The 72,089-nt window shown below is 37.7% G+C and overlaps 3 protein-coding genes, 3 long non-coding RNA genes and 1 pseudogene across 8 annotated transcripts; 5 read left to right on the plus strand and 2 right to left on the minus strand.

The window, feature by feature from the left end:
• Positions 1-9,222: 9,222 nt before the first annotated feature.
• On the minus strand, positions 9,223-10,269 carry LOC147495121 (uncharacterized). Its single transcript, XR_015199774.1, has 4 exons — positions 10,127-10,269; positions 9,540-9,606; positions 9,339-9,407; positions 9,223-9,240 (listed from the first exon to the last, which is right to left on the minus strand). It is a non-coding gene; the product is annotated as an uncharacterized LOC147495121 (long non-coding RNA).
• Positions 10,270-26,478: 16,209 nt separating this feature from the next.
• LOC147495122 (uncharacterized) lies at positions 26,479-27,842 on the minus strand. Its single transcript, XR_015198912.1, has 3 exons — positions 27,401-27,842; positions 27,090-27,208; positions 26,479-26,862 (listed from the first exon to the last, which is right to left on the minus strand). It is a non-coding gene; the product is annotated as an uncharacterized LOC147495122 (long non-coding RNA).
• A 1,134-nt stretch (positions 27,843-28,976) lies between these two features.
• LOC147495123 (uncharacterized) lies at positions 28,977-30,292 on the plus strand. The gene is made up of 3 exons (XM_086568312.1): positions 28,977-29,165; positions 29,460-29,641; positions 29,938-30,292. The coding sequence occupies exons 1-3, from the start codon at positions 28,977-28,979 to the stop codon at positions 30,290-30,292; spliced, it is 726 nt and encodes a 241-aa protein (XP_086424438.1).
• Positions 30,293-33,408: 3,116 nt separating this feature from the next.
• On the plus strand, positions 33,409-39,003 carry LOC147495124 (ubiquinone biosynthesis protein COQ4 homolog, mitochondrial-like). 2 transcript variants are annotated; one of them, XR_015200457.1, is made up of 4 exons: positions 33,409-33,541; positions 34,356-34,563; positions 37,303-38,081; positions 38,438-39,003. XR_015200457.1 is itself a non-coding variant. In XM_086569652.1 (3 exons), exons 2-3 carry the CDS (start codon positions 34,381-34,383, stop codon positions 37,807-37,809), a joined length of 690 nt encoding a protein of 229 aa, XP_086425778.1. In that variant the 5' UTR covers positions 33,409-33,541; positions 34,356-34,380; the 3' UTR covers positions 37,810-38,140. The 2 variants fall into 2 exon arrangements, 1 of the variants encoding a protein (XP_086425778.1); XM_086569652.1 differs by lacking the exon at positions 38,438-39,003 and having other exon boundaries at positions 37,303-38,140.
• Positions 34,435-42,794, plus strand: LOC147495125 (S-type anion channel SLAH2-like). Its single transcript, XM_086569651.1, is given in 6 exon segments — positions 34,435-34,563; positions 39,769-39,968; positions 40,357-40,824; positions 40,926-41,696; positions 41,925-42,197; positions 42,199-42,794. Coding segments are annotated over 5 exon segments (1,821 nt in total). The 5' UTR covers positions 34,435-34,563; positions 39,769-39,794; the 3' UTR covers positions 42,334-42,794.
• Positions 42,795-55,601: 12,807 nt separating this feature from the next.
• Positions 55,602-64,560, plus strand: LOC147495126 (S-type anion channel SLAH3-like; annotated as a pseudogene). The gene is made up of 2 exons (XR_015200456.1): positions 55,602-56,031; positions 63,548-64,560. The product of XR_015200456.1 is annotated as an S-type anion channel SLAH3-like (transcript).
• Positions 64,561-71,216: 6,656 nt separating this feature from the next.
• Positions 71,217-71,796, plus strand: LOC147495127 (uncharacterized). The gene is made up of 2 exons (XR_015198087.1): positions 71,217-71,320; positions 71,609-71,796. It is a non-coding gene; the product is annotated as an uncharacterized LOC147495127 (long non-coding RNA).
• Positions 71,797-72,089: the final 293 nt, after the last annotated feature.

A 72,089-nucleotide genomic window follows, 5' to 3' on the forward strand; every position in this document is an offset into this window, starting at 1 on the left:
AAGGATCATGAGCTAAAACCCCCCCTTTTTTGGAGGGTTAATGAAGCTCATGTGAGGGATAACTTTTGTAAATTGATTCTAGAAAGTTGTTTAGGAAAAACAACTAGACCTACATCCTATCCCAAAATGGTAGTTGGTGTAGAGTCTAGTTAGGAATCAAAGTGATAACTTAGAGATAAGTCATTGCTTTGGTTCCACATGCTAACAATATGATCTTAGAGATGAGTCATATTGTTAGGGACCAAAATAATCTTGTTAGGATTTGTCTATGAGTTATAGGAAGATTAGGATGCAACAATCTAGAGTCAACAATAGAGGTTGTCTTCACATGAGAAGAATTTACCCTCCACATTCTTCCAATAATTAATTTTCACTTGTTTTAATTGCATGTTTACGTAACTTTAATAATCTAGAAGAAAGTTAAATAGTTTTTAGTATAATTCAATCATAGCTTAAAACTTACTCACTAGTTTCCTAAGGAGCAAAAACAAGTTGTAAGTTGTCTTAGACTTAGGTTGGTTCGAAATCCCTACTCAAAACTATGCAAACGAATATCGTGAGTAAGGAAAAATCTTTGTATTCGCACATTGCCGAATTAGAGAATCAAATCTCTAACATACTCAAAAGGTGAACATCAAAATGTGGTTGATAAGTACCAAAAATTGTGCTTTAAACCCCGTAGAGACATTACATTTGGGTCAATTATGTGTTTAATAAATGTAAATTAATTGTATTTTCATATTTTCACAGGTTTCGACAGTCAACGTTAAAATACACACAAAACCTGCATTTTAGCAAGAAATACAGTTGAATAAAGCTTGGACTTGAAATATTTAATATCAGCTCATTTAAAGTTCCAAAATGCCAGCAAAGCTCATGGACTCAGAGAACCATGAAACAAGTTGAAGAATCCAAACTTGAGTCCCTAAGCCAGCTAAAGAAGAGATTTTCGGATTAAAAAAAAAAACTTGGTCAAAGTGACCTAAATCAGCCCAAAAGTCAGGAGAAAATTTCAAATGGCGATATCTTCCGTCTCCTAACTCTGATTCAAGTATTTGACTAGCTAAAATGATCAGTGCAGAAAACTCTGCGTAATGGTATCTAGCTTCCAAAATATGGTCGTACAGTTTAGAATATGAAGATAAAGCCAACGCATGTTACTATTTAGTCCAAGCCCATTACTATTCTAAAGAATATTTCTAGAATATTCCCTAGAATATTCTTAGAATATTTCCTGGGATATTATATTTTATTTGTAACCGTTAGATTTAGATTAGATAGATTGAATCTAGACCGTCTAAAACTATAAATAGAATGGTCTAGTTTTAGTTTTTCTGATGGAATGTAGGAGTAGAGTAGTTTACTGTTTTTCTAGTGTAATGAAGAATTTAATTTCCAGTTTTTAATTAAAATATTTTAATTCAGTTTTATTTTATGTTAATTAGAATAACACTTAGTTTTGTGATCTTGGAGCAGAAACTCTGCCCGAGTGAGGATTATCTCCGTTAGGGAGGGTGTTTCGATAATTATAACGATTAGGAACCGAGTAAGTTCACCCAGAGATAGGATTCTGAATCGATTCCACGCGCTAATAATGCTCGTTTAGAGATGAAAAGTCGTTATTAGGGATAAAAAATCGAGACTAATTCTTTTAACGGAGATATGATTTGCTCAAACGGATTTTCTATCTCCAAAATCAAAGTCAATTTTATTTTATTTTCATCATTTTCTCACATAAATTCACTTTCACTAAATCACGTGATCAGATTAGTTTTGTTTATAAATAACATTTTGTAATTTTATTGAAATACGAACAAAATGACAAACCCGACCGCTGTTTTACAGACAGATCAATGGTGCCGCTGCATTTTTCGTAAAATTTGCAAAATAAATTAATTTGGTCACAACACTCCAATAATCATTTCTATTCCCTCCACAATTTTTCATTTTTCTCTAAACAATAATTCCAAAAAAAAAAAAAAAAAAAAAAAAAAAAAACCAAAAATCAGCCCATTTGTAGTTATAGGCCTACTTTTGGGCCTTTCTAAAAAAAAAAAAAAAAAAAAACTGAAACCCATCTTCTCTTCTTCCCCCGACTTTTCTTTTTCACTCCACTCCCCTCCTTCTTTGCGCATCCTCCTTCCTCCTTCTTTCTCACTAATTGATTGAATTCGTGCAAGTGAATTCGATGCTCGCTAGTGGAGAGTTTTTTTTTTGTTATTGGGTGCTGCGTGGTCTGATGCTGATTGTGGTTGGTGATGGGATGATGCTGATGTTGGGGGTGCTTGACGGTGGTTGGTGGTGTTGTCAGTCGATGCCAGTGTCTTTGTATAGTGAAGAAGTTCAGTGTAGTGGTCGTTGGTGAAAGCGAAGAAAGTGGCCCTGTAGCTATGTTGATGGTGGGTCTGCAGAGAATTCTGTGTGAGCTTCTGGTCTAGTATGGTGGAGATAGGTGTGAAAGTGTTTGTGTGCATTGGTGTATGTGTGTGAAGTATGTTGAAGCCCTGCAGCATGAAGTTTTGGTGCGTATGTGATATTAGGTGTTGTCTTCTTGTTGTTGTAAAGGAAACACTGAAGACGTTGGTGGCTGGAGTTATGTATGAGTTAAGATGAAGTGGAAAGATGTGTCTGTGAGTGTTTAAAAAAATAAAAAATGTAGTGAGTAAAGATAGTGCATAGGTTTTAAAATGAAGAGAGTATTCATTGATGGTTGTTGGTTGGTGTGGTGCTCCTGTTTACTTGACTGTGACCTCTTGGCTTTCTGAAAAATATATGTGTGCGTGTTGTATGAATGTGCGTTTACTGCCTTTGGATCCCCAAACCAAAAGAAAATCCAGGGTGAGAATGGAGAACATGGGCACTAAAGAAAACAATTATTGACACTTGACTATTTTTACACTAGTGAATGCCCGTGCCAGTCGGCACTCTAGACACATTGCTTTTGAACAACACCCCAAGAGAGACCATCTCTATGGTAGCATTGTATCGATGATATAACCATTTCCAACAGTTTTATACTTCATAATCATTTCATACACATACTCAAGTGAGTTTAATTATTGCAATTCTATGCATTTCATTTCTCACAAACCAACTCATTACACATACTCTTATACATTCATTAATTTAATACATATCAGAATGAGAATGATGAAAATAAAGGGAGAGAGTCTTCAATTAAGAGCATCATCATTTTTTTTTTTTAAAAAATAAAAAAATCCAGCAGAGTCTCCTTTGTATTTTCAACATTTCAAAAACCTAAATCCTGTCATAACCTGAAAATCAAACAATACAATTCTCATAGATCAACCATACCAAAATATATAACTTCATATTTATACATAACACAAATTACTTCTAAAACTAAAAGACAACTCATTAAACATTAAAGAAGACTTTGCATAATTTTTCACCTGGGGCTAATTCTAGTAACGAAAGGGAAAAATAAAATAAAATAAATACTCCACGCCCATTTATCTAAAAGACAACCCTTAAATTTCTCGCATTCTCCTCTCTATGCATACTGTTCACACCATTCTGCTACCATATGGATAAATCCGCCATGGAGCAAAGACTACAATCATGTCGCTGAAAAATTATGGCAATTTAACTTGGTACCTGCAAACAAACCACATACACATGATTTTTTTAGACTTGATACATTTAGCATATTGTTTACAAAAGAGATGGTTTTCAAAATAAAATAATCTCTATTCTTATTTTTAAGTATCCACGCTATCATCAACAAAAAAAAACTATCATAAAAACTTACATAGCATATATATGGATACAATATATTCTTTATTTTCTAAACCAATAAAAGTAACATTCTTTAATTTCTCACTTGCCTTTTCTCATTGGTATCGATGTCCTTAGAGAAGAACTTACGGGTATCGACATTTGTAGTACAATTTCTTGCATTAGGTGGAAGAAAAACGGATATTCTTTTTGAAGAAGTACATCTGGACATGGCCACATAGAGTTGCCCATGACTGAAAACCGGTGTCCTCAAATCAATGCCAACATATTTCACTGACTGGCCTTGCGACTTATTAATTGTCATGGCATAAGCTAGTCGAACAGGGAATTGTCGTCTTGATAGTTTGAAAGGCAACTCTGCATTTGAGGGAGCCAGAGATATTCTTGGGATGAGTACCGGATTTCCAGCTTTCTCTCCAGTCAAAATTTTAGCTTGAAGGACTTTACTCGCACATTGAAGCACCATAAGTCGTGTCCCATTGCAAAGGCCATCTTTAGGTGCTATGTTCCTGAGCAACATTATAGGGCATCCAGGTTTTAACTTGAGATTGAAAGGTGGTAAGCTAGAAGGGTCGAGGGAGTTCAGAAACTCGGTGGGATAGTGAGCCCCACTTGGATTATCAATATCATCTTCGATGATTTTATCTGCCAAAATACTCAAAGCGCTTCACGGGGAAACAAATTCATTGCAACCTCATTAATTGCACTCACATCATCATTACGGGCAGCAAGAATAGTGCGATCGGTTAAGAAATTTGGAGACGGTGTGTCCCTAACATCCAATTGGGGATAGACAGAGAAGATGAGTTCTTGGATATTGGTACATTTTCGCGTATTCCATTCGGCAATTATGCGCATTCTTTGGGATTCGACCAATCTAAATGAATCAAAGCAAAAATGAATTCATTAGTTTCTAAAATAGTTCGTTTATATATGGAACTAATGGAGAAAAAACATTCTAATTAGAAGGCATTAGTAGCACACCTCCAACAAAAATCGGTAATTTGACATTCTCGGACTCTGCCATTTCAAGCCGCGTGTTACGTACCAAGTGCAAAACTTCTAAATAACTCCAAAGGAAAGAGCGTGTAGTGATGCACCAACAAATTGCTCTCTCGCCTAAGCGGTATAACAGTAGGTGTTTGTCGAAAATCACCACCAAGAACTGTAGTGATACCACCAAATATCTTCTTGTTTCCACAAATATCTTGAAGTGTTCTATCCACGGCCTCAACCACACGGTATCTATGTTGCATGGGCACCTCGTCCCAAACAATTAGTTTTGTTTCTTTAAATAGGTCGACAAAGGTCGAAATGTTTAGTGAAGCCGCAAAAAGTGGTATCCATCACATCAATTGGAATTTTAAATGTAGAATGGCGGTCGTCCACCGCACAATAACAGAGATGCAATTCACGATGATGCCACCATGATGACAATAAGACCCGTCTTTCTTCGCGGGCCTTTGCAATTGTATTATACAAAAAGTTTTCCCCGTACCCGGTGCTCCATTCAAAAGAAAAGTTTGCCCTTGTCACCATATCTTGAATCGATCCGCGGCGATATAAGCATGAAGTTGTTAGGCATTAAGGCGACTCACATCAACTGCAGACCTCTTCTCCTATGCCTTCATCTTTGAAGTTGGCGTTGCTCCCAAATGAGCCTATTGCCAACAATTTTGCTCAATCCTCCTTTTGCTTTGGCATGGGCGGAAATCTTCCAATATCTTCCCAGATTCTAAAAGGATTTGTTCCACCAAATATAAGCCGTGTCATTATTTGCTCATCGGTTGGATCTGGGATGCCATGTTTTGTTGAAGCCGATGTCCAAGATCATCACATATACTCGATGCAAATTTGCTCCAAAGTAGATCTGGTCGTAACGGATGACACTCTAAAAGAATTACACAAAACAACCTCCGCAGTTGATATCCAGTTTTCATTATCGCCGCCTCTTCTAGGCATTGTATCCACTCATCATCAGCTTCCAACAGCCCACGGGCAATACATGCTTCTTTGTATGTGCTGTACACGGTATCACCGACTTTATAAAGATATGCAAAGGAGGTAGGCCCTTTTACAACAGTAAGTAGTAAGCGTAGATAAAACCGCTCCCCGGCATTAGGGCTTGCAAAATACATCCTACCAATGGAAGGTCCCTGAGTCCTAGGAGTCCACTCTTGAGAGTCTTTGTGGAAAACATAGTGTCGTGGAAATTCTTGATAGGTATATGCTCGTGCATCTGGATCTTCAGCACAACGCTTAAAGAAAGCTGTCAGTGTTGAAGTTTGGTCTCTGGCTCGGGCAAGAATTGCATCCATAGGTTCTTTGCTATTGAAAACAACCCTATGCATGCCTTCCAAATGAAGCGCCAATCGTTGGACACTTGGAAACTCTTTATGCATTGGATTCTGAAATAGATGCCATCGCGATACGGTGGTCCAATGTACCTTGCATCGATATATTCTTGAATCTCATCATTTGTTCCTGCCGCCACCATCGCTTGCTTTGTCATAGCCTTTGTAGATGTACTTATTAATATATTTAACAGCTTGACCACGATGCACAAACTTCAACATTGATATGGCGGTCAAACATTTCGAACGGATATGCATTGTAGGGAACAACATCTCCATTATCAACTTTAACCATTTTATTCTTCCTCTTCACATAATATTTCTTGCCGTGTCGCGGCCGGTAAATGGAGTACCCTTTTTATCCATAATTGTTTCCTCCACAAACTCTTTTGGATAGCCTTTGGTGCATCGACCATTTTCCATACATGAAGCACTTCGGATCTCGATCACCACGGGGGCCATGAACCATGCACTTCTTCACCGTTTCAAACAATGCGGGGGTGGGTGTCGGTCAGGAATTCGCACATACAAATTTATCCACTTGCTCACTATTTCGGATCTTGTCATCATCGCGAGAAATAAAAGGCAATGCATGTGTGGAAGACCGCCGCTTCTGAAATTCAATGGTATAGACATATGCAACCACCCGCCGAAGATATCATTCTTCAAGATTTCTTTCATAATTGCTTTTCGTTTCATTTCGAATACCCGTGCAACTATTTCAGGGCCGAAGTGTCCGAAGTCACGGTGTTCCTTGGCGCATCTTTAATTTCACGCCAATTAGGGTTTGCAGTCACCGTAAGAAAAATATCTGGGTGCTTATAGTGCCGGTAGTGATAGCCATTGAATCCTGAAAAATCTCGTACATGTGCCTTGGACTTCCAACATGCGAGGAAGGCAAAATGAACCGTTGGCCAATTTGATCAGGACTTAATCCCTCAAGTGCAACATCTGTCAAGCACTTGTACACATCCGAACGGATGGTGTCTTGATTTAGTCTAATGTATCGCAGACGGTTCTGTTCATATGCAGCCCAAGCATCAACCAAAAATTCATGCAACAATTTACACCCTAGCAAGATAGATGAGTACTCTGTGGGTCGTTCAAACAAGCGGTAAGCGTAATACAATAATTGGGTGAGTCTTGCATTACTTGGAGCATTTCTCTTGGCGTCCCACAACTTCAAATCGGTGACCAACCCAAATCCCCATAAGGAAAAGGAAGAACATAATGCAAAGGCAAATAAAGCGGGATGACATTAAACTTATCCGTTCCAACTCATGCCCTCCTCTCTGCCGGTACAATATCACGCGATGGCATCAACCTTACTCCCATCTCCGGGCAATATCACTGCAATCTCATCGGTTTGTCGGAAGATTGTACCTTCGTCTATCGAGCGGATCATAGTGTAGATGGACCGGAACATTGTTATTCTCGAAGCATTTTTGGTTAAAACCTCAAATGCCCGCTTATAGATATCACAAAACTTGTGGAGTCTGCGGAAGAGTTTCTTGTACAGTTTTCAACACTTCTCTTGACAAATTCGGGTTCATGATTGTGGCGGTGATCCAAAGCAGCTAGGGGATCATAAATATAAAGTTCGCGAAAACTTAGGTTCCATCCCCCGGATCAGGCAACAATGAACCGATTTGGTGCCGCAAACTCCCCATGGACAGATGAATGAGGTTGGACCACGCCCATGTAACACCACGATCGTTAAATTTGCAACCAAGACGGTAAAGGCATTACACACATTGTATTGCGAATCTGCTCCGCGGAATAATCTTGCACGTTTATTAGATCCTTCCGAATAAAGATTTAAGTGCGAAGGCAGTGGAGAAAAGAAGCGGTAGCTTAACTTTTCCTTGTAAAACAAGTTCCAAATAAAGGTCGGTTGCGCCTTGATTTCGATAACTGTTCATCTTTCCAATGAAGAGCCGAACAAAATGGACAAAGAACATCCATCTTTCCCAAAAAGTGACGGCGATTTGGAACTGGAAGCGCATGACCTCTATGAGAATTAAGAATTTCTTCTTCACTTTCATCAAATCCAGTCATATCATGATCACTGCAAAAATAGATCTATGATATATCACGTTTTACGATATGTTGAAACCTAACATAAGAGTGAGAATTTAAGCGCTTAACTTACATAGTGTTATCCTCACAACTTTGCATTGTTACATCTTTTGTGACTGGAGGCTGGCTTTCTCTGTAAGAGATATCATACATTGATGAAGATGACCCAACTTCGTACGTTGACCTCGTCTTCTTAAAGGAATCTGCAATGTAATCAGACATAACATCTTTTTCTCTCTGTCTCCGATTTTGTTGTGCTATAGTCATTTGATCGTGATTTAGAGGCACTTGCATTTCCCTTTCTCTTCGAAGACGTTGTGCAACAGATCTCCGATTAGGAGGTGCAATAGATCTTTGACTGGGAGGCACAACAGATAACATATTGGGAACCGCAATAAAACTTCGATTAGGAGGCGCAACATATAGCCTAGTGAGAACTGCAGTGGATCTTCGATTAGGAGGCACAACAGATAGCCTATTGGGAGCTGCGATAAATTTTTCGATTAGGAGGCACAACATGATAGTCTATTAGAAACTGCATTAGATCTTCGATTATGAGGCACAACCGATGGAGAAGGAGTAGATCTTCGATTATGAGGCACAACAGATGGAGAAGGAGTAGATCTTCGATTATAAGGCACAACTGATGGAGAAGGAGTAGATCTTCGATTAGGAGGCACATATACTAAATTGGGGGGCGTAGCATATCTTCGATGGGGAGGCACATATATCGGATTGGAAGGCGAACGGGGATGTCGTGTTTGTGGAATTGACTATGAATTAACGACTCCTTTCCCCTCTCTTTCATTTCTCCAGTTTGTGGTAATGAAGTCGCGACCTAAGATACACCCGTTAATATGTTGATATAGTTGTACTCGTAAATACCAAACAATCAATATAATGATAGATATGTAACTGGACAAATATATATGTGTGAACAAATATATGTGTGTGATAGACAAAGTGAAATCACATATAATAGTATTTTCATCTTTGTTGCAATTAATTCTTTGCCGCGGCTTGAATTAAACTCTTTCACCATGATTGCCTAGGAAGGAAATTATGCAGAAAATTAAATGGTATAATAATTGAAATGATGGTTTAATAAGGGGAGTTCTGAGAACAAAAGCGGGTGAAATATTATACATGGAATATTGGTTTAAGGGATTTCTAACCAATTTCTGTGAAACTCAAGAGAAGCTCATGAATATCCTCCTGAACAAAAAATCAAATTAAGTTCAAACAATGTTGTAATAGACTGATTTTCATGATAGACAATATTCAAATAACAAATAATCAATATAATGATAGATATGTAACTGGACAAAAGGGGGTGAAATATTATACCTGGAATATTGGTTTAGGGGAGCTCTAACCAACTTCTGTGAAACTCAAGAAATTCATGAATATCCTCCTGAACAAAAATCAAATTAAGTTCAAGCAATGTTGTAATAGACTGATAGACTGATTCTCATGATAATCCGAACTACACATGGTCATCAATCTATAGAAATTAATTGAAATATCTTTCGACGTATTGTGAAAGTGCAGCATGAAAATCTACTGTTCAGTTCCATTTTAAAATAATAACCTAGGAAGAAATTGATCACCCCTAATGTGAATAGTACGGAGGCATCTCCAGCAACAGAAGATTTCAGTGACTTTACTGATAGATCAATATGATCCTCTATTTCTTCCTTGATTATTACAGTTGTAACACTAATGATTGTCAACCCACCCAGCTTCTATTGACACTACATGATTATTTCTTCCAACAGTTGTAACACTACATGAATGACACTACATGAATGATACCTAGCTTACATAAATACGACCTTTATTTATTCCAACAGTTGTAACACTACATGAATGATACCAGCTTCTAAAACATTCAATTCTACTCTTGAAACATTCAATTCTTAAAATGGACTCACGTAATTGCTGCCTTCTTTGCTGCCTTCTTTGCAGCCGCTGAAGCAGCTATTGGACTGGAGATTATTGGGTGGCTGATGCGTTAAGTCGGAAAGCAGAGCTTGTGATGCCTACGGGATTCCACCCTTCTTCGCTGCCTTCTTTGCAGCCGGGGGGCAGCTATTGGATTGAGATTATTGGGTGGCTGATGCGCTAAGTCGGAAAGCAGAGTTTGTGATGCCTAGGGGATTCCACCCTTCTTTGCTGCCTTCTTTGCAGCCGCTGAAGCTGGAGATTATTGGGTGGCTGATGCGTTAAGTCGGAAAGCAAAGCTTGTGATGCCTACGGGATTCCACCTTAAGCCATCACATGAATGATAAGCAGAGCTTGTGATGCCTACGGGATTCCACCCAGCTATTGAATTCAACTTATGTAGCGAGATCTAAGATGCCTACGGGATTCCACCTTAAGCCATCACATGAATGATAAGCCATCACATGAATGATAAGCAGAGCTTGTGATGCCTACGGGATTCCACCCAGCTATTGAATTCAACTTATGTAGCGAGATTCAGCTGTTGGAGAAGAAAGGAAGGGGTTTTTGTAAAGAGAAATTGTTGGGTTTTGCACAGCCGTTAGATTTGTCTAAAATAGATCTGGACCGTCCTTTGTTTATAATTTTGTCCTGTAGTGCTAAAAAAAACCTTAGCTTATTATATAGATGAGCGGATGGAGGTTGTATAGTTAATGTCCACTTTATTTTTCCACGTTGTGTTAATATGTGTAGTCAAAGTGGTTGAAGTGATTGAGTAATTGTAGTCAAAGTTCACTTTAAAATAAAAAAATATATATATAATATATATACGGGCCCCGATATATATATATATATATATATAGTTATTATATAGTTATTATTTTGTAAATATTTGTTGTTTTTGAACTTATATTCGTGTAATAAAGCCCTCGAAGGCCCACATTCCACCATTTCGGCCTGGTTTGTGGGCTTTTATATGTTTGTAAATAAATTTTCTAAAACAGATGAGTGGCATTGACCCCGACCTGTCAACAGGTCAATGACCACTCAAATCATCTTCGACCCAAGTGCGTGTAAGCACAACTTAGGAAGGTACGTTTTTTTTTATCTCTCCCTTGAATCTCCTGTGAAAGGGTTATATGCAATTTCCAAGCATGATTGGGCTACTTAAATGAAAATCAATCTTAGCCTTTTGGAAATGATATGATAGCATGTTTAGAATCGTGGTTTAACATTAATGCATGTTTAGAACGTATGATTAGCAAGTATGACTAGAATTCAAATTTTATGAATGCTTAATAATTTTGCAAACATGATCAACTTTAAACACATGCATGCGTTTATATCGGGTACTTGAAACATACTTTTAGGGAATCTACTATATACAAAAAATTTCTACCATCACGGTAAATCAAAATGTAGACTAACCTAAGAGTAACAAATCTTTACCCTTGCATACAAGAGATAAATCAATCATTCCCGTTGTTGAGACCAATCTTTCGAATGAGTATCTAAAAAAAAATATATTGATCTGTCCTATTTTACATATCTAAGCCTCATGAAAGACAATTTCTGATGCATTTTCATTTTTTTTTATCTCGACACAGTGTGTAAAAATACCATTTTTGGGGTGGGGTTATCTCACTAAACCCCCAAATCTTTCAACTATTCTCTTATAGTTGATCGAGAAACATTTCACCCGGTTTCATCCTGTTTGGGGGTGTGCATAATCTAGGGGAATCGTGTAAAAGACCCCAATGCCTAGTCTCGAATCGACTTAAAAGACCCAAAGTCTTGAGTATCTTATTTTAAATGACTCATTTTCCGTTACATTCAAGTAATGCCACAATAAAGTAACCGCGCCCTTCTATTTGGAGAGATAGTTGTAAGCACCGGTTCCTTCGTCCAAATAACTTGTGTATTCCAATTTAGTACCTGATGGGTGGTAGGGTAATGTTTATCAACGACGCGAGTTTATTTGTTCAACATATTAGCGAATAATCTGTATTTGCTAAATCATTCCACCATCTAGGTGCGAATGCCAAGGATTTTTACAAACCCTTATGCTTGATAAAAGTCTTAGGAATCTGACTATAAACGACCTAATTTTTTTTTTAGAGTTAAGCTAAGGTTAGCAGACCCCCACCTGTATTTCTCAAGTAAAACGTACAAAAGGTGTTCCAGTTGCGTCCTCCTCTATCATTATATGTAGTTCCTTTGTTAGAGGAGGACTAACAGTTAACAAAGAAGGAAGGAATCCAACATTTTGACCTGCAAGGAGGTCTGCAGGTCTATTACATTCTCTATATACATGGGAAAAAGAACAAAAAAGGAAATCTAATAATAGACTCTCTATATGCACCACCATATCTAAGCAACTCCAAGGAGGGGCCGCAATCTTGTTAAGGATTTGAATAGCAAGTAATAAATCCGATGCAACTTCTACCCTTCTTTGACCCAACTTAAGGCATCTACTGAGCCCAATTTCAATAGCCTTTAGTTCTTAGAAGATTACTGTTTGTTCTCCACCTGATCCTGAGAATGCATCAATTACTCTTCCTCTACTATCTCTGGTAACCCCTGCATAACCAGCACCCAAATTTGTTAAAGCTCCATCAGTGTTAAGCTTCACTCTATCCTCTTGTGGAGGATCCCACACACACCACACACTTGCCTTTGTCTTGTATTGGACCTGAATTCCAATGGATTGACATAGAAGTCGAGCTTCAGGAGAATCATTCATAGAATTTAGATGTACCTAAATATAATTCTTCATTTCCCTTTTGATTCTATTCAAAACCACTGAAGCAAGCCGAGAATTATTTTGGAACCTCCTAGAATTTCACTCCTTCCATATGGCATTGATTGTTGCACAGATATATACTTTGAAGACTTCAACCACCTGTGAACTTCCTTTACAGATCCGCAACAGAGAAGACCACTCTCGGTTTGCGGTTCTTGTGCAGTTAGTTGTGATACCTAACAGTGCTTTGATACCATTTATAATTTCTTTTGAATACTCACACTCAAAGAAAAGGTGGTTTGAGAATTCACGGCTATGATCACTGATAAGCACCCAAAACTGTATTATAAAAACCTGTAGAGACATAACATTTCGGTCAATTTTGTGCTTAATAATCATGAAATAATCGCATCTTCGTACTTTTTGCAGGTTGGAGCAACTAATGTAAAAATTATGATAAAGCCAGCATTTAAGCACGGAATAGGGAGTATACACATGCTTTCCGATCAAGCCCATGTGAAGCCCAACAAATCCGGACTAAAGCCCAAAGACTCAAATTGTACAGAATCTAGTCAGAAACGGGATTACGTGCACAGAAGCGTCAAACTTTCGAAGCTTATATCTCTTGAACCAGGACTCCGAATGCGATGAGTGAGCTACTCCAACGATCAGTGCGATGAACTCTACACATAGGCGGGAAGTTGTAAAAATGCCAAAAGACTGGACTGCCATTGAACACTGCACGTGGACCCACTAGGCGGGCCTATAAGATTTGATGAGTCATCATGCAAGTCAAGACAAAAGTGCAAATAATTGGTGCAAATTTGACACCTTGCATGAAATTAATGATTTGGTTAGATTTAGGTGATGATTATCTAAAAAAATGAAAGGTGTCAAATGGGGGTTAGTTGTGGATAAGTGAAAAATAAATGAGAGGAGAGTGTTTCACGTGGAAGAAGAGAAAAATGCTCTCTTATGTAAAGGGGGGCTGATTTTGGGAGTTGGCTAGCTTTTACTTCCTTGACTTTTACTTTTCATTTACTTCCATGTCTTTACTTTTAGTTTTTAGTTTTAAGAAAAAAAAGCTTGTAACTTGTTAATGGAGGACTACACCTTCTAGTTCTTGAATAAAAACTTCTATTTTCCTTAGGTAATTAGTTGGCTTTGTATTCATTTCTTCTTTTTATCTCTTTTTACTTATCTTACTTGTAGTTTTAATCAAATCCTAGGATCATGAGCTAAAACTCTCCCGAGGAGGGTTAATGATGCTTCATGTGAGGATCGAGCTACAAATTTAGGATTCCAAAATCACTACTTAAAATACTTAGGTTCTATTTTTCATCCTGTCCCAAAATGACAGAGATTGACAAATATCTGATCAACTGTTGTAAAGTAGAACTAGGAGTTGGAATGATATTTCAGAGATGAAATATCATTTCAATTCCACATGCTAGCATGATATGTTTAGAGATAGGTATATTATGTTAGGGATTTGAGATGGTAGTGACCTGTTTCTAAAAGACTTGTAGCTAGTCCTTGCATGAGTAGGATTAATACTTCCCTATCTTTCTCTCTCTTTCATTTAACTATAAAACTAACTTACAAATTTTAGATAACTTGTGTAAAAAAAATCTATCTATCAAATCCTTCTCACTTAGTTCTCCAAGGTGTAGATTTCAGTTGTGATCATTTAGATTATTGTCTTAGAAGTTGGAACGAAATCCCTACTCGAACTAGATTGGCATTCTAAAAGAAAAACAGTGAGTAAGGAATTATTAAGTTTTAGCACGTAGTAAATAAATTTCTAAAAAAAACACTGAAAAGTGCTAAAATCAATCACAAAGGCAATAGGATGAGTGGGTAAGTACCTTCTTAAATACTAGTCGATCCTGGGTAGATAGACTGTTAGAAAACAGTTGCCATACTGTAAAGGAGTGTCGTGGCTGCACCATCTTTCCCCATACCAGACGCTGCCATCTTACTTTGTTTCCCACTGTTCTTAGAGCCTGATATGCACTGTTAGCTATAAATTTGCCACTTGGATGAGGCTTCTAGATGATTCTATCTGCATCTAGATGTGCATTGATGACTACACTTCTTATACAGTCCTTCAAGGAAGTATCCTGTATATTATCCACCTTGTCATTCCACATTCCATTTGTGATAAGGCAACTAACCTTAGAATCTGCTGGTATTTGAAGGGTTGCAACAGCTTGACTGTCTTGAATAAGTGGGCTTCGAGAACACCAAAGATCATGCTAGATAAGTGTTCCTTCTCCATTTGCTATGTTGTACGTGATTAGTCCCTTTGCCTCTTTTCTACTATTCAGAATTCCTCGCCAAGACCAAGCACAATCTCTAGGAATTTGCATTGTCCAAAAAAATTGGTTTCGAATCTGATTTGTCCATATCCATTCAACCCAAGGACTTTGCTCCTTTGTAGCCACTTTGAAGACTAGACCACATTTCGCACCTTTGTTCCATAGTCTCATGTTCATAATCCCAAGACCACTTTCCTCCTTAGATTCTGAGATAGTTGAGATCTGCGGCTTGATGTAAACACCTTTGATGAAGCGGTTCCACTCCACAAGAAATTGGCACATATTTTTTTTCTATTTTTCCACCACTGTCATAGGGAGAGTGAAAGACCGAGACCAATAAATGTGCATCGAACTGAGGACAGAAATGATTAACTGCAATCTTCCTGAGTGAGATAGAAGTTTTGACTTCCAATCAGCAATTCTGGCAGTGACTCTATCTATAAGAGGTTGACATTCCCGGATACCAAGTTTTGCTGAGAAAATAGGCAAACCGAGATATCTGACAGGTGGAGACACCAACTCTACTCCCAAAGATTCTGCGAGATCCTTAGACTCTTGAATGCTCAAGGATCCAGTCATAATAGTGGTTTTGTGAGAGTTTATTTGAAGGCCTGAGGCTTGGCCAAACTCTTGGAGACACACTTTGAGATTTTGCACTGATTCAACTTCTCCTTTGCAGAAGATAAGGACATCATCCGCGAAAGCAATGTGGGAAACTTTTGATTTCTTGCATCTTGAATGGTACTTTATACTTTTGTTCTGGATCTTTTATTCAATAACACAACTCAGAATCTCCATAACCAGCACAAACAAATATGGCGAGATTGGATCTCCCTGTCGTAACCCTCTTCCTCCTGAAAAGAAACCCTCTGGAGTCCCATTTACCAAAACAGAATATGAAGGTGTTGAAATACACAGATTTATCCACTATTTGATCTTTGGCAGAAATTGAAACCTATCAAGCATGTGTAAAATAGAATTCCAGTTGACCATATCATATGCTTTTCTTATGTCAAGTTTGATTGAACACCTTGGAGGCCCATGTGTTCTATCGTAACCTCTCAAAAGTTTATGAGATAAAAGAATGTTATCTTATATAAATCTCTCCGCAATGAAGGTAGACTGGGTAGGGTGAATAAGGTCAGAGAGGATAGATTTTAATCTATTTGTAAGAATTTTAGTGATGCATTTGTATGTGGTATTATAGAGAGCTATCGGTCTGAAATCTTCTACTTTAAAGGGGTTACTTACCTTGGGGATAAGACATAAGAAAGTAGCATTCACTCCTCTTGGTAGTTTGTTTGTTCTGAACACATTTTGGATGGCTTTGGTGAAATCGGCTCCTACTGTCTCCCAACAAGCTTTGAAGTAGAAAGGATTAAAACCATCTGGACCCGGGGTCTTATTGTCTTGCATATCAAAAAGAGCCTTCTTTATTTCTGAGTCAGTCACTTCAGTCTCTAACTGATCATAAACAGTTCCTGGTACCACATTCTATACTTGCAAATTCCAGAAAAACTCTGCCTCATTGATAGGATATGCCTCTGTTCCCATTAATTGCTTATAATAATCAACTATGACTTGAGCAATTCCATCCTGACTGGTGACTGTAACTCCCTGTTCATCAGATAAGGACCAAAATCCCTTCCTTGCTCTCTTTTCTCTAATCGAATTAAAAAAGAAAGTTGTACACTTGTCACCATCCTTCATCCATTCATCCTCGTATTTCTGCTCCCTATCAATGACCACTGCCTTAGCCAAATCAGCATAAATTTGGAGTGCTACTCTTTCCTTCTCATCTAGAAAAGGATCATGAGGTTGAGTTTGCAGCATGGTTTGCACATCATGTAATGTATTTTTGGCATCCTCCATCTGTTCATAAAGGTTGGTGAAGTTCCTTTTAGCCCAAGGTCTCACTTTGTCTTTTAACATCTTGAGTTTCTGTATCAACACATACATTGGATTGTTGTAAACAGAGGTTTCCCACACTTCCTTTAACATACTTTGAAACTCTTCCTGATATACCCAAAAATTGCAAAATTTGAAAGGTGAAGGTTTCCTTTTGAAGTCATGCCAGCTTAAAAGAAGTGGAGAGTGGTCCGAGACCCCATGTGGCAAGAATTCGACAGAAGTGAAAGGATATCAAATGTGCCAAAGATTGTTACTAGACATCTATCTATCTTTGTCATAATCCTGTTTCTTCCAATTGACTTATTGGACCATGTATAGTAAAATCCATTAAAAGCCAAATCAGATAACCCTGAGTTTTGAAGACATAATCTGAAATCTATAGCTTCCTTTGGGTGCATAGGTTCCCCACCACTCCTCTCCTTCGCTTCCAAAATATTATTAAAATCCCTGGCAACACACCATGGTAGCAACACTGTATTCTGAATAGCTATTATATCCTTCCAAAGAACTTGTCTCTCATATAACTTATTACTAGCATACACCACTGTGAGTAAGTACTCTTCATTAAAGGGAAGATACTTAACTTTACAGTGTATAAATTGATCTGTTCCTCTCAACTTTTGTACACTAATCTGAAAAGGATCCCAACAAATCCATATTCTACCAGCTGGACTTCTATCGTAGTTTTCCACATAACTCCATTAAGGGCAACAGATTCGCCTAATGTGATCAAACTTGAGAAGACAGAGTTTTGTTTCAAGTAAACCAAAAATGCTAATTTTCTTATCTAATCTCATCCTGTTTATTTCTTCTGCTCTTCTCACTTCATTAGTACCCCTTACATTCCATATACTTATAGGACTTATCGTCATTAATAATGATGTTTGTTCTTGGAACCTTTTGGCCTACCCCTGGTCTTTTTCCCACTTTTGTTTTTGCTGTTCTGATTCTACTTCTCTTTATTTTGACTATTTGTTACCGGGGTTTTATTCCTTTCAATCTCCTTAGAAGCATATGGAGTCTCTTCCTCACGACCTGGTGAGACAATTCTATCCTGAAAGTGAATAGTTTCTTCCTCAAAGACTTCTTCTCCTGACAAATTTCCAGTTCTAATCTCCTCATCAAGATTGTTATACTCATTGTGCTCCACACTATAGTGTCCAAGTGGATCCCCATCTTCAGTAAGCTCCTGTGTGGTTTCAATATACGGTTCTATCTCTATTGACATTTGTACCATTGGCTCCCTAAAAACAACTATAGGGAGTTCTTGTTCTTCTTGTTCTATTATGTCTCTGTGCTGTGCTTCAAAGACAACAATAGATCTGACCATAACTTCTAATTCCTCTGCCAAAACCACCTCTGCTTCCTGTACTTCATTAGCTTGTTCAGTGTCTTGATTCTCAACTATATCAACATTCTCATCATTCACACCTGATTCACTAGTACATGAATTAACATTAGCATTACCAACCATAACATTACCACTAACAACCACCTTACCAGTTTCAGTTCTAAGGCAACTACTTTCTAGTTGTGTAGGAGTCGTATCAACCACTACTTCTTTCTCTCTATTCACCTGGAACTCAGGAATGCTCGTCTTCTTTATACAATCTACAGTAAGATCCCCAAAAAAATTACAGTTCCCACATAGTAAGATGCACTAAATTATTATGTCTATATATGTGTGCATTTTGGTTGTTTTCTTTGATTGGTTTCCTATTTTTAATTTTCTTGTTGCATGTTGTAATTTTTTCAGCCGAATTTTTACTCACGTTTCTCTGGTAATTTCTTTCCCAATCTCTCTTGATACTTTGAGGACAAAGCATCCATCTGTTTGGGGGTGGGAGAGAAACATTTTGCAAAAATTAGGCACTGTTAGGTTATTTATTTTTCTTTATAAAAAAAAAAAATCAAAAAAAAAAAAAAAAAAAAAAAAAATAGTTAGTCGTATTTAGTAATAAAGGTCTTGTTTCCTTTTATATGATGAAAATTGTCTAGAAATTTCACATTAGCATTAGAATTAGGATTGGTTCTTAGAAACTTATGTTAATACGTATGCAATAGTTTTTACATCTTTTCAGGAATATTCATGCAATGAGTGTCAATGATTGCACATAGCAGTAATTTTCTGGGACCCATGGTTAGAATACTTAATTTCCAAATCCAGTGAGAATCTAGCCAAAAAGCCTCAACATAAGTGTATCTGAGTAATGACCCAAGGATGAAGCAATTCTGAGTAGAAAGAAATCACACGTCCACTTACTTAATCACTATACCATATCCTAGGCGAGAATTTAGACATTCTTTGGACCGATATAGCCAAATAAAAAATATACAAACACAAAAAAATATATTTCCCCTAATTTTCCCCGTTGAGCCTTTATATTAGCCATTTCATTTTTCAACCATTATTTCCTTTCCCATATCCATATCTGATGAGTTCAAGAAATATGATGAAGAGCATAAAAGAGAAGAGAAAGACCTAAACAAATACGAAAATTCATTCTATCAATTGGCGCCGATTGATGAATCCAGTTAGCTGTGTCAAAACCAAGAAAAATTAAATTCCATGAAAAAAAAAATCTAAGTTATAAACTCCAAAAATAAAATCAAATGGAGTAGAAAAGCCAAAAAGGGCGAAGTATGTAAACAGTTTTGAAACATAATAAGAATACTAGGTTTTCTCCATTAATTATTTGAAGACCAAATTTTCTCTAACTCATTGTTTTGTTATCCCTTCCATTCTTTTTAAACCATTTCCTAATCCCCATAATACCTAATAAAAGTCCTCTAGCTTAATTAGGATAGGTTAGTGTGATAGTAAGTGGTAGATGTTGTTTGGGTGAGAACTCACGCAAACATACCAATGATCTTGTTGGAGAGGTTGATATGAAGTGAGAGAGACTGTACCACCAATGGCTGCCTACATATCCAAATCGTTATCTGGAATCAAGTCTAAAAAATGCACGTAGTTCTTTGTTTGAAATGATTGTTGGATATTTATAGGAATCTTATTGCTTAAAATACCCTTTCCTTATTTGATGAGATATTTTCCTCTTTGTATGAAATCTTTCCAAAAGCTTCATACGGAAAACATCCCTTGACATATCTCCGGACCTGCTATATATAACTTAGGTGCCATATTAGTGGGCAGTGTCATTGCTCCAATAGAGGGCATGCCCGAATGCCACATTAGTAGGCGAGCGGAACTACCACAGTATCGGGCAAGCAAGCTCGCCTCACTAGTAGGCAAGTGATGCCACAGTAGCGGGAAAGCAAGCATGCCTCACTAGTAGGCAAGCGGGACTGCAATGGTAGTAGGCAAGCAAGCACGCCTCATTAGTGGGCGGCTCTTATAGTGGTACCCAATGATGGTCGTTCGTAGGGGTACAAGTACACTGGTACACACAGACGTGATTGATCGACCTCGGCTTCCTGGACGTCATTGAGAATGTGAGGAAACGTGTGCCCACTGCACACTAGAGTAAGCAAAACCTGAGTGGTAAAAATTATGAGAGAATTTTTGTTTCGACACATACCTGTGAGAACCTACTTAGGGACGCTCTCTGAAGGATCCAGAAATGGCCCTGCTTGTACATTTCATTGTAAAGTTCACTGCATGCATATTTATATGTAGATGTTTTGATTATTGTACATTTATTAACGTAGGTTTTAAAGGAATTAATCCTCGTTCCCCGCTAGTGAGATGTATAGATATCTAATATCTAATTTATGGAACAAGCCTTTGTTATTGAGTCGTTGTAGTATAGTTGAAATTTGTGGGTATCTTCTCTGGAAAACTCTCACGAGGCTAATACTCGTCTACTAGGGAATTTCTAGTGGTTTAAGGCCTTGTTGCATACGGTCAATGCAATCGCACTCTGCGAAACGAGAATTAGCTTAGGACTACACATTTTTGGCCACTTATCTGTTTTAGTGTCTCTTCTTTGCTTGAGGACAAGCAAAATATTGTTTGGGGTGGTTGATAAGTATCCAAAACTGTGTTTTAAACCCCGTAGAGACATTACATTTGGGTCAATTATGTGTTTAATAAATGTAAATTAATTGTATTTTCATGTTTTCACAGGTTTCGACAGTCAACGTTAAAATACACACAAAACTTGTATTTTAGCAAGAAATATAGTCGAATAAAGCTTGTACTTGAAATCTTCAGTATCAGCTCATTTAAAGTTCCAAACTGCTAGCAAAGCTCATGGACTCAGAGAACCATGAAACAAGTTAAAGAATCCAAACTTGAGTCCCTAAGCCAGCTAAAGAAGAGATTTTCGAATAAAAAAAAAAACTTGGTCAAACTGACCTAAATCAGCCTGAAAGTCAGGAGAAAACTTCAAATGGCGATATCTTTCGTCTCCTAACTCTGATTCAGGTATTTGACTAGCTAAAATGATTAGCGCAGAAAACTCTACGTAATTGTATCTAGCTTCCAAAAAATGGTCGTACAGTTTGGAATATGAAGATAAAGCCAAAACATGTTACTATTTAGTCCAAGTCCATTACTATTCTAAAAAATATTTCTAGAATATTCCATAGAATGTTCTGAGAATATTCCCTGGGATATTATATTTTATTTGTAACCATTAGATTTAGATTAGATAGATTGAATCTAGACCGTCTAAAAAACTATAAATAGAAGGGTCTAGTTTTACTTTTTCTGATGGAGTGGTTGGCATTCCATCAGTAGGAGTAGAGTAGTTTACTGTTTTTTTAGTGTAATAAAGAATTTAATTTCCAATTTTTAATTAAAATGTTTTTAATTCAGTTTTATTTTATGTTAATTAGAATAACACTTAGTTTTGTGATCTTGGAGTAGAAACTCTACCCGAGTGAGAATTATCTCCGTTAGGGAGGGTGTTTCGATAATTATAACGATTAGGAACCGAGTAAGTTCACCCAGAGATAGGGTTCTAAATCGATTCCACGCGCTAATAACGCTCGTTCAGAGATGAAGAGTCGTTATTAGGGATAAAAAATCGAGACTAATTCTTTTAAGGGAGATATGATTCGCTCAAACGGATTTTCTATCTCCAAAATCAAAGTCAATTTTATTTTATTTTCATCATTTTCTCACCTAAATTCACTTTCACTAAATCACGTGATCAGATTAGTTTTGTTTATAAATAATATTTTGTAATTTTATTGAAATGCGAACGAAATGACAAACCCAACCACTGTTTTACAAACAGATTAACATGCAAGAAGAGCCAGCAGACTCAATGCGCTATAGAATAGCAATATAGTAACATCTTGAAGAATAATAACCTATTTTCTATGTGTTTAGGACTCCAATCGCAAAGTGTTCATGCACTTAGGCTTAATGCAGCAAGTCACATTTCATTTGCTTTGTTTATTTCTAAATTGTTAGGTCTTTCCCTTTCTATTTTTAGTAAAGAAAAATATCAGTATGGAGGTATCTTAAAGATGCTACTTTCTCTTTGTATTTTACTATGGAACTTTGCCAATTTATACTTATGTGTTCGATGTTTTTTATTAACTTTTGATGGAAGTGTATAGTCACCATAGAAGAACAAACGGTAACAGAAATGCAAGGGCAAGGGTGCAGGAGAAGTGGACTTGAACTTGAACCAAGTGTTTTTACATGTATTCTGTTCAAATGTTTGGTCGAGGGAACGATATGAATGTATGAAAAAGTAAAAATAAAATAAAAAATGGCTTAAATCATTTCTACTTTCCCACTAATGAAATTTACACTAAATTGTTCAAATGCATAGGTGTCGTTACTTATATACGCTATTAGAGTTGTTACACCTTCATAATTGACTCCAAGTAACACTACGGCTCGAACAAGGAAAGAAAGAAGAACCCCCACTCAAGGCCATACATTAACACATATCTAAGCTTAGGTACACTTACTATACGGACAGAGAGAGCCATCAATACCATAGTGAATCAAACCAACATAATGAATAAAAAATATAGGAAAGCACACAACAGCCGTGTTATAAGAGTAGGAAAAGTTGATTTGAATGTAATTTAATTGTTCAAAATAATCAACAATATCCCCTCGAGCCCCAAGACTGATAAAGCTAAAACCTACTTTTGCCTCAGGCAACAATGTTTCAATAGAAGGATCTTGCACCATGAAGGTTTGCTTCGACGCCCATTCGAGTACTAAGAGTACCTCGGCCTATGCCATTGCCTCATTGTCAGGGACATGAAGTGTAGTGTATCATAGAAGAACCAATGCTGATATTTGAACAATTTGCTCTTCAAAATAAACCAGTTGTATCAAGTGCTTTGCTCCACCTGCACTGATAATGGCCTTGGAATGATCAAGGTGGAGGTAATTATCGGTACAATATATTCTACAGAAAACCTATTACCTTATACATATTCATCCGAAAATCTATTACCATACTCAACCAAAACACCTACTTACCATCTATTTTCTTTCTTCTTTTCCCTGTTGTTTTTTTCATTTACTTCACCTCTTTGCTTCACCTCCTTACCGTCTCTATTTAATTTTCCTTTATTTCACGTTCCAAAAACCTGTACGTTGTTCACCAAATCAGGTACTCTTCTTACTGTTTCCTTTAGTTTGTTTTCTCTTTATGTTATGTTTGATAAGTTGAATTGTTAGGGAAATAAGATAGGTCGAAAAAAAGAAGCAAAGACTCACTTCTGACCAGACCAAAGGAACAAGGCCTTTCAACCTTAAACAAATACTCTAAGCTGAAACAGACATCACAATTCACATATATCCAAATTAAAATCACATACATAAGCAAATATACAACCTACACAGAGACAAGTGTTTACAATGCCTCTTACTTTGCTTTTATTGATAACAATTATATTTGTTTTAGTCAACTTTAGTAGGTCTTATAATAATTTTATGTCTTATGTAACGTACAGTTCTAATATGGTTGCAAGAGGGACAACAAAGCGTACTACAAATAGCGCAGAAAGCAAAGACATAGTACAACCAAACCTAGAGCTGCAAGAAGATCAAGAACAAACATATCTGACCCAGAAAATTGTTTGGCAAAAAAACCAATTCTTAGTACTCCAGTACTAAGTAAAGAAGAGTGTAAATTTAATCGATCTAATCGGATGTCTTCTTTAGCAAAAAAGAGGAATAGACCTCTAGGTGTTGGTGATTTGCAAAATCAACTAAAGAAGGATTTAATGAAAGAAATTCCCATAAAAAAAAACATACCTCAAGAGAAAAAGAAACTGTTTTGATTCGCTCATAGATGATGATTACTATTCACAAATCAATGGATGTGAATCAGATGGTGATGAAGAAGGCAATTCATATGAAGCCAGGATGCTTGAAGAAACTGAACATACAAGTAAAAATCTAAATATATGTTATTTTGATATTTAGAATGTAAAAATTGTAGGAAAAATAAAGTTAATTGTGTGTTATTTTGATTTTTTTTACATGAGAAATTTTCAAGAAGCATGGAATTTTGGAGAACCAAATTGTGTGTGTTCTTTTTGTGGAGCAATATTATGGTATGAAGAAAAGGGTTCGGCGAATAAGACAAACCAAAAAACCAAAGTTTGGAATATGTTGCCTACACGGAAAAGTTCAACTTCCTGTTCTGGCTGATGCACCTCCATTCCTAAACCAACTACTAGATTATGAAAGTGGTACAAGGTCAACAAATTATAGAGAAAATATATGGGCATATAACTCGATGTTTGCTTTCACATCAACTGGAGGAGTGGTTGATAAAAAAAAAAACAACGGAAATGGGTCATATGTTTATAAGACCAGTGGGCAGAATCATCACAAAATTAGAACCTTGCTACCAATTCCAGGTTAGGTTTTTAAATTTGGCCAGTTATACGTATATACAACAAATGAAGTGCAAAACCCTCTTCACAATATTTCCAAATATTATATTCTTAAATATTAAAATATTAGATTGTTTTAGTATGTATAATTTTCTTTTATGAACAATGTAGAAAGTAATTTGACATTTGAATTTTCTTAATAATTTTGTTTTTACATGTCCTTTACGAGTTAATTTGGTTTTTGTTCTTTATGCCAGGTCATATTCCTAAATTTTGCCAGTTATACGTATATGATACAACCAATGAAGTGCAAAACAAATTGAACTCTTTTAGTAAGAAGATTGAAAAGAAAAAACCGTTGGATCCAAACATTATATATAGCAAGACTTATTGAAATGTTAAATAAAAACAACAGAATAGCTGAGAGTTACAGAATGGCCAAAGATAGATTTAAAGAATTTGAAATTTTTAATGTTAGTATAAGACTCATTAGTTCAAGACAGACTAACGGAAGAGTATACAACTTGCCAACTTCTAATGAGGTAGCTGGTCTCATTGTTGGTAATGGAGATGAATCTCAAGGTCACCGTGACGTTGTTGTTGACAAGAAAGGATATGGCTTGAAAAGAATCAATGAGACTTTTCCAAGTTTTATGTCAATGCAATACCCTCTTTTATTTCCTGATGGAGCTGATGGGTATAGACCTGAAATCAAATACAGAAATGGTAGTAAAGCTGGTAAGAGACAACATGTTACCATGAAAGAGTATTATGCTTTTAGAATGCAAATGAAGGACTAACAATATTTAGAGGTGGCCAATTGAAGCAACAATTTTGGGTTGATGCATACACTGCTGCTGAGGAAATGAAGCTTTCGTGGGTTAGAAATAACCAACATACGATTCGTGCAGAACTATACCAAGGTTTGGTTGATGTTATTGTTTTTGGGGACACTAAACCTGCATCTGTTGGTAGGCGATTAGTTTTACCATTGTCTTTTACAGGTAGGTTCAATTAAATCCCCAAAACTCACTTGCAACCTTTGAAGATGAATTTATAATGTCAAATGATTAGTTTTATCATCATCTTTTACAGGTGGTCCAAGATATATGGTACAAAATTATCAGGATGCCATAGCCATTTCCAGATGGGCTAGAACTCCTGATATTTTCACCACATTTACTTGCAATAACCCCAAGTGGCTTGAAATTCAAATGGCATTGGACAACGTTTCTAACTGACTAAAACCTGAAGATGCCCCTGAAATTGTTGCTCGAGTATTTGAAATTAAATTGCACGAGTTAATGATTAATTTGCAACAGCATAAACATTTCGGTAAAGCTTGGACACGTCAGACTTTATGTTTAATTATTTTGCCTATCATTTTTGCACATTAAGTTTATAAAATGCATGAGTGGAGTTCCATTTGGGATTAACAGTCATGTATATATATAGCTCCATTCCAGTTCCCCTAATTTTGGACGTTTTACTAGATTACATGATGAAAGTTTGAGTCTCAATTGTGTTTTATAGATAACTGTGATACAAAAAAAGGGCAGAATAGAGACCCTACCACTACACATTTCTATTTTGACTAAGAATTTGTATCATTCATTATAACGAAAAATAAACATGGATATTGGAAAAGCTAAGAAAGACTATCAGTGGATACAAAGTAACTAAAAGTTTACTTAGGAGACAACATCAACTGAAGACAAACCCATCCCTGAACTTTCACCAATGGAAATTCCTTTCATCGTCTTTATTATTTCTCTGCCACTTTTTCCTACTCGCTTTATTTCAATCTTTTCCCCCTTTTTTACACTAATACTCTCTGAACCATGCTGATTCCTCCTATCATTGTTCTTGAGTTTTTCTTCCTCTTTCTTACATGCTGCGTTAGTTCTTCCAGCCTGCTTGGTGGTTGATAGACTTAATGAATTGTTCCCAGCTTCAGAGGGAAGACCTGTTGAACAGCTCGGAGAATGTGACTGAACAATTATTCAATTAATAAAATCATTTAAGTCAATAAAATAAATTAATCAGAGCACTTACAGAAAATTCCAATTAAAATTAACTGTTGATGCCAATGAATTCAAAAACTACTTTTAAATTTGCAGCCTCTCTAGAATTGTATATTTTTCCCACTCAAATTCTTTTTAACAACACAAGCATCACAAATTAAGTACATACCCCTTATCCACGGTTCCATATAGCTAACCTATGGCTTGGACATTGCTGCACTTTTCACAAAAGTAACCAGACAACTAGCATTTGTCATAATGTAGTTGCTAACGCTACCAAGCAAGACCCTGCACACAAAAGCTTATCAGCAAGTAGTGGACTACATAATGGGGTTTTCGAGTCTGAAGAAATATTTTTAGTAGATGTATGTACCAAGAACAAATGTCTATGGAATAATATGCTCTACCACATGCATAATTTTATCAAAAAAAGTGAAGTATAGTGAGTAAAAAACACCGTATGGAAAGATCGTGGAATACCGTGCATATAAAGAAAGAATGATTGATCCTTCTCAGGACTATAGAGAGCCAAGTGATCACACGGTTTAGGACTCTGTTGAGAAATCGATCGATTTTCTTGGAGACGCTTTGTTGCTTGATAATAGTAGAATCCATCACTCGACATATTTAACAATCTTTAAAAATAGTTTAACCCATCTGTTTCAGACACACAGTTGCAGCTATATCGAAAAATTTGTCTACCATTAGTCTTAGAATCCACTATTTGCCAAATCTGATATGAAGTATCAAGTGTAGATTCAACAAAAGCTAGGTACCATGCCAAGTTAATTAAGATCAAAGAGTCAGGAAGGACAATAGAAGGAGGGATATTGATAGTATGAAACTCCTCATTACTAACATAAAGCGCATGTATTCGCTCTGAGAGAGTAGTTGGATGTGTTTTATCTTCCGTATCAATCATCCAATGGAAAGCACCATCCAAGAAAATAGTCTCTGACCCATACTGGAAATTGACTTGGTATGGAAACTTTAGTTGCCTCCAAGAACTTTCATCCTCAGTAATAATCACACCAGCGCTGTCACAGGGCTTTCAGTAGCATGACCATCATAATAATCACTAAGCCAGTAATATGGACGGTATACACAAATCACTTTGTATTCTATATATGGTTACAAACAAACTATAGAAAGAAATTTAAATTTGAGTACCCCTTTGGTAATTCAGGATCAGGAGTAATTCCATATTGCTTTGATACATTCATCTCTCCAAAAAAAACACAGACGCGCATATAATCTGTTCCGAAGCAATAATAATATTCTTTTGTACACCAAAGTTTCCACTCAATTTGTTTTTTCAAGTTTTGACTATGCCAGAGAAATAATATTTTCCCGCTTTTGTTATGCATCAATATACACAATAGAGTTTCAGAAGAGGGGTTTACCACACGCTCATATATTGCTTTTCTTGGATAATGGTGCTAAGCCAAAGACCACTGCATAGATCAATAAGTTAATATCAGCAGAGCTTCCAGACCCAAAAGATAAAGTTGCATATGCAACAGTCACACAGTTTATGATGCATGGGTCCTGTGGAGATTTAAATTCAAGCTCGCCGTGTATGTTGTAAAATAAGTGCTCTAGACACTATCCCAAGGCCTTTTGCAATGAGACTTCTATTGATCACAATGACTTCACCGTTTATAGGAGAAGAAACAATGGTCATAAAGTCACGGTTAAAGTTTTTGATAAAACTGAAGAACTGGACAATAGGTGGGTGATACCACATAATGTCGATTTGTGTGTGAAATTTCAAGCACACATAAATGTTAAGCATTGTAATAAGGTGAGGTCGATAAAATATATTTTCAAGTATATTAACAAGGGATAAAACAGAGCCACTGGCATTATTGTCGAAAATGTCACAACAGATGTAGGAACGGAGAAACAAACCATTAGAGGTGTAGACGAAGTTGAACATTTTCTTGATTGTCGTTATCTTTCTACTTCTGAAGCATGTTGGAGGTTATTGAATTTTGAAATTCAATACAAATACCCAAGCGTAGAAAGGTTGCCATTCCATCTTGAAGGAGATCAAATGATCTATTACAGTGATAAAGATCTACCAGAAGAAGTCATAGAGCGCGAGAATGCATCAAAGACAAAGTTTACGAAGTGTTTTAAAGCAAATGCTATGTACCCGTCTGCTAGAGAACTTATATGGATTTTCCCATTAAATGGGTTTGGCAAACCAAAAGTAGGGAGTGGACTCCAAGAAAAGGTGGTGGTAAAAAAAAGATCGGCCGTGATTACTATGCTCACCGGCCCTACATCAGGAGAAAGATTTTACTTGCATATGTTGCTTAATATTGTCAAAGACCCTAGAAGCTTTGAAGAGATTAGAATAGTAAATGGATGAACTACTTATCCTACGTGCTTTCAAAGCGGCATGTCAAGTAACTTATAAAATGCATGCTCCAAAAAATTTAAAAGAATTTCACAATCATAGGCACATCTATTATGCATGTATATTATTTAATTTCATTTAGCACATCTTTTTTAAATTTAATTTACTTGTCAGGCACTAGGTTTGCTTGATGATGACAGCGAGCGGGATGATGCTCTAAAAGAGGCCAGCGGATTTCAAAGCCCTAAAGCATTACGTGAACTGTTTGGGACATTAATGTTGAAGTGCAAGATATCATTTCCTGAAAAATTATGGGAAAAACATCATCATGCTCTTGGAGAAGGCATCTTATATCGGTATAGAAGAAACAATGGAAATCAGACATTGAATTTATCATAAGAGAAAATAAAAAATTACACTCTGTGTGAGATTGAAAATATCATGCTCAAAAGAGGAAAAACTTTGGCAACTGTGAAGGACTTTCCATTTCCAGATATGAAGGACCAAATGCCAACTGCGAATAAAATAATTGTAGAAGAACTTGACTATAACTGTCATGCATTACGTGATGAATACGTCAACGTGAAGTTTTTCAATCAGTCACAAAAGTAGTATATTCACAAAATGGAGGTGTATTTTTCGTTTATGGCAGCAGTGGAACTGGAAAAACGTATTTGTACATGACTATCATTTCAAAGTTGAGATCAGAAGGTAAAATTGTAGTTGCAATTGCTTCTTCAGGAATAGCATCACTCCTTTTACCAGGAGGCCGAACAACATATTCGAGGTTTAATATTCAAATTCATACCAATGAAGATTCAACTTGCAACATCTCAAAACATGAAGCACTGGCCAAGCTCATACAGAAAGCCGATCTTATTTTATGGGATGAAGCCCCAATGGCTCATAGGCACAGATTTGAAGTTATTGACAGAACTTTAAAAGACATAATAGATGAAGAAACCAAACGTTTTGGTGGCAAAACATTTTTAATGGGTGGTGACTAAAGACAAATTTTGCCAGTTATTTCTAATGGGTGGGGATTTGTAGGATATATCCATGTATACTTCCCACAGTCCTTGATTGAATTTCAATGGGCATGGATTTTGGGCAGTGCTCTATGTTTGTAACTTTGTTTAATAGCCATAACAAATTATTGGCATTGGGAACTTTGATCAATTAAGTTACTATATGAGTTTCAATACAATTTGGAAGTAAGATTTTTGTACATAATAATAAAATAAAATAAAAATATATAAAATGGATTTTGCTCAGCGCTTTATGTTTGTAACTTTGTTTAATAGCCATAACAAATTATTGGCACTGAGAACTTTGATCAATTAATTTACTGTCTTAGTTTCAATAGAGTTTAGAAATAAGATTTTTGATACATAATAATAAAAAGAAATAAACGGTCCCCCGTTCGTTGAACGGGTCCAAAAATTTAGTTATTATCTAATTTTATAAAGAAAAAAACACCAAAAAAAGATATGATAGTCAATTTGTTTACTATTCACATACTAAATTTCGGAGTAAATTAATGTGGAGTGTATACAATCCAATAGTCCACTGCACAAATGACATCTCGATGTATTAATATGAATCTAATGGCTACAAGCGCATAGTAATTTTAGTTTTTATAGGAGTGTGCTCATTTAATCAAATTGTTTCATTGGAAGAATAAAAACAAATGGAAAATCCCACGTTTAGTGAAAGAATCTCCACTTTCTATGTATTTTCTTCTTTTTTCTCTTAATTAAACTGTCTTAATTAAAGAAATTGTCATTACACTTCTCTCATTAAATCTTTCTCTCTCACTTATTCTATTTCACCAATTTCAAGTTGAACCATTTGTCAATTTCACTTTTGAGTTCTAAACTGTTAATCATCAATTCATCATCTAATACTCACAGTTTTTGTGAAATTTGATTTTTTTTTTTTTTTTAATTTCAATATGAATCTATTATTTTATTTATTTATAGTTTTGATGTTTATTTGGTTACGTTCTTATTGTTTTTTCGTTCGATTTGAGTCATGATACTAGATTTTCGCTCTTAATTTATAATAAAATTGTGAATATATAGTGAATTTTTTTGGTGATTATAGATGGCCTAAGAAATAAAGGCCTCACAATTAAAGTCCTCGCCTAAGGCCACATTTTCGCTTGAGCCGGCCAGCCAATAGGGGATACTTTTGTGTCATAAGAGTATGTAGTAAGACTGTCATACATTTCGAGCAAGAAAAAGACGGTGTCAATGTTCCATATAACATCTAGTGATCTTTGTTTCGATTTTTCCGTTGTCTACTCTCCTCGATCGCATCAGATATTATTATTGTCGTTTAGGGCATCTCCAATGGAGTGGAAAAATCCACCTCCACATAGGCTCCACATAGGCGCCATTAGGATTATACACTCTAGAGAAATCCCAAATACATAAAGTGTATATTTAGTATTTGTGGCTATTCTAATGGTAGGTGGAGGCAAATGTGTAAAATAGATAGCAACGGACTTAAACTGTCACAGCCCATTCAAAATAATGTAAAATAACGGATTTGGTCCGTCGCAAAAGAAAACAAATAGTGGTCCACTTTCAAACGTCATTCAAAGCAACGTCCGTGTTTTTAACAATTATAAATCATCTTAGACCTGATCAATAAAGCTTCAAATGTTTGAAGTGACGTCGTTTTTAAGTTAAACAGGCGTTATTTTAAGTCCGTCCCAGGGCTTTTTATTAACTAATAAAGAGGAGAAATTTCCCACCCTCTATTAGCTAATAATACACTATTTACCTGTTTTTTTATATTTGGGTGTAAAATTTCCATTGTTTACTGTTATGAACTAACATATGCTGATACAAATGGGATTTTGAAATTTGCACTTTCAAGTGCCATTGTTGTTGAAATCTGAGAAGCTGTTTATTGAAAAAATGGCTTGCCTGTTGTAGTAGCTAGCTAGCATGTTTCACTTTTTCCCAAAGACTCTAAAGGTAGCAAGTAAATGGATAGATAAAACTTAACATTTTACTCTACGACCTCTGCAATTCTGCATAGTAGAATCATAGTTATAATTGTATAATTTTGGTATACTACACCAAACCAATTTGAATTTGTTTACCAGGAGGAAAATCAGTAGTACCGTCACAGGGGCAGAATCGTCATTTCACAGTTTTTATTTATTTTTATATATTTTTTGAGGGGTGAAACGGGAAATTATCGATTTTTCCTCTCTCCGCTCGGTCTCTCTCTTTATCTCTCCGGTGAAACTTGGAACTCTTAATTAAAGACCATTAGTTCTTTAACACGATATTGAGTTGGACAAACCACCCTCATTGAAAATGTATAAGTTGTAGAGGGGAAAGTTTTAGTCCAAGGTTCTCGAACCAATATGCAAGTGACCACACACCAACAGCAAACTTCAGGTAGATGCAGACGTGTGTCACTAGACTTGACACTAGAACTGGTGTAGTATGTTCTGGAGAGTTTGGAAAATAAGCAAGAAAGCAGTCCGGGCGTGTTATGTATGTATAAGCTTTACATATGATGATATGAATGAAAATAGTGCACCTCTTAAAAGAAGAAATATGTGCATAAAGTATCACTTTTTGCGGATTTTTGGTTGTATCAAATGAATTGAAGTTTGTTTCCTGTAATCTATACTATCGGTATTATTGAACTATTCTAAAAAATCATCGAATACAATTATTTAAAAGAAAACAAAAGTTGACTATGAGCTCATCTTCATTTTCGTTACTGGTGAGTCATGCTAATGGAATTATTGAAACTTGATAAAAACTGTATTGGTTTATTTTGTTTTTATTCATTTAATTAATTTCTTATTTGTTTGATTATAATTTTAGTGTTATTTATATTTACAGATTTCTGCTACATTAATCTGCTTCGACAAAACTACTGCTCAAACTGGATATCCAACATGGACAGCTCTTCCCAGCAAGCGTCCATCATATTACTATGGTAATGATGCTATTTCAGAGAAGTTGCACTCCTATCTTGTACTATCACTTTTTTTTTTTTCTCGAAATGTTGTACTATCACTCTATTGTGAACCATTACTTGCCAAGCATCAGACACTCTTTCTTTTCTTTTTTGGTTTGTGTTTTCACAGCAATTGTGTTTATAATTACGCACAACGTGCGTGCATATGTGCTAGTACAAAATAAATAATTGGTTGGGACATACAAAGAGCTGAGGGCAAGGGGCGAATCTTCTGGAATAATATTCATTGAAACAACAACAAGGTATTATTGTAATTTCTTTATTATCTAATTTTTCAATGTCTGCATTTCTATATCATCTTCTTTTATGACATTTTTCGTTCACAATTACATGAATAATGTACATTTCTATGGATTACAATATGTTGCTAATGATCAAAAATATGTAATCTAGTGAAGTACAACAAGGAGACATGAGTATGGTGAGAGATGATATTTGTGGGGGGATTTGGTTGATGGTGGTTGTCATATTTGCTAATTAGGAAGTTACTTTTGGAAGTGTTTATGTCAAATGAACTTTAGCTTCTTGGCCTTTTACTTTTAGCATTTTAACGTTGATTTGCCAAACATGCTTTTGGCTTTTTCTTAGTTGCTAAACGCCCCATAAGTGTGGCAGAGTTGAAAAATTAAAAAATGACTTTGATAAAAAGGTTATGCCAGAATGACTGTAATGTAGAAGTCAATTTATAAAAGAGTCAAACTGTAATTTTATGCTTTTTGCGAGATTCTTCTTTGTGGTTTTGTTGATGATACAATACTTAACCTTGGATGCTTTAGCAGATCACAAGAGACTGAGAGGATGCTTTCTGTTTGACTTAATCTGCTTGATTTTATTGACTATTTTCATAATATTTGATGCTCTTTTGCTGTTATTTTCTTATTTTAAATTGATGTACGTTCTAATGTATTTTTGAAAGATGAGGAAGGAAATCTAATATCGACGGGCCCATATATCTAAATGATGAACTAGGCATTCACTAGTCTTTCCATACTCTAGACACTTAAGTGATGAACCAGGCATATACTAAATTTTAAAGCATTCATCTCTTCTGGTAAGGTTTTGGTTATTACAAGAGGATAAAATGGTAGCAGGTGGGCATGTTCGGCTTAATGGGTGGCAGCAGGTAGCTGTTGCACTGGGTTCTGCAGTTGGTGCACTTTTGGACCCAAGGAGAGCAGATTTAATAGCGGCATTGGGGGAAACTACTGGAAGACCATTTTTTGAGAGAGTTCTTGAGAGGATGAAAAAGAGCCCAGAGGGCCAGGTGTGTTTTCCAACCACACATGTAATTTTTTTTTGGATAGAGTTGCATAAGAAGTGTATGATTAAATTGCATACCAAAACCAAGAACTGCAACATTAATGAGTATTATGGTCGCTATTTCTCTATTAGAATTGTTACTTGATGTGTTTTCTTTTAATATTTATGTTTTTTTTTTGAATTGGTAGTGTATTTAAGAAATGCTAAAGTTACACTTTGTATGAGGATTGCAACTAAGGGAATCATATTAGCTTTCATAAAGTAATTGCTCAAAGTTGATTTGTATTGTTGATAAAATAATATCCTGCCCAAAAGTATGCTGTGTGTTGAGTATGGTTAGGTAAAATTACTTTATCGGTACTACCTGACAGGTCTTTTAGTGTTTGTACCTTGTTCATTGACATTTTTAAGAGATTGTAAACGATGATGCTTTTGGCAAATGGCATACGCGAGACAAATTAGTACAAACAAAAATAAAGGTTAGTTGTCAACTTGTCCGGTTCTTGATGTCAGGTAGACACATTCGCTTGAATTGTATATTTTGGACCAAAATATTTTTCAGCCTCATGTGAAGTTGATAAGCTTACTGATTAGTTCCTTTTTGAAACTGCTCCCACCTCCCAGTTATTCAGGTCAACTTTCTTATGGGTTCAATCTTTCTGAAAGTTTCTAGACACAAATAGCATGTACTTATTGTCACACTAATATGTTTAAGGCCATTGAAACATGGGTTGGATTCTATACTTAACACCTGTAGACATATACATTTTTGTATCAGATTATGATATGACATAATTCATCAGACTGTCAAAAAGAGTAAAAACAAATTGGTCGTAATGTGATTTTATGCGAACTCTTTTCCTATTTTTTTTCCTTAAATTCATGGAGATTTAAATCATGGAGGGAAACATTACTTATTAGAGCCTGAAACCCTATACCTCTGATTCACTGGATCTTCTTCCTTTGAATCATGCAACTGCCAAAGTTTATCAACGTTTTTCAAGGTTACGTTTTGACCTCTCTTTAGAAACAATCACATTTTCTGATAAAATAGTCTTTTGCTGCACTAGATCATGCTCTTTTGTGGCCATATATCCCAATATTATTATCTCCGTTAGGTTTTACAGTTTTTTTTATCAGCTTATTCCGACATGTTCTTCAAATAGAGCATAAGATTAATAGTATTTCCTGGAGACTGATTACTAGTCTTGGAACCTTCTCAAACTTATAGAAAGGTCAATGTGAGACGTCCACCATTATTCCCACTATGACCACCAGTGGTTCGTTTATTTATTTTTTTATATAAATATCTGAGAAACAATTGATGTATCTTGATGGTCATAGGAAATGTGGGTGGAGAGGATTAGCATCCTGCTGGTGTAGCCTTTGGGGGAACGTCCTTATTGGGCTGTTGAAGTTAAGTGGTGCCACAAAGTTGTTGTGAAAATTACAGAGTTAAGTGCTGAGCACCAACTTTTATGCTCTGTCAAGGCTATTTGGGGTAGCATTAGGTCGTTGGCCTGATACCCTTGATAAGTATGTGGGTCAAATAGTTTTCATTTATGTTTCTTGCTTTTTTTTCGGCATAATATATTGCAGTTGATTTACCTTCGATACTTGAAACTCGTTCAGGCTGGTTGATATTTTCCCCAGTTTGTTTATTATCATGATTTTGCACTTGACTGACGCTTGACACTTGGAACTCCTTGTACACTAGTACTAGTGCAATACTTTTGAGGCAGCTATGCTGTCATAAGGCGACTGCTGAAAGCATGATATATGACCATTATGCTTGAGCATTTTTTTTTTTATATTTAATCTTATTTCCTTTTCTCAGTCTGTATTATTATTAGTATTAATACTATTAGTCTATTACTACTACTACTACTACTTTATCTTCTTTAATTGTTTCGCGGTGGGAGTAGGTGGTTCGGGGTACACTCTTCGTTGGTAGGTAATTTTCTTGCCAGTTGTTCTTTGGATTTTGGTCCTGTTATGATGAGAATATGGTTGTAAAGTATGTAAGGAGTACATTGGAAAGTGTACTTCTGAGACTGGTATTCATTCATTTGTCAGAGTAGTGTTCTAGGATAAGAAATTTTCTCATGGAGGAGTTATAAGGTTGTGCCTGAAAAGTTCAGAGCTACCTCTCTAAGGACAAGGTTTAAACGGAAAAAGAGAGTGTAGAATGTTTTAAGTCTTAGGTTCCCGAGGAACAGGCCTTGTTTTATCCCTTTGCAATTCACTGGTATTCCGAGTTTCTTATCTTTGGAGGCGTGGTACTCTTTGGTCTGATGTACCTCTTGCAGATAGATCCTAAAGGATGCCTTTGGCCGGAATTTAAGTTGTCTATAATGAACAAGTCCAAGGATCATCAGGATTCAGGAAGCTCTAAAGAGATCGTCAGGCAAGCATGCTTGGTTTATCCGGTTTTTGTTGCTGTTGTATTCTTGTAAGTGAAGATAGTACGGACTAAATATGCCATAGCATCATATCCGCATTTATCGATAGTTCCTCTGTTTCTCAGTCTAACAGGTTTGAAATGTTAAAAGTGGGTGCAACTGTCTTAAGCGTGAAGATCTCAGGAACAGATCTGAGGCACACATGCATATTATCTTCCAATTTTGTTTTTCAATAGCTGCTCTGTAAAACCATACATTTATGTGCGTGTTGGTGGGTTTGTGACTTGATGGTATTGCTGTCTAGCCCCATGTATTAACCAATTGTGCACCTTTCTCCACAGGCTATACTCTTAGAGCACCACCGTGTAATATCTGCTAATGTGGGGCATGCATGGGACCTACCAGAGAACACATTTGGTGCAGCGTACGTGAGATTCATGGGATCAAGGAACTTTTCCCCTGATGACCACCCACCAGTGCGGTTCATGGAAACTGAAGAACTGGCATATGTAGCAATGCGAGCTCGTGAGGTGCACGACTTCTGGCACACCCTTTTTGGTCTCCCTACCAACTTAATTGGCGAGTCTGCTCTGAAGGTGATAGAGTTCGAGCAAATGCTCCTCCCCATGTGTCTAGTTTCTGTCGCTGGGGGAACAGCTAGGTTCAATCAGAAGCAGAGAGCACTATTTTTCCAGCACTACTTCCCTTGGGCTTCACGGGCTGGTTTACAATGCACAGATCTTATCTCTGTATACTATGAGCGTCATTTTCATGAGGATTTGGAGGACGTGCAGAGGAGATGGGGGATTGTTCCGGCTCCTGCACCTCCCAAACCAGATGGAATGTGATGTAAAAGGATTGTGGTTTGGGCAATATTCTATACTCGGCTGGAGATTTGGTTGGATATGTGTACATCAGCTAGGCCAAGTAGTTGCTTATTGTTGTGGACTTGTGTTGCCTTATCGGGGTTTCTTCTCATCCTTGCTTGTAGTACGTTTAAAATGCATATAGACTGCGACTCTCTGAGTTAAAATCTCAAAATTTTGAGTTGACCCGACTCGATAGGATTTTGTGTCAAGGAGAAACTTCTCAGAAGTTATGGATTTTATCGGGTTTGAAGGTGAGTCATCATGATTCATGTTTATAATACTTGTGCTGGTGGTGTTTTTAGGTGTCAAAGTTGCAAGTCTGAAGTCTTTTCAGTCACACAAAACTTCTTGATATGGGGTCTGTGCAAATTATAGAAGAAAGTAACCAACATGAGCCTTTTGATTCTATGAATTGTCAGATGTTTGGGATTCCATTGAAGTTGATAGGAAGTTGGAGCTAGTAAATTTTTGTCCCAAGTCCGGCTATTTCCTTTAATAAAATGAATGCTATAGATTAAACTTTTAAGAGGCCCCCTAGAAGAAAAGTTAAAACTGCTCTTCTAAAGAGTTGTCTTTTAGTCATCTAACAAAGTTGTTGTACGTCCAGATGCAAAGTAGAAATTGGTGCCTCGTGAATGTGTTTGAAACTAAGGTCAACACAGGTAATCCCATTTGATAGGATGAGGTGTGCTATAAAATTTGTATTCAAACTTCCTTTAAGGACTGTACGACCCAGCATTGATTTGTATAGAGATTTGCGGCAGCCGGCAGTATGTATTTCAATGCAGACCAACGTTATTGGAGCTCTAGAGTCGTATGAGGCGTCTGAGTAGAATCACAGTGTTGTCGCTGACAAGAAAGTGTTGGAAATGATTCCATGCGCTGAATTCATCTAGCAGTTTCCTTATTCCATTCCAGTTGGACTGTGAGACTGTCAGCTTCTGCGTGAGCCAATTTGAAATGAGGAGTTTCCTAGAGTGATTGGCTGTCTAGTCAGTTCTTTTTTTGACTTCTTCTCTCGTAGTTTTGTGGTTTAAAATGCTGAACTTTGTCCTCCAATTTATTCGCGCATATGTGTAACTAATATTCACTAGCCACTGTGCACGTGGGCTCTACTGAGTTTTTAAAAATTATAAACGTTAAATTACTATTTTACCCCTAAAAAAACAAAAACAATATTTGGAATTACCAAATTGCCCCTGAAACGTACACCAAAATACTGTTACTCAACCCCCCACATTTTTCTATATATTAAATATATCGCTTGAAGCTTCTATTAATGTTATACTAAGTGTTTCATTGACACTCATAGTAGTGCTTCTACATCTCTGTTGTTTATTCCGTTGTTCATGCAAACTCGGTTTTGTCAAGAAACTATAAAGGTACGTTGATTGATTCACAAATTAGAGTGTGATTAGCTAGACTTTTGTAGTATTTTAGTCTGAGAACATGTGTAGATGGCATGCATTGGTAAGACTATTGTCTGCAAGTTTGATATTTTATTTGAAGTTAAGAATTGGTTTACACCTAGAAGCTCCTATTTCATAACAAAACTCGAACTGAAGTTCTCTTTTTTCTTTAGTAGATCATGTCATCTCATATCATAACCAGAATTTCAAAAGTCCAAAGAAAGTACTTCATGTGTCTTAGTAGCCAGTAACTACATGACAAGCATACAAGTGAACCACAATAAAGTCTTTATCTCAAGCTACAACATACAAGTTAAGTCACAAGCATGTCGTAGATGCAAAGGAGTTTTTAACACTGTTGTGACACCAATTCACTCCGTTGTTGACTCTGTTTAGAGTGTAAACAGCTTTGGAAAAACCAACACCTTACTATCATATTTTTACAGACTGAATGAAATAATGGCATTATACTTTCTTTGCTTCCACCTGATGACTATTCATATTGATTGAACTAGTTCACTCTGATCAGTCTGGTGTAGGTTTAGTTGCTTCCTTATGGATGGCATCACTGATCTTTGTTCAGTGAAACAAGATTCCCCTGACACACCTCCTTCCGTTATCCAGTATGTAACATCCACAGCTATTGATGTCTTTGATACCGTGACTGATCAGTGCCAACTTCCATGTCCTCCAGCATTTATTTCCTCGCCGGACCTCCCAGTAGGCAAAGTAAGTTATTCTTTTAGCAGAGCGCCTTAGAATTGAATAATTTCATGGTTTTTCCTGTTCAAGCATATTATTATTATTTAACACTTATACATATCAATGGACCATGCTAAGCTTGTTTTAAGAACTGTGAACATTGCATTATTAAAATTTCAATAACATAAATGTTGTATTTGAAGTATGTAGGCATGAGTTCAAATACGACATTCATGTTCCAATACAACAAGAACGACAGTGGCCATTTGTTGCCTCGAATCATGTTTTTGGCATGTACTTGGTGGTGCTTGGAAATTGTTGGTCATTTTTTTTCGTGTGACCAAATAGAAATTTACTTGATCGTTAATGGTTTACAATTTATTACATTTACTGAATCAACAATTTACAAATCCAGGATGTTACATCACCAGCCAATGGATCCCACCCGGTACATGCTATTTCTATTAGTATGCCTTCTTCTCCTTTGGGAATGGAAAGAGTTCTATTTATGGATGAACTTGGACCAGAGGACAGCAATGGATTTCCAGGTCCTTGTGCCACATCCATGGTTTTTAGCGATGAAAATCAAAGTCAAGCAAGGTTTCACTCTCAGCCCATATATTTAGATGCAGTTGGGAATGGGATACTCTTAGAGCCTAGTGTGTGGCAACCGAAGAATCTAAGGATAGATACGCAAAAAGACATACGGTTTGACAGTTTTAGAACTCAGTCCGTGAAACAGGAGAGGCAAAATTCACAATTTCGCGGAAAGAAACAGGAACCTGAACCAGAAGTGGGTGCTTCACAAAGTGCTGGGCTTGAGTATTTACCAGTGCACCGCTACTTTGATGCCTTAGAGGGGCCAGAACTGGATACTCTTAAGGTATACTCTCATCACATAATCACACGTTTATTTATGTTACATTTTTTAAGTACTGAACTATAGAACATTTTTCATCTATATATATGTTCTACATCCTTCAGGCTTCAGAAGAGTTGGTCCTTCCAGAAGACAAGCAGTGGCCGTTCCTTCTCCGTTATCCAATTTCTTCATTTGGTGTTTGCCTTGGTCTTGGCAGCCAAACTATCCTTTGGAAGACCATTGCCACATCTTCGTCAACGCGTTTCCTCAACATAGATGTAGACACCAATATCATCCTTTGGTGCATCTCTGTTGTTGTTACTGCCACTGTGTCTTTCATCTACTCTCTTAAAATCATCTTTTACTTTGAAGCAGTCCGGCGTGAATACTACCATCCAATTCGTGTCAACTTTTTCTTTGCCCCATGGATAGCCTTACTGATCTTAGCACAGGGGGTACCGCCTTCTGTGGAGAAAAACTTGCCTACGGCTCTGTGGTATATTCTTATGACTCCAATCTTCTTTCTCGAACTTAAAATCTATGGACAATGGATGTCAGGAGGTAAAAGAAGGCTCTCAAAGGTGTCCAATCCTTCGAACCATCTCTCAATTGTTGGGAACTTTGTTGGGGCATTGTTGGGTGCATCGATGGGACTTAAAGAAGGCCCCATCTTTTTCTTTGCTGTTGGGCTGGCTCACTACGTAGTTCTTTTTGTAACTCTGTATCAGAGGCTTCCGACAAATGAGACACTCCCAAAGGATCTCCATCCAGTTTTCTTTTTGTTTATTGCAGCCCCTAGTGTTGCTTCGACGGCATGGGCAAGGATTCAAGGAACATTTGATCATGCGTCAAGGATTTCTTACTTTGTGGCATTGTTCCTCTACATCACACTAGTAAGTATATGTACCTCTACCGCCTAAAGTTATATTCCTTTGATGATATAGGCAAATGAGGGGGCACAAAATGGTCCATGTATGAATCTTACTAACTTCCTGGTTCATCTATATCCAAATTGGGCTTAGTAGCTTGTTCTGTGCACTATGTACTGTCTATCAGAAAACTGGCTGTTGTTATATTCGGCTCTCACTTGAATTCTTTTTTTCTTTTTGGGTGTTTTGTAGGCTGTTCGAGTTAATTTTTTTCGAGGATTTAAGTTCTCTTTGGCTTGGTGGGCTTACACTTTTCCAATGACGGGAGCAGCAGTAGCAACCATCAAATATTCAGACGAAGTGAAAAACCCAGTAACTCAAACCCTGTCAATCATTCTCTCAGCCGTTTCTACGCTCACTGTAACAACTTTGCTTTTTACCACCATCTATCATACTTTTGTGCTGCGGGATCTTTTTCCAAACGACATTGCCATTGCAATTTCACATGAAAGGACTATGGATAAGAATTAAGAAGTATGTCCATGTAAAATGTGCAAGATCACACCACAATGTCGTTCAACAGTCATTGCAGTCAGCAAGCTCTGCTGATAAAGATATTGATGCTTCCCTCTCCAAGTCTCCAGTGCGAATCACAAAGTAGATGTCACCATGCTTTTTAATTCCATTTGAGGTTTGCTTTTCTTGAGTGTAAATTACTCTTCGTCTAGTGACAAGAGTCTAGGTATTTGTTTGTTTGTTATTAGTTAGATGGTCACATTTGGCTAGAATTGAGAACTTACTATGGCGTACCAATATACAAGGTGATACCACCAAAGGATTTTGGATTGATGGCGTTGTTCTGTAATCTGCCCAGTTGGAGTCTCCGTGCATTTTGAGCAGGAACAAAATTGGCATGAATGTTGTTGCGAAAAGAAAAACAGAAAAAGGTAATTGGCGCGAATGATTCTTCAAACATCTACTGGTTAGGTGCTTCTATTCAGATTTTTTCCCCTTTATCTAGTTTTTTGCTTGAAATCTAGGTAGTTAAGTTCAGCTGGGAACTGCCACTGGATTAATGTAATGTTCTGAACTTATATAGGCAAAAATTACAATTCTCTTTAAGATTATGATTGTTATCATGCAAATACGTAAGAAATTTCAGGTGGATTATGAACGGGTTACCTAAAAGGAGAAATTTGAACTAAACAAATATCAGCTGCTAATCCGTAATTTTCTGACGAATACTGGAAAAACCAATTGTTTGTTTTTTTAGAATGTCTACCTAGGGTTACGCAGATCATCACCTGCATTACATTGAAAATATGATATACACCCTCCCTGATACTATACGTCCTCCCTTACATTAGTAGTTAACGTGTTATCATGTGGGGACTCAACATACGCTACATGGTGTTCACTAGAGGAATTTCGTGCTGCCAGATGGTCTGCGGCAATATTAATCCTCCTTTATACATGTTTGAATACAACAGAATCAAAATAAAGTATCGAAAAAAAAAAAAAATACAACTGTATCAAAATAGTTACTGTAGAGATGTAGAGAAAAAGACTAAGTTTTCTCTATTTAGGCTTGAGCGCACCTTGCGCTCCTTTTTGCCTGGACAAAGGCGCGGGTCGCACTCATGTCTTGGTTGAACTCCAAGCTCTTCAGCGCACCCTGCGCTCGACTTTGCCTTGCTGAGAGCGCGGGTCACACCCCACTGTATTTCAGCATGAATTTGACTTATTTCGGAAGTTTTCTAAAATAGTATAAATATAGGTTTTTTCTGTAAAAACTTAACTTTTCCAAAACCAAGAAAGAGAGAGATTATAAGTGAGCAATTCTTTGTGAGTTGAGTGTTCATTCTTTGTGAGTGAATTGAGAGACTTGTAATCTGTTACTCCGTACATCTAGTAAAACTTGGAACTCGCAGTGTGAACATAGGCAAATTGTCGAACCACGATATATCTCGTATTGTGGTTTGTTCTTCTTTTATATTAATTGTTTTACTTTATATGATTGTTATTTGATATTGAAAAGTGTTGGGATATTGCTTGGAGGGTGTTGAAGTCTTGTCTATTGAAAATGATCGATCCTTGTGTAGGATTGATCTATTTGTTGTGGGTAACGTTGTTTCCGCGGTTATTTATTCACAACAATTGGTATCGGAGTGTAGGTATACAACCTAGGATTTTGAGTTTAGTGCTCGAAATTTGTGTAGACAAGGTGTTCGATTAAATTCCGAAGTTAAATTATTTTTTGGGTTATTGTGTGTAACCTAAAAGATGGCTCCCAAGATATCAAACGCAAGGTTTGAAGTAGAAAAGTTTAATGGGAAGAATAACTTTGGGATTTTGAAAGTCCAAGTAAACCTCATCCAACAAGGTTTGCACAAGGCTTTAAAGGGGATTAAATCTAAGGCGACGAGTATGAGTAATGATGACTGGAAGAGTTCGATCTTCAGGCTTATTCATCAATCCGGTTATGTCTTGCTAATGAGGTCATGTATAATGTAATGGGAGAAAATACCGCTGCCGGTATTTGGCTCAAATTAGAGTCTATGTATATAACCAAGAGCATGACGAACAAGATGTACCTTAAGAAGCGTCTTTATCGGTACATGATGGTGGATGGTTCAACGATGCAAGAGCACGTTAGTGAGTTCCATCGGTGCCTAGCGGATTATTTGAATGTGGGCATGAAGATGGATGATGAGGATCAAGCGGCATGTTTAATATTCTCCTTGTCAGAAAGTTATGAGCATTTAATGACTACATTTATGAACAGAGAAGACATTGATCTTGACGAAGTTCAGAGTATTCTTCTTTTTTATGAGTTGATGAAAAAGACACGTGTAGAGAATAACATTTACGCAGGTCAGGGGCTAGTGGTAAGAGGAAGGTCGTATGAAAAGGCTTCTACAAGCAATGGGAAGTCTAGGTTCAAGTCAAAGAAGCCTTTGACACATGTGAAGTGCTATAATTGCGATGAAAAGGGACATTACGCAAGTAATTGTCCTCACCCGAAGAAAGAGAACAAGAGAGATGGTAAGAAGAAAGGTAAGGCAAAAATTAAGGAAAGTTATGCTTCAGGCTCTGAAGGGGACGAGTTGAGTCTCTGTGTGTCCACACAAGACTATATGGCCGAAAGGTGGATTCTTGATTCCGGATGTTCCTACCATATGTGCCCGAATAGAAAGTGGTTTGCTTCTTATGAGAGCATTGATGGTGATTCCGTTTTGATAAGTAATGACGTTGCTTGTAAGACGGTAGGAATTGGAACTATACGGATCAAGATACATGATGGTGTAGTGAGGACTTTATCTGATGTGAGGCATGTTCCTGAGCTAAAGAAAAACCTTATTTCTCTTGGTACCTTGGATTCCAAAGGCCACAAGTTTGTGGCGAAGGTGGAGTCCAAAATATTGTTAATGGCTCTTTAACTGTTATGAAGGGTCAAAGACATGGAACCTTGTATACTTTGATGGGTAGTACGGTGATAGGCGATATAGCAGTGGTTGCATGTAGTGATGATTCTGAATGCATTAAGATGTGACATATGTGACTAGGGCATATGAGTGAAAAGGGTTTGTCTGAGTTGTGCAAGTGAGGGTTCTTGAAGGACTTGAAGAAGCCAAGTATGGGGTTCTGTGAGCATTAGGCTATGGGAAGCGGCAGATCAGTCAGTCAAATTCAAGTCAAGCAAGCACATGACAACAGGCATCCTTGACTATGTGCATACAGATGTTTGGGGACCCTCCAGAGTGGCTTCTAAATGAGGGAACCGTTATTATGTCTCATTCATAGATGATCATACCCGCTATGTGTGGGTGTATATGATGAAAATGAAAGATGGGTGTTTGAGACATTTAAGAAGTGGAAGGCAATGGTTGAGAATTGCGCATTTATAGGAAGGTAAAAGACACTACGATTCCGACAATGGTGCTTGAGTATACCTATGGGCCTTTCCAAGAGTTTTGTGCGTAATAGGGAATTGCCAAACATCGACGATCGAGGGGCACACCTCGAAAAATGGAATGGTAGAGAGGATGAATAGAACCTTGCTTGAAAAGAGATGTTGTTTGTTGTCTAATGCCGTCTAGACAAATAGTATTGGGCAAATCACGGTGTCCATGGCGTGTTACCCAGTATAATAGATCACCGCCCAAAATATAGATTGCAAGACACCTTATGAGGTGTGGTCGTCGTAACCCACCGATTATAGTATTTTCATGAAGTGTTTGGATCGACCGCTTACTACCATGTGAAAGGAGAGCAAGCTAAATCCTAAAGCTAAGAAAGCCATATTCTTAGGCTTCGTAAATAGGGTAAAGGGATACAGATTGTGGTGTCTAGAAGACCACAAGTTCTTGGTCAGCAGAGATGTTACGTTTGATGAGATTTCCGTGTTATCTTTCAATAAGCCGGAAAAAGCTGGGCAGAATGGTGAGTCAATAGAAGTTCAAGCCACTGAGCTTGAGTTGTCTGATGCAGGAGATGACTAGTTGGTTCATAATGAGGTACTAAATCATGGAACTACACAACAATAGGAAGAAGAGCAAGAGCATCCGCAACTTGTATTCACTGACTCTAGGCCAAAGAGACAAGTTAAAGAAGTGCACAAGTATGGGCACGAGAAGCCGGTGAAACACTATGGTCAAGTGGATTTAGTGGCATATGCACTGAATATTGAAGATGATGAACCAGATAGTTTTAAGGAAGATGTTAGAGATGCTCATTACAGAGATTGGTTGGTTGCTATGCAAGAAGAGATGGAGTCTCTTGATAAAAATCACACATGGGACCTAGTTTTATTGCCAAAGGGCAAAAGGACTATCGGCAGTAAATGGGTGTTCAAAAAGAAAGAGGTCCTTCCTGAGTTCAACAGTACTGGGTACAAGACAAGAGTAGTAGTAAAGGGTTTCTCACAAAAGGAAAGAGTCGACTACAATGAGGTATTTTCCCTAGTGGTCAAACATACTTCCATTCATGTGTTATTGAGTTTAGTTGCTCACTTAGACTTGGAGTTAGAGCAACTTGATATGAAAACTGCTTTCTTGTATGGGGACTTGGAGGAAGAGATCTATATGAGACAACCTGAAGGGTTTGTCGTTGCTGAGAAAGAAGATCATGTATGTAAATTGAATTGGTCACTGTACGGGTTAAAGCAATCGCCCAGGCAATGGTACAAGTGCTTTGACACGTTCATGATGCAACATGAGTACACCCGAACTAAGTATGACTGATGTGTCAACTTTAGAAGGCTTCGTGGTAATTACTTCATCTATCTCCTACTTTATATGGATGACATGCTTATTGCTTCCAAAAGCATGGTGGAGATAGACAAGTTAAAATCTCAACTTAGCTCTGAGTTTGAGATGAAAGACTTAGGTGGAGCCAAAAAGATACTGGGCATGAAGATTGATAGAGATAGGAAGAAGCGACTAATAGTTGTCTCTCAGAAGAAATACTTTCAGAAAGTAATTTCTTGATTTGGTATAGAGAATGCAAAGTTGGTTTCTACACCTTTAGTTGGGCATTTTAGGCTTTCAGCTAAGTTCTCTCCTAGTTCGGTGGAGGAACAAAAGCATATGACAAATGTTCCTTATACAAGTTTTCGTGGCGGTTTGATGTATGCTATGGTGTGCACTACATGAGCATTTCCACAGAGGCGATTAGTGTTGTAAGCAAAGTATATGACAAATCCTGGACGCAGAACATTGAGGAAGCGAAAATGGGTACTAAGTTACTTGAAGGGTACCTTAGATGTGGGATTAGTTTATGGTGGAAGCACTTGTTATGTCAGTGGGTATGTGGATTCATATTATACAAGTGATTATGATGCATGGTGCACCGGTTAATTGGAGGTCTATGCTATAAGTTACAGTTGCTCTATCTACTACTGAGGCAGAGTATATGACAGTGGCAGAGGTAGTGAAAGAGGCACTATAGCTTCGAGGTCTTCTGGATGATATGGGTATTGAGCAGAACAGTGTTGCTTTGTATTGTGATTGTCAGAGTGTTATTCATTTGGCGAAGAACCAGATTCATCATGCTCGGACCAAGCATATTGATGTCCGTTATCACTTTATACGGGATGTCGTTGAGGATGGTGATGTAGCACTTGAGAAAGTGTACACCCATGACAATCCTGCTGATATGTTGACAAAGGTTGTCACCGGAGTTAAGTTCCAACACTGTTTGGACTTGCTCCAAATCCTACATGCTTGAATGAGCCCTTTGTGGGCATGGCTCTTCGGGGCAGTTGACTGCGAGTCTTCCTTGTTGGATATGTTCCTACTGGATGTGTTCTTGCTGGATGTGTTCGGCTTGGTTTTATGTGTTAAAACCTCACCGAGGTGGAGAATGTAGAGAAAAAGACGAAGTTTTCTCTATTTAGGCTTGAGCGCACCCTGCGCTCTTTTTTGCCTGAACAAGGGCGCGGGTCGCGCTCATGTCTTGGTCGAACTCCAGGTTCTTCAGCGCACCCTGCGCTCGACTTTGCCTTGCCAAGAGCGCGGGTAGCGCCCCATCGTATTTCAGCACGAATTTGACTTATTTCGGAAGTTTTTTGAAATAGTATGAATATAGGTTTTTTCTGTAGAAACCTAACTTTTCCAAAACCAAGAAAGAGAGAGATTATAAGTGAGCAATTCTTTGTGAGTTGAGTGTTCATTCTTTGTGAGTGAATTGAGAGACTTGTAATCTATTACTCCGGACATCTAGTAAAGCTTGAAACTCGTAGAGTGTGGGCGTAGGGCAAATTGTAGAACCATGATATATCTCGTCTTGTGGTTTGTTCTTCTTTTACATTAATTGTTTTACTTTATATGCTTGTTATTTGATATTGAGAAGTGTTGGGATATTGTTTGGAGGGTGTTGAAGTCTTGTTTATTGAGAAAGATCGATCCTTGTGTAGGATTGATCTATTTGTTATGGATAACGTTGTTTCCGCAGCTATTTATTCACAACAGCAGTTACATATCTGATGAATGGTTGGTACTAAATTCCAAGTGTGATAAATTAGAGAGAGAGAGATTTGAGAATATTTACTTGATTAATTTCTAAGGAAATTACAATTGTTTATATAGAGATTACAAGATTCTAAAATAGGAACTAAATTAAAACATTAAACATGCTTATATCTAATTGAACTCGTCATGGCACTCCGCGCATGGCGTGCTCTATCATGGTCAAGCGCATTTCTAAGGTAAGAACAACTTTTAATACTCCCCCTCAAGTTGGAGAGTGAATGTCAAGAACTCCCAACTTAGAAAGGTGTCCTTGCCGAGAGGTTTAGTGAAGGTGTTAGCCACTTGATTTGAGGATGGAACTAACGGGAATTCTATCAAATTCTATGTGCTGAAAACTGGATTTTGAAAGAGATGCAGGCGCCTTTGATTGTCATCTGAGAACATGTTCATCGGAGAAGGATGAGAAATGCCTAAGTCGAGGAGAAAGATACTTCAACTATTGAAGTTCACACGCTAGGGTAGCCATGGAACGATATTCTGCTTTAGCGGCGTAAGAATGGGATACATAGCTCATTTCTTTGTTTTCCGGGATATAATGAAAAGTTAACCACTAGTTGAGTGACAGGCAGCCATCCCAATCGAGTCACGTAAACCGTGAGATGTGTAAAGAACTATTAGCGGATAAGAGAATCAACAACCTTTAAGATAATTTGTGGGGACTACATGAAACGGTGATAATTCTACGAATAAGTAATATCCGGGCGTGCGTAACCGCCTTCAATGATAGGCAATAGGGATCCTGAAGTAATGTTCATCGGTATGGAGGTTGAATGTCCAGAACTCCCAAGAAATAATTTTTTGGAGACGATACCCCTCCCCAAGTCCTTGATATAGAACTTTGCTTCTAAAAATTTCTTTAAGTTTTAAATGAGAGATGGATTGTTGCCTGTGATCAGAATGTCATCCACATATACAAGGACAAATGTAGAATCATAACCACAAATATTAGTGAATAGAGAATAATCAGACTTAGACTGAGTGAAGTTGGTAGTGATAAGAGTGGTAGATAGTTTAGCAAACCATTGCCGAGAAGCTTGCTTGAGTCCATATAAGGACTTATTGAGGCGACATATCCTATGCTCCCCCTATTTGGCGAATCCAGGAGATAAGGTCATATAAACAGTTTCATCCAAATCGCCTTGGAGAAAGGCATTGTGGACATCTAGCTGATGAAGAGTCCAATGTCTGATAGCAGCAATGGAGAGAAGTAATCAAACATTGACTAATTTAGCAACAGGTGCAAAAGTGTCATGATAGTCTTGGCCTTCAATCTGATTGTAACCCTTGGCAACACGATGATCTTTGTAATGTTCAATAGAACCATCTGAATGATATTTAATCTTGAAAACCCATTTACAACTAATAGGCTTATGATGAGAGGATGACGGAACAAGAGTCCATGTGTTATTCTGTTCTAAAGTTGCAATTTCAGCAGCCATAGCAGCTCTCCATTCTAGAATTTTGACAGCTTGAGAAAAAGATGTAGGAACAACTGAAGAAGATACTTTAGACAAAAAAGCTTTATGAAAAGTAGAAAAATTAGTGTCAGAAACATAAAAAGTCATAGGATATGGAGTGGAAGACCGTGTTACCTTAGAGTCCGATTGGATGAGGTTGGCCGAACGAGAGACTGTAGGTGCCTTGGTGAGAGTAGGACAATGATAATATTTGATGAGAAGTGGTGGGGGGTTTCGTGCTCTAATGGAACGAGTTAAGGTAGGATGGTTGGGTTGTGGTGGCTAAGGGAGTTCCAAAGTTGGAGGGGCCGGAGCTGTCTGAGTTGGAAGAGTGTCTACTGGAGGGACATGAGATGATTGAAGGTCGAATGTCTCATTGTCGGGGATGGGTAAGGGATAAACTGGCAGATGTGATGGTGGGGAAGATAAATTTTGATAGGAAAAGACATTCTCATGGAAAATCACATCACGGGAAATATAAATTTTCTTGGAAGATAAATCATAAATGTGGTAGCCCTTCTGAGCATAAGGATAACTAATGAAGATGCCAGATTTCCCACGGTGATCAAACTTATTTTTAATGGAAGTGTTGTGAGCATAAACAACTAAAAACACGAAGGTGGACAAGAGTGGGAGGTGTTGTAAATAAAAGCTCATGAGGTGATTTGTCATTTAACAAGGTGCTAGGAATTTTGTTAATGAGATAGCCTGCGGTGAGTATGCACTCACCCCAGAAAGATAATGGGAGATGAGCTTGAAAACGCAATGCTCGTGTAACGTTGAGTAAGTGACGATGTTTTCTTTCAACAATAACGCGCGTTTTGTTGGGGAGTAGCAACGCAACTACGTTGGTGGATAACCCCATGTTTTGAAAAAAAATTGTTGTATGTTATGGGATATAAATTCGAATCCATTGTCGGATCGAAGGACTTGGAATTCATGGAAATGGTCATCAATGTTGCTATGGCCAGATATAAGTGAATGTATTGTAGAGTGAAATTGAGTATGAACCATTGCAAAAAAGAATTGTAAATGCATGGCAGTTTCAGATTTGATAGTCATAAGATAAATCCATGTAGCACGACTAAAATTATTGACAATAGTTAAGAAAAAACAAGCATTGGAATAAGATGGTAAATGAAAAGGACCCCAAATGTCACAATGAATCATTTGGAAAGGTCTAATAGTTTTTATTAAACTATGAGAAAAAGATAAACGTGTTTGCTTATCTTGTGGACATATATTGCAAGTAGCATTATTGAAACTAGAAATGAAAGAAAACTGCTTAGCTAAAATCTACAAAGGCGTGGAAAAGAGATGTCCTAAGCGATAATGCCATAAATTATTGGTGGTGGAGTTGTGGGATGAGCAAACGGAAGCTAGTTGGAGATGGTAGAGTCCCCCATTAAGCCGTCCCAATCCAATCTTCTTCTTCTATAACTGGTCCTGAAAAAGGCAAGAATCATTAGTGAACGTGATAGAGATAGGGTGAGATTTGACTAGTTCACTAATGGAAAGCAAATTAAAATGAAAGGTGGGAATAAACAGAACATTGTCAAAATGCAATAGAGGAGAGAGAATAACACTACCAACATGAGTAATTAAATGATTTGTGCCATCCGGAAATTTAAGAGTAGAATGTGTTAAACAAGCATGATAATGAGAAAATATGTAATGATGAACAAACATGATTGGTAGCACCAGAGTCAATGATCCATATGGATTTAGAAAAACACGAGAGAGATATACCTATCAGATTTGCTTGTGAAGTGGTACTACCTGAATCAAACAAACTGAGAAGTTGGTTGTATTGTTCTGTGGAGAAAACAAGAGAATTGGAGCCTATAGCAACCGAATTGGCATGAGCAGGCTTGGGTGGATAACCGTGCGTGCAGTTTGTAACATGTACCAATATGATGTCTAACTCGGTTACAGTGGTTGCATAATGGACGAGCGCGTGCGCGCTTTGGTTCACTGAATCGGAGGGCGCGCGCGCTCTTGGCTGAGGCGAACCATTGTTGTGCTGCTGTGGAGGCTTAGATAGGCCTGATTTTGAAAGAAGCCCAGTTGGTCTTCTGAAAGTGAGTACTCAGGGCAGCAGCGTCTGGAGCAGAAGGAAGAGAGAGTGCATGAATCTCTTGTTGCTTCTCCTCCTGTCGGATTAAAGAATAAATCTTTGACATACGAGGGAAATGATCTATGCATTAAGAGAATTTGACTGCGGATGGATTGAAAATGAGCATCTAGGCCTTGCATGAATTTCATAGAATGACCGTCTTCAACCTCTTTGGCAAAAATAGATGCATGACCACAAGTACAAGCAGGCATAGTAGATAAAGAACTTAATTCATCCCAGAAAGATTTAAGCAAAGTGAAATAAACAAATACCAGACGATTGTCTTACTTGAGAAGAGTGACGAAATCCTTCAGTTGAAAAACCTTGGGTGCATTAGTTTGTGAAAAACGATCACCTAGATCTTTCCAGATTTCGGATGCAGAGTTAGCATAGAGGATCTTATCCACGGATATCCGAGTAAATGTAATTGGGAATCCATGAAGCAACAAGGTCATCACATCGCGACCACTTGGATTTTTCTTTGGGAGTGCTGGGAGGTGTGATAGAGCCATCGACAAAACCAAACTTATTCTTTGCTCGAAGGGCTCTAGAGATAGATCGTAACCAAGTCGGATAATTGTCCCCTGATAATAGAGGAGATACGAGGATAGCCGTGGGGCTATCTGAGTGGTGGACAAAGAAAGGATCATCAGAATTTGGAGGAGAGTCATTATTGGGATTGGAGGTGTTGGCCATTGAGAATTGAGAGGAGGCGGAAGTTGATAGAGGTTAGGGGTTTGGATCAAAATTAGGCTGATATCATGATAAATTAAAGAGAGAGAGATTTGAGAATATTTACTTAATTAATTTATAAGGAAATTACAATTGTTTATATAGAGATTACAAGATTCTAAAATAGGAACTAAACTAAAATAGTCGATTGATTTCTAAGTAATACGCGAGGCACGGGGTGCACTCGGGTTGAGCCTTGGACAAGCGCAGGTCACGCCTGCATGCACTATATCTATTGGACTCTGATCAAGGCACGGGCGCATGGCGCGCTCTATCATACTTTGGTCGAGCGCAGGTCGCGCTATTCACTATGAGGTGAAGAACAACTTCTAATAAAGTGTACCAAGGAGGCAAGGAGAAGTAACTAATCTGCTGTAATCTGTTGAGCGTATTTATAGCAAGTTGAGACTCAAAGTGTACTCTTAACTCCTAGTCTGAAGATGATCACATCCCAGTAGTTCATATTTAATTGCATTCAGCTCCTGAGTTAGCACAGACAAGTTGTCATTCCCACTGGTGTAAGCCAATAAGACAGTGCCATTGTGATCCCTTATAAACCCTTCAAAGCCTCTTCTACCCCCGTGTACTGCTCCATCAGCATTGAGTACCAGTTCAAACTGCAGAAGGCTTCTCCGATCCCAAATGCATTGAGTTATAGTTCCCAAAAATATAAAACCATTCCAATGGGCTTGTTAAACTTTGAAGTGCTAAAGAGATACGGATGACACAATTTCTATTGTCCATCCATTAGCTGCACACATAAGTCGAAATTTATGGGACAGACGACACAATTTCTGCCATCCATCGAAATTTAACACTATCGTCTGTTTCCGAAACCTAATTATGACAGCTGCTAGAGGTTTATCACACTAGCCAAATTTAACACCCTTCTAATAGCCCTATGAGAATGATCATTTGGTGTTTGGGGTTGCTCTGACTTATGTTTCTCCGTCTATCATATATATATATATATATATACTACAATTTTGATAAAGATCGTTTAGTAGTTTAGTTACTGATTTTGTTTGTGTCCTTTATATAAGTTTGTCAAGAGATGCATATGGTCAAACTTGAAGAAGAGCAATGTGTAAGAGTGTAGTAATATAAGGCCCCTCATAGTATTTTGGCTTTTTGACCTGCTCTCCCTATTGGTCGAGGCTCTTTCCGAATATGCATGCATTGAGCCGCCCTTGACTCTTTACTAAATTGTTGGGGAGGATTTTTCCGTGTCAATGCCATTCATCAGTTTCTTTATTCCTTGGAATTTGGAAGGTCAACTTGTGCGTGGGACAATCAGAAATGAGGAGTTTAAACACTTCTATTTGTTGAGTTTACAAGAGTGATTGCCTGCCCAGTTAATTCTCATTTGTCTTTTCTTCCTCTTCTATTTTTCTGCTTTTAAATGCTGAAACTGTCATCTAGTTTATCTCCAGTTTATTGGCACATCTATTAAAATAATGTTCATATCACTTGAATCTTCTATAAATGTTATAATCAGTGTTTCATTGACACCCATAGCAGTCGTTCTACATTTCTGTTAAGTAGTTTATTCCAGTGTTCTAGGAATCTCGGTTTTGTCAAGAACTCAAGATGGCTTTAAATACAAGAAGGAAGGTATGTCGATTCATTACTTGTTCATTTAATGGTGTTTTAGTTTAGAATTTGAACGTACATTGGTCTCAGAAAATGTCTAGATGGCATGCTGATTATAGTAATGACTTTCGCCTTTCTTTGTGCTGGTCGTGATGAAAGTTCATGCAGTTGCTTCCTTATGGATGCCACCACAGATGTGTATTCAGTGAAACAGGAATCCCCTGAAGAACTTCGTTCCCTTTTCAATTGTGTAGCATCATCACCATCCTGTGAATCATCAGTGTAAACGTCCATGTCCTCCCTCCTTCGCTGATTTCTCGGTAGGCAGTGTAAGCAATGCTTTTGGCATATCGTTATTATTTAGCTTTTTGATGTGTCATTGGAGTATGTAAGCAGTACCGTGGATTGTAATCGGTATACAGAGTGCTGATAGGTGATAGGTGAAATCGATGGAAAAAATAGTTGGTTGAAATTTTAATTATCATAAACTGCTTTCTGCCCCTGACAGTCAGACCCTGAATAGGGCCATAATTCTACCCTGAATAGCATGTTTTTTAGGTACCCTGAAAATTTTATGCTTGATTTTCGCTCAAATGATATACAAATCTAACTACAATTCAGACATCAAATGATGTTATATGCTAAGCATGTATTTTTCTATCAAGATCGCCTAGATAACGTTGCGGTCCACATACTTATCACGTCACATAGCTCCTCTGTTTAAGCTAATCTGCATTAGCCAAAAGAATGTTAAATTACACAGACAGTACTTGACAAGACACCAAAAAAAAAACTAAATGTTTGCTTAGAATCTCATTGGAAATCGTTTGTCTTCTTATTATTTTTTGTACATGTATTTAATTATGGGTGAACTTAGTTTACCAACTAGATGAGCCAAACATTTTTGTTTAGATGGTTTAGGGTCATCCTTTACACACAAAAAATTTCAGTCAAGTTTTAATTATTTAACGAACTCACAAGTTCAAATCCAGGATGTCACATCACAAACCAATGGCTGCCACCATGTACATGATATTATTTCTATCAGTATGCCTTCTTCTCCTTCGCAAGTGGAAAGAGTTCAATTTAGAGATGAACCTGGACCAGATGGCAACAATGGGTTTCCAGGTCCGTGTGCCACATCAAAGGTTTGTAAACAGGGAACCCCAAGTATCGTAAAGTCTTACTCTCAGCCTATATCATATGTAGATGCAGTTCGGAAGAGGGAACTTTTAGAACCTAGTCTGCGGCAGCCAAATAATGCAAAAATTGATAAGCCGAAGGATACTCAATTTGAGAGTTTTAGAACTCTGTCTGGGAAACAGGAAACAGAACCAGAAATGAGTGCTTCACAAAGTGCTAGGCTTGAGTATTTGCCAGTGCACCGCTACTATGATGCCTTAGAAGGGCCAGAACTGGACACTCTTAGGGTACTCTCTCTTTCCCACTGGAATCTTTAGTTATATTTTCAATTGCTGAATGGCCTGCTCTTATAACAACTAACGAAACATCATTTTCTTAAACTTTGTTCTCGAATATTTCTTTTACATTTTCGCCAAACATCTTTTTTTTTTTTAAAAAAAAAGATTATGGGATTAGGCAGACCACACCTGTATACTGGACCAAAGTATAAAAGCATACAATAAGCTCCCCAAAGAGTATGATCTTTAAAGGGACTAGTACATCACAACAAAGTAATGCTACATTGCTACACTCCTCCCTAAGAGTGTTGTCATTAGAGGGAGGCTCATATACAAAAAACATATTAATTACCCCATCGCCCAAGATAAGGACTACCAAACCTCCACTCCTCAAGAGCTATATCATACTAAGCTCCAAACCACCAAACCTAAACAACATTTAAATTATGTACAGTTAAGATTCCCAATTAAAAACCAAACTGCTCAAGAAAGACAACAGACTAGCAACACACAATTAATTTTGATACGAAGCATTCAAAAAAGTAGAGAACCGTGGCACTAGAAAGTTCTCTACCATCACAATAAGATTATCATTGATCTCTTAGCGACATTGTAGAGAAAAAAGGTGTTTTTTGCTTTTCTCATATATGGTGCACCTTGCACTCCCTCTTGCCTTGACAAGGGCGCGGGTCGCGCTCATGTCTTGGTCGACATCCGTAGTCTTTAAATGCAAGCTTATGTCCCTTTGAAGTCCCTCTTGCCCCGGACACAAACAAGGGCGCGGGTTTTTACCATATTTCAAAGACGAATTTGACTTATTTCAGAAGTTTTCTGAAATAGTATAAATATAGGTTTTTTCTGTAGAAACCTAACTTAACCAAAACCAAGAAAGAGAGAGATTATAAGAAAGCAATTCTTTGTGAGTTAAGTGTTCATTCTTTGTGAGAGAATTGAGAGACTTGTAATATGTTACTTCGGACATCTAGTAAAGCTTGGAACTCACAGTGTGGATGTAGACAAATTGCCGAACCACGATATATCTCGTTTTGTGGTTTGTTCTTCTTTTACATTAATTGTTTTACTTTATATGCTTGTTTATTTGATATTGAAAAGTGTTGGGATATTGTTTGGAGGGTGTTGAAGTCTTGTCTAGTGAGAAAGATTGATCCTTGCATAGAATTGATCTATTTGTTGTGGATAACGTTGTTTCCGCATTGTTTTATTCACAACAGACATAACTTTACTGTTAACCCAAAACACCTCAAGAAAAATAACTCTTCACAACAAAACCCGATCAACGTGAAGTGTAGAGAAAAAAAGATGTTTTTTCTCTCTCTGGTGTTAAGGGCACCCCCACGCTCTATGTATGCCTGGACAAGGTGTGCGGCGCGCTCATACCTTTGGCGACTTCGAGTATTTTAGGTGCGACCCGCGCTCGAGTTTGCCTGGTTGAGGGCGCGCCCGCACTCCACCATTTTTCAGCACGAATTTGACTAGTTTCGGAAGTTTTTAGAAATAGTATAAATATATGTTTTTCTGTAAAAACCCTAACCTAACCAAAACCAAGAAAGAGAGAGATTGTAAGAAAGCAATTCTTAGTGAGTTGCGTGTTCATTCTTTGTGAGTGAATTGAGAGCTCTTGTAATTTGTTACTCCGGACATCTAGTAAAACTTGGAACTCACAGTATGGATGTAGGCAAATTGCCGAACCACGATATATCTCGTCTTGTGGTTTGTTCTTCTTTTACATTAATTGTTTTATTTTAATATGCTTGTTTATTAACATTGAGAAGTGTTGGGATATTGCTTGGAGGGTGTTGAAGTCTTGTCTAGTAAGAAAGATCAATCCTTGTGTAGGGTTGATTTATTTGTTGTGGATAACATTGTTTCCGCATTGTCTTATTCACAACAATTAGTATCAGAGTGAGGTTTACGACCTAGGATTTTGAGTTTTGGTAAAGGACTATAATGCTCAAAATTTTTGTAGACAAGGTGTTCGATAAAATTCCGAAGTGAAATTGTTTTTTAGGTTATTGTGTGTAACTTGAAAAATGGCTCCCCAGATGTCAAATGTTAAGTTTGAAGTAGAGGAGTTTAATGGGGAAGAATAACTTTGGAATTTGGAGAGTTAAAGTAAGGGACATCCTCATCCAACAAGGTTTGCACAAAGCTTTAAAAGGGATTAACTCAAAGACTGCGAATATGAGTAATGATGATTGGGAAGAGTTCAATCTACAGGCTTGTTCATCAATCTGGTTGTGTATTACTAATGAGGTTATGTATAGTGTGATCGGAGAAAATACCGCTGTCGATATTTGGCTTAAGCTAGAATCTATGTATATGACCAAGAGCATGACGAGTAAGATGTACCTTAAGAAGCGTCTTTATCGGTACATGATAGTGGATGGTTCAACGATGCAAGAGCACGTTAGTGAGTTTCGTCGACACCTAGTGGATTATTTGAATGTTGGCATGAAGATGGATGATGAGAATCAAGCGGCATGTTTAATATTCTCTTTGTCAGAAAGCTATGAGCATCTAATGACTACTTTTATGAACAGAGAAGATGTTGATCTTGACGAATTTCAAAGTGCGCTTCTTTCTTATGAGTTGATGAAGAAGACACGAGTTGAGAATAGCATTGATGCAGGTCGGGGGCTAGTGGCAAGAGGAAGGTCGTATGAAAAGGCTTTTACAAGCAATGAGAGGTCTAGGTCCAAGTCAAAGAAGTCGTTGAAACATGTTGTTTTGACCCCCACCTACGTGGCAAACGTCTATTAGTAAGGGTATCTACTTTATTCGTTTAATCGACAGGGCTAAAGCCCAATTTGCAATATCATAGATCAATGTACATACCCATTAACTCATGTGTCTAGGGCTGAACCCTAGCCACATGACTTGCCACTTACGTACATTAATTTATGTCTAGATTCGTTTCATATCAAAGAGATAATCATCAGTTAAAAGTCAGGTTCAATTGCAATTACTTGAGCTACAAAACTATTTTTCATACAAAACTACGTTTTTGAGACTTGATCTCATCGATAATTTGGGTACGTAGGCAACCAAAAGGTACAGTCTCATCATTCACTCGATCACCATCGCTTTTTCACTTCATCTCTTTCATCAACACTTAGTGTTTTGATCATATTTGGTCGAAACACATGTGAAGTGCTACAATTGCGATGAAAAAGGACATTACGCAAGTAATTGTCCTCACCCGAAGAAAGATAACAAGAGCAATGGTAAGAAGAAAGGTAAGGCGAAAGTTGAGGCAAGTTTTGCTTCTGGCTTTGAAGGGGACGATGTGTGTCCACACAACACTATATGGCCGAAAGGTGGATTTTTGATTTTGGATGTTCCTACCATATGTTCCCGAATAGAAAATGGTTTACTTCTTATGAGAGCATTGATGGTGGTTCCATTTTGATAGGTAATGACGTTGCTTGTAAGACGGTAGGAATTGGAACTATACGGGTCAAGATGTATGATGGTGTAGTAAGGACTTTAACCAATGTGAGGCATGTTCCTGAGCTAAAGAAGAACATTATTTCTCTTGGTACTTTGGATTCCAAAGGCCACAGGTTTGTGGGAGAAGGTGGAGTCCTAAAGATTGTTAGTGGCTCTTTAGTTGTTATGAAGGGTCAAAGACATGAAACCTTGTATACTTTGATGGGTAGTACGGTGATAGGCGGTGTAGCAGTGGGTGCATGTAGTGATGATTCCAAGTGCACTAAGATGTGGCATATGCGACTAGGGCATATGAGTGAAAAAGGTTTGTCTGAGTTGTGCAAGCGAGGTTCTTGAAGGACTTGAAGAAGCCAAGTATGGGGTTCTATGAGCATTACATCTATGGGAAGCAGTGCAAAGTCAAGTTCAGTTCAAGCAAGCACACGACAACAGGCATCCTTGACTATGTGCATACGGATGTTTGGGGACCCTCCAGAGTGGCTTTAAAGGGAGGTAACCACTATTATGTCTCATTCATTGATGATCATACTCGCTATGTGTGGGTGTATATGATGAAAATGAAAGATGAGTGTTTGAGACATTTAAGAAGTGGAAGGCAAAGGTTGAGAATCGCACAGATAGGAAGGTAAAGACAATACGGTCTGACAATGGTACTGAGTATACCTATGGGCTTTTCCAAGAGTTTTGTTTGCAACAGGGAATTGCCAGACACTGGACAATCAGGGGTACGCCTCAGCAGAATCAAATGGCAGAGAGGATGAATAGAATCTTGTTTGAAAGAGCGAGATGTTTGTTGTCTAATGTCAGTCTAGGCAAAGAGTATTGGGCAGATGTAGTGTCCATGGCATGTTACCTGTATAATAGGTCACAAGTTCCAGCTATAGATTGCAAGACACCTTATGAGGTGTGGTCAGGTAACCCAGTTGATTATAGTATTTTGTGAGTGTTTGGATCAACTGCTTACTACCATGCAAGGGAGAGCAAGCTAGATCTTAGAGCTAAGAAGGTCATATTCTTAGGCTTCACAAATGGGGTAAAAGGATATAGATTGTGGTGTCTAGAATATCACAAGTTCCTGGTCAGCAGAGATGTTACCTTTGATGAGACTTCTATGTTATCTTTCAGTAAGCCGGAAAGAGCTTGGCAGAATGGTGAGTCTATAGAAGTTCAAACCACTGAGCTTGAGTTGTCTGATGTAGCAGATGACTAGTTGGTTCATGATGAGGTACCAAATCATGGAACCACACAGCAGCAGAAAGAAGAGCAAGAGCATCCGCAACTTGTAGTGGCTGACCCTAGGCCAAAGAGACAAGTTAAAGAAGTGCATAAGTATGGGCATGAGAAGCCGGTGAAACACTATGGTCAGGTGGATTTAGTGGCATATGCACTGAATATCGAAGATGATGAGTTAGATAGCTTCAAGGAAGATGTTAGAGATGCTCATTACAGTGATTGGTTGGTTGCTATGGAAGAAGAGATGGAGTCTCTTGATTAAAAATTCACATAGGACCTAGTTTTATTGCAAAAGGGCAAAAGGACTATCGGCAGTAAATGGGTGTTTAGAAAGAAAGAGGTCCTTCCTGAGTCCGACAGTTGTAGGTACAAGGCAAGAGTGGTAAGTTTCTCATAGAAGGAAGGAGTCGACTACAATGAGGTATTTTCCCCGGTGGTCAAACATACTTCCATTCGTGTGTTATTGAGTTTAGTTGCTCACTTCGACTTGAAGTTAGAGCAACTTGATGTGAAAATTACTTTCTTGCATGGGGACTTGGAGGAAGAGATCTATATGAGACAACCTGAAGGGTTTGTTGTTGCTGAGAAAGAAAAACATGTGTGCAAGTTGAATCAGTCACTGTATGGTTTAAAGCAATCGCCAAGGCAATGGTACAAGCGCTTTGACACATTCATGATGCAACATGAGTACACCCGAAGTAAATATGACTGTTGTGTTTTACTTTTCGTGGAAGCTTCGTATATGGTAATGACTTCATCTATCTCCTGCTTTATGTGGATGACATGTTTATTGCTTCCAAAAGTATAGTAGAGATAGACAAGTTGAAATCTCAACTTAGCTCTGAGTTTGAGATGAAAGACTTAGGTGGAGCCAAGAAGATACTGGGCATAAAGATTGACAGATATAGGAAGAAGTGACGGATAGTTGTATCTCAGAAGAAATACCTTCAGAATGTAATTTCTCGTTTTGGTATGGAGAATGCAAAGTCGGTTTCTACATCTTTAGCTGGGCATTTTAGGCTTTCAGCTAAGTTCTCTCCTAGTTTGGTGGAGGAACAAAAACATATGGCTAATGTTTCTTATGCAAGTGTCGTGGGCAGTTTGATGTATGCTATGGTGTGCACACGCCCAGACATTTCATAGGCAATTAGTGTTGTAAGCAGGTATATGACAAATCCTGGGAAGCAGCATTGGAAAGCAGTGAAATGGGTATTGAGGTACTTGAAGGATACCTTGGATGTGGGATTAGTTTATGATGGAAGCACTTGTTATGTCAGTGGGTATGTGGATTTAAATTATGCAAGTGATCTAGATAGATGACGATCGACTACTGGTTATGTGTTTATGATGAATGGTGTACCGGTTAGTTGGAGGTCTATGCTACAGGCTACAGTTGCTCTATCTACTACTAAGGCAGAGTATATGGCAGTGGCAGAGGCAGTGGAAGAGGCACTATGGCTTCGATGTTTTCTGGATGATTTGGATATTGAGCAGAACAGTGTTGCTTTGTATTGTGATAGTCAGAGTGCTATTCATTTGGCGAAGAACCAGGTTCATCATGCTTGGACCAAGCATATTGATGTCCGTTATCACTTTATACGGGATGTCGTTGAGAATGGTGATGTAGCACTTGAGAAAGTAGACACCCATGACAATCCTACTGATATGTTGACAAAGGTTGTCACTGGAGTTAAGTTCCAACACTGTTTGGACTTGCTCCAAATCATACATGCTTGAAAGAGCCCTTTGTGGGTATGGCCCTTAGGGGCGGTTGACTGCGAGTTCTGGATGGATTTGTTCTTACTGGATGTGTTTGGCTCGGTTTTATATGTTAAAACCTCACTGAGGTGGAGAATGTAGAGAAAAAAAGACGTTTTTCTCTTTATCACGGGATGTTATGGATGGTGATATAGCACTAGAAATTAGACACCCATGCAATCTATGTATGCTGAACAAGGTGCGTTTTGGACTTGCTCCATGCTCATGCCTTTGGCGACTTCTAGTACTTTAGAAACAACCTTGCTTTGTTCATTTTTGCCTTTTAGTCAAGAATGCGCCCGTTTCTCTCCATTGTTCTTCAGCACGAATTTGACTAGTTTCGGAAGTTTTCAGAAACAGTATAAATATAGATTTTTTATGTAAAAACCTAACCTAACCAAAACCAATAAAGAGAGAGATTGTAATAAAGCAATTCTTAGTGAGTTTAGTGTTCATTCTTTGTGAGTGAATTGAGAGCTCTTGTAATTTGTTACTCCGGACATCTAGTAAAGCTTGGAACTCGCAGTGTGGACGTCGGCAAAATGGCGAACCACGATATATCTCGTCTTGTAGTTTCTTCTTCTTTTACATTAATTGTTTTACTTTATATGCTTGTTTATTGACATTGAGAAGTGTTGGGATATTACTTGGAGGGTGTTGAAGTCTTGTCTAGTAAGAAAGATCAATCCTTGTGTAGGGTTGATCTATTTGTTTTTGATAACGTTGTTTCCGCATTCTCTTGTCATATTCACAACATGAACCATAGACCGAAGGATAGACAAGTAGAGGCCTTTTCCAACCTTCCCTTTGGATCATTTCGCTTTAAAATTATACACAAGTACAAGTTTACCGTGCATTAATTCATGTTATGTACGTCACCACTCCATTATTCAACATTCAAAACATGTTGGCCGTTCAATACTTTTATCTAATAATATTTATTTGAGGGATGAAGGGGCGTGTGTTCCAGTAAAGACAAATGATGGAAAATATTTTCTAATTTGATATTATCAGTACAGTGGGCAAAGAACATTTGTTAATTTCTGTGTTTTACATCCTTCAGGCTACAGAGGAGTTGGTCCTTCCAGAAGACTTGCAGTGGCCATTCCTTCTCCACTATCCAGTTTTTTCATTTGGTGTTTGCCTTGGTCTTAGCAGCCAAACTATCCTTTGGAAAACCATCGCAACCTCTTCGGCAACGCGTTTCCTCAACATAGACCTAGATGTCAATCTCATCCTCTGGTCCATCTCTGCTGTTCTTATTGCCACTGTGTCTTTCATCTACTCTCTTAAAATCATCTTTTACTTTGAAGCTGTCCGGCGTGAATTTTACCATCCAATTCGTATCAACTTTTTCTTTGCCCCATGGATAACCTTATTGTTCTTAGCACTGGGGATACCACCTTCTATTTCTCTAGAGAAGAACCTGCCCACACCTCTCTAGTATATTCTTATGACTCTGATCTTCTGTCTCGAACTTAAAATCTACAGGCAATGGATGTCAGGAGGTGGAAGGAAGCTCTCAAAAGTGTCCAGTCCTGCAAACCATCTCTCAATTGTTGGGAACTTCGTAGGCGCATATCTCAATTTAGAGAAGGGGCCATCTTTTTCTTCGCTGTTGGTCTAGCTCACTACGCAGTTCTATTTGTAACTCTATATCAGAGGCTTTTGACAAATGACACACTACCAAAGGATCTCCATCCAATGTTCTTTTTGTTTGTTGTTGCCCCTAATTCTGCTTCTGTGGCATGGGCAAGGATTGTGGGCGACTTTGGTTACGCATCAAGGATTTCTTACTTCGTGGCATTGTTCTTGTTGTTGGTATACGGTTACCAAATTCATATTGGTTTTGGTTTTGGTTTCCTATTCTAAATAGGATTCCAATTTGATACCCACAATCTCTATAAATACGAGACCGGTTTGTGGGATTTGTTATGCTCAAGTTTGTGAGAAAGAGAGAGTTTGTGAATTCTTCGGGATTTGTTTGTGAGTGATTGTACTCTATTTGTTTATCTCTTGATTAGTAAAATTCTCCTCTTTTGCTTGGTGGATTAGGCTAACGCCAAACCACGTAAATCTCGTCTCCACTTCTATTGGTTATTCGCTTTGCATTGGTAAGTATTTTAATTGATTTGTTTTTGTCGATTTCTATCACCACATTCAATCTTCTTTGTCCAATTGTCACACTTCCGCATTCTTTTACGTAACAAATTGGTATCGGAGCCAAGGTTCTACCTAGGGCTTCTTTTGTTGGTTTATTAATTGTTTTGTGGTATATGAAAGTTTGAGAAAGTATGGCGATGGATCCTCCATCGGATACTACTTCTATGACGTCTAAGGAGAAATCACCTCTTACGACTTTGAATATTAACCATGCAAGGATTGATGTGGAGAAATTCGATGGATCTAACAATTTTAGTATATGGCGTTGTGAAGTTATAGATGCACTATGCCAACAAGACTTTGATGATGTGTTAGATGAAAAACCATCGGATATAGAGGAAAGTGTTTGGGTTAAGAAAAATAGGCGAGCTTGTGGTATCATAAGATCGTGTTTGGCTAGGGATGTGAAGTACCTTGTTCTTAATGAGACTTCGGCCAAGGAAATCTGGAGAATCCTTAAAGAGAAGTACTTAGATAAGATAATAGAAGGTCGTGCATTTATGAAATCAAAGTTGTATGATATGAGAAAGAAAGAAGGTATTTCATTGTCCCAACATATGAACTAGTTTAACAAGTTACTTACCGACTTGTTGAACATTGAAGAAGAAATGAAGGATGAAGACAAAGCTTTCTATTTGTTGAGATCTTTTCCTAAGGAGGAGTATAGGCATATAAAAACCACCATTATATTCGGGAAGAAAGCTTTGAACTATTCTGAGGTGCAGTCTACGTTAACAAGTTGGGATATGATGAACAACAATGAAAAGGAGTGAAGAGAGTCGACGAGCATTGCTTTTGTGGTAAGAGGGAGGTTTAATGACTACCTAAACTCTGGTGGTGGAAGAAGTAAATCTCGTTCCAAGTCGAGAGGGCGAAATCTAGCCCGTGTTGAGTGTGCTTTTTGTCATGAGGTTGGACATTGGAAGAAGGACTACAAGAAGTTGAAACACAAGTAGAAAGATACTGAGCAGAAACAGTCTAATGTCAATATTGCTCAAGGAGGTAATGATTCTGATAGTTCAAATTTCTCTTTTCCTGTTACATTGAGTATTTGTTTCATTGATTCCAGTCATTGGATTTTGGATACGGGTGCTACCTATCATGTTTGTCCCGTAAGGGAGTGGTTTACAAGTTTCAAGGAGATTGAAAGTGGTGATGTGTTGATGGGGAATGATCAACCCTGTCGTATTATGGGGATGGGTAATATTTGTCTCAAGATGTATGATGAAACGGTTAAGGAAATAAAGGATGTTTGATATATTCCCACTTTGAAGAAGAATCTTATCTCTGTTGGTACTTTAGAAGCTAAGGGCTACAAGGTAGTCATTGACAGTGGTGTTCTAAAGATAGTTTCTGGAGCAATGGTTATCATGAAAGGCATACATCAGAATAACTTGTACTATTTGAAGGGTGGTACAGTTAGTGGAGAAGTAGTTGTTACTAAGCATTCAGAGGCAGTTGCTAAGGAGGCCACCAGATTATGGCATATGCGTCTTTCACATGCTGGTGAGAAGTCCATGCAAACATTAATAAAGCAAGGACTGTTGAAAGGTGCTAAGACTTGTAAGTTGGATTTTTGTGAACATTGTGTTCTGAGCAAGCAGACAAGGGTAAAGTTTGGCACCGCTTATCCACCGTCTGACGCGAAACCCTTTTGATTATGTTCATTCGGATGTTTGGGGTCCTTCTATGAATGCATCTCTTAGAGGGAACAAACATTATTATGTGACTTTTGTTGATGATTACTCTAGGCGTTTGTGGGTATATACCATGAGAAACAAGGATGAAGTCCTAGATATCTTTGTGAAGTGAAAGAAGTTGATTGAAACTCAGACTGGTAGAAAGATCAAAAGACTCAAAACTGATAATGGTGGTGAATATACGAGTGATCCGTTCTTGCAAGTATGTCAGAATGAGGGAATAGAGAGGCATTTCACAGTGAAAGGTACGCTGCAACAGAATGGGGTAGCTGAGCGCATGAACTGTACTCTAATGGAGAAAGTGCGGTTATGTTATCCAATGCTGGATTGGGCAAAGCGTTTTAGGCCGAGGCGTGGAGTTATGCATGCTACCTTGTTAACAGGTTGCCTTCGGCTGCAATTGGAGGTGAAACTCCTATGGAGGTTTGGTCTGGTAAACCTGCTCAGGATTATGATTCCCTTCGTGTGTTTGGGTGTCCTGCTTACTTTCATGTCAAAGATGGTAAGTTGGACCTAGAGCAAAGAAAGCTATCTTTGTGGGTCTAAAAAGTGGAGTTAAAGGTTATAAGCTATGGGATCCAAAAAATAAGAAATTTGTTTTGAGCAGAGATGTGACATTTGATGAGGCTTCTATGTTGAAGTCTACTGACTCTCAGCAGGTGGAGAGTATGGCCAAAGAGGTATTGCGGTAGGTGGAGATTGATGCGTCTTCACCTAGTCCAGATGGTTCTGTATCTAGTAGATTGGCAACCATGGGTAGTCGATCGAGTTGATGTTCCAAATTTGAAGACAAGTAAATAGTGATTACAGGTGATGGAACAAATGATGGTGCAGAGGATATGACTCCATTAGAGGAGCAGATGAATGTTGGTCATTTGGCTCCGGTTCATGAGCCTATTGCAACTAGTAAATCTAAGAGAAATGTTTCCCCATTGTATTGGCTAAACGATTACGTTACATATGCACTTCCTGTTATTGAAAGTCTTGATGAAGATGTTCCTTCCTCATATTATGGAGCAATCTAGTGCTCCAAGTCAGAAAGGTGGAAGACAGCTATGGATGAGGAGATGCAATCTCTTCATAAGAATGATACCTAGGTGCTTGTAAAGTTACCTAAGGGTAAGAAGGCGATTAGCGGGAAATGGGTGTTTGCATTGAAAGAAGGATCTCTAAGTAATGAGTTACGTTACAAGGCAACGCTCAGAGGGAGGGGATTGACTATAATGAGGTGTTTTCTCTGGTTATGAAGCACTCATCCATACGCATCCTTTTGGCCTTGGTAGCTCAGTATGATTTGGAGCTAGCCCAGCTCGATGTAAAAACTGTTTTTTTACATGGTGATTTAGAAAAGGAGATCTATATGACTCAGCCAAGTGGGTTAAAAGTTGCAAGAAAAGAGGATTTGGTGTGTAAACTGAAAAAATCGCTATATGGTTTGAAACAGTCTCCCAGGCAGTGGTATAAGCGGTTTGATCGGTTTATACTAGGGATCAAGTACACAAGAAGTCACTACGATCATTGTGTCTATTTTCGCAAACTACATGATGGTTCTTTTATCTACTTGCTCTTGTATGTTGATGATATGCTTATAGCCTCAAGAAACAAGACCGAGATTGATCGACTTAAAATGACTTTTGTCCCCGAATTTGAGATGAAGGACTTGGGTGAAGCTAAGAAGATTCTTGGCATGGAGATTCAGAGAGATAGAGCAAAAGGCAGAGTTTGTTTGTCTCAAAAGACATATTTGAAGAAGGTACTACAGAAGTTTGGTATTGATGGGAACACTAAGTCTGTGAGTACACCTCTTGCCCCTCATTTTAAACTTAGTGCTACTATGTCTCCGAGTTCCAATGAGGAGTGTGAGTACATGACTCATGTTCCATATGCAAGTGTTGTTGGTAGTTTGATGTATGCGATGGTGCGTACTAGGCCAGACATTTCACAAGTTATTAGTGTTGTTAGTATGCATAACCCTGGGAAGAAACACTGGCAAGCTGTGAAATGGATTCTACGGTACATTCTTGGTACTGTAGATGTTGGTTTGATGTTTGAGATGGATACTAGTAAGCTTTGTGTGGGTTATGTGGACTCTGACTATGCAGGTGGTTTGGATAAGTGCCGGTCCACTACTGGGTATGTATTTACTTTAGCTGGTGCTCCGGTAAGTTGGAGGTCTATTTTGCAGTCTGATTGCATCGTCTACGACAAAGGCATAATATATGGCGGTGATTGAGGCTATGAAAGAGGCTATTTGGTTACAAGGTTTGTTAGATGACCTGGGTATTGTGCAGGGTCAGCTCGAGATTCACTGTGATAGCATGAGTGCTATATATTTAGCCAAGAACCAAGTTCATCATGCCCGTACGAAGCACATTGATGTGCGTTTTCACTTTGTCAGAGAAATTTTAGAGGAGAGTGATATTTTACTCACTAAGATAGACACCAAGGAGAACCCAGCTGATATGTTAACCAAAGTGGTTTCTGAAATCAAGTTTCAACATTGTTTGAATTTGATTCATATCCTTCATTTGAGATGATTTGGCTCTTAGGGGCATTGGTGAACTACGGTCGGCTTGATCATTTAACAAGGGTATGTAGGCATCCACTATGTGGTACAGTCGTGTTTGGTCCTTCGGGACATTTGTGCATTGAAGAGGGATTTGCTATTCGGTTGATCGGCTCAGATTTGGATAAATCTTCACCGAGGTGGAGAATTGTTGGTATACGGTTACCAAATTCATATTGGTTTTGGTTTTGGTTTCCTATTCTAAATAGGATTCTAATTTGATACCCACGACCTCTATAAATACGAGACCGGTTTGTGGGATTTGTTATGCTCAAGTTTGTGAGAGAGAGTTTGTGAATTCTTCGGGATTTGTTTGTGAGTGATTGTACTCTATTTGTTTATCTCTTGATTAGTAAAATTCTCCTCTTTTGCTTGGTGAATTAGGCTAATGCCAAACCACGTAAATCTCGTCTTCACTTCTATTGGTTATTCGTTTTGCATTGGTAACTATTTTAATTGATTTGTTTTTGTCGATTTCTATCACCACATTCAATATTCTTTGTCCAATTATCACGCTTTCACATTCGTTTATGTAACACTAGTACATCACACTAGTAAGTCTATCTACCTTTACCATCTATTTCCCTTTGGATATAGGAAAATGAGGGAAAATAATAAAAGGTCTATGAGTGGTTCATTTGGCGTCATGTTGATCTGGTCAAAATAGGCTTAGTAGCATTTTGTTATGTGTGTACTTTGTAGCTAGCTTCTTGTTCTCACTTAGCTTGATTCTGTTTCTTTTGTAGGCTGTCCGCGTTAACTTTTTCCGAGGATTTAAGTTTTCCTTGGCATGGTGGGCTTACACTTTTCCAATGACGGGGGATGCAATAGCAACCATAAAATATTCAAACGAAGTAAAAAACCCAGTAACTCAATCTCTGTCCATCATTCTCTCTGCCATTTCTACTCTCACAGTAACAGCTCTATTCATTACCACTATCATTCATGCTTTTGTGCTGGGGGATCTCTTCCCAAACGACATTGCCATTGCCATTTCAAAGAGAAGGATAACAGATAAGAAAAATGGACATGTAAGAACACCGAGTTCAGACCCCCAATGTCGTTGGACAGTCAACAACAAACTTAGCTGACGAAGACATTGATGCTGCCTTTGCCAATAGGAATCACAAAGCAGATATATAGTACAATGTTTTTTTAACTCCAGCTGACCAGACAATAGAGTCCTATATATAATCTTGTTACTTGTTGGGAGATGGAGTTGTTGTTGTTAGTCAGATGGTCACATTTTGGTAGACTTGAGAAGTTCTATGATGGGATACCAATATGCAAGATGATTCCACTCAAAATTCTTGATTGGAAGTACTTTTCGATCTGTTATGAACCTATTTTCTGTACACTTTGAGCAGGAAAAAGGTGGTATGAATGTTGTTACTGAAAAAGAAAAAAAAAAAAAAAAATGTTGCGGAAATGCTAACAATGAGTTATAAGTTAGTTATTACGTCTACTGATAGGATGTTTCAGATTTTCCCTCGTTTAGTTTCTAGCGTGAAATCTGGATAGTGAAATTCAGCATGCAGCTCCCACGTACTGTACAATTGGGATTTAGTTTCAGGCTTTCAGCTACATATTACGCACATCACTACTATACTACAAGTCTACAACTACCAATTTTTCACCAGTAATCGAATTTTGGAACCAATGCAAGTGCCTTTTCGACAGATGAGACATTCACCAACAAGTTTTCATAAGGAGATATCTTAACAGAATATCTAAAGCAAATACAAACTGGCCTTGGGTGCTTTTGTTTGCTAGACTTAGATTTAACTTATGTTTCTCCGTCTGCAATATATAAAAACCATAAATATACTACACATTTGATAAAGATCGTTTAGTACTTTAGTTCCTGATTTTGTTTGTGTGTCTTTTATATAAGTTTGTCTAGAAGATATGAATATGGTCAAACTTACAGAAGACAAAAAAGAGCTATGTGACACTAGCGAGACGTGGTAGTGTGGGCGTGTGGCACAATCAGAAATGAGGAGTTTCTATCGAAAACAAAACACATAAAATAAAAGGTAAACAATAAATAAATCAGAAATGAAGAGTTTAACACTTTTAACTCGTTGAATTTACAAGAGTGATTCCCTGTCCAGTCAATTAATTCTCGTTTGTCTTTTCTCTTGCTCCTCATTTATTTTAATTTTCTGCTTTAAAATTCTAAACTCTGTCCTCTAGTTTATGTCCAGTTTATTGGCACATTTATTAAATAATGTTCATATCAATTGAATCTTCTATAAATATTGTTATAATCATCTATAAATGTTGTTATAGTCAATGTTTCATTGACACTCATAGTAGAGCTTCTACATCTCTGTTGTGTACTCCATTGTTCTTGGAATTTCGGCTTTGTCAAGAAGCTATGGGTTTATTAAGTACAGGAAGGAAGGTATGCTGGTTCATTACTTGTTAATTTACTAGTGTTTTAGCTTAAAATTGGACGTAGTTTAGTCCCAGGCCAGAACATGTGAGATAGCATGCTGGTGGGTTATATATATATATGTCCATTTATATTTAACCAAACACCTTAGTATCGGGTTCTTTTTTCAGATTGATTGCAGTAATGATTTTCGCCCTTCTTTGCTCTCCACTTAATGGAAACTCAACTAACTCAAAATTGTTGATGGTTTAGTTGCTTGCTTATGGATACCATGCATGACTGATCTTATTTATTCAGTGAAACAGGAATCCTCTGAAGACCTCTGTTCCCTTTTCAAATGTGTAGCATCCGCAGTTATTGATGTGCTTGATCCTGAACCATCAATGTCGACGTCCATGTCCTCCATCCTTTTGTGATCTCTCAGTAAGCAATGTGAATGCTTTTGACAGTGTGCTTTGAAATAATTCATATTGATGGTTGTTTCCTATTTGAGTACATCATTATTACTTTGCTTCTTCGTGTGTCATTATTTGAGCATGCATGCAAGCTGTTTGCTAAGGAAGTAAGGATGACAATGGATTCTGATTGGTATACTAGTACTGGTATTTGAAACCGATAGAGAACATAGTTAGTTTAAAACCTTGTTTATAGCATGAACGGTTTTCAATAGGGCCACACAATTCGACCTTTGGCATTTGTAGTTGACGAATGCACTATTTATAGCTGCGGTATTGGGCAACTGAAGGCAAGATGGAAAAGAGCGACTCAGAAACTATAT

The sequence above is a fragment of the Coptis chinensis genome, chromosome 6 (assembly GCF_015680905.1).
Source record: "Coptis chinensis isolate HL-2020 chromosome 6, ASM1568090v1, whole genome shotgun sequence".
NCBI classification, from domain to species: Eukaryota; Viridiplantae; Streptophyta; class Magnoliopsida; order Ranunculales; family Ranunculaceae; genus Coptis; species Coptis chinensis.

What these genes read in the sequence shown, in the direction of transcription:
- LOC147495123 (XM_086568312.1), top strand. Translation starts at nt 28,977, where the DNA reads ATGATCTATTACAGTGATAAAGATCTACCAGAAGAAGTCATAGAGCGC. An exon ending in GACTCCAAGAAAAGGTGGTG is followed by an intron (nt 29,166 to 29,459) that starts GTAAAAAAAAGA and finishes TTTACTTGTCAG; the next exon opens with GCACTAGGTTTGCTTGATGA. An exon ending in GGAGAAGGCATCTTATATCG is followed by an intron (nt 29,642 to 29,937) that starts GTATAGAAGAAA and finishes CGTTTATGGCAG; the next exon opens with CAGTGGAACTGGAAAAACGT.
- LOC147495124 (XM_086569652.1), top strand. Translation starts at nt 34,381, where the DNA reads ATGGTAGCAGGTGGGCATGTTCGGCTTAATGGGTGGCAGCAGGTAGCT. An exon ending in AAAAGAGCCCAGAGGGCCAG is followed by an intron (nt 34,564 to 37,302) that starts GTGTGTTTTCCA and finishes CTTTCTCCACAG; the next exon opens with GCTATACTCTTAGAGCACCA.